The 72,089-nt window shown below is 41.7% G+C and overlaps 3 protein-coding genes across 3 annotated transcripts in view; all 3 read left to right on the forward strand.

Annotated features, from left to right (window-relative positions):
• The window catches only part of parvaa (parvin, alpha a), a 17,931-nt gene extending 10,203 nt beyond the window's left edge, over positions 1-7,728 (forward strand). The window contains exons 8-13 of the mRNA XM_026365651.1: positions 1,410-1,429; positions 1,527-1,588; positions 2,629-2,697; positions 3,903-4,004; positions 5,481-5,553; positions 6,844-7,728. Of these exons, the coding sequence (XP_026221436.1) occupies positions 1,410-1,429; positions 1,527-1,588; positions 2,629-2,697; positions 3,903-4,004; positions 5,481-5,553; positions 6,844-6,920 (403 nt within the window). The 3' untranslated portion in view covers positions 6,921-7,728. The remainder of the gene's footprint in view (positions 1-1,409; positions 1,430-1,526; positions 1,589-2,628; positions 2,698-3,902; positions 4,005-5,480; positions 5,554-6,843) is intronic.
• A 9,732-nt stretch (positions 7,729-17,460) lies between these two features.
• Positions 17,461-52,917, forward strand: tead1a (TEA domain family member 1a). Its single transcript, XM_026365755.1, has 12 exons — positions 17,461-17,759; positions 30,827-31,302; positions 36,415-36,479; positions 38,260-38,322; positions 41,757-41,888; positions 42,060-42,109; positions 43,000-43,061; positions 44,408-44,535; positions 45,493-45,666; positions 47,554-47,694; positions 47,855-48,007; positions 48,167-52,917. Exons 2-12 carry the CDS (start codon positions 31,098-31,100, stop codon positions 48,278-48,280), a joined length of 1,287 nt encoding a protein of 428 aa, XP_026221540.1. The 5' UTR covers positions 17,461-17,759; positions 30,827-31,097; the 3' UTR covers positions 48,281-52,917.
• A 2,811-nt stretch (positions 52,918-55,728) lies between these two features.
• On the forward strand, positions 55,729-59,228 carry rassf10a (Ras association domain family member 10a). The gene has a single exon (XM_026366526.1). It carries the CDS (start codon positions 56,116-56,118, stop codon positions 57,544-57,546), a length of 1,431 nt encoding a protein of 476 aa, XP_026222311.1. The 5' UTR covers positions 55,729-56,115; the 3' UTR covers positions 57,547-59,228.
• Positions 59,229-72,089: the final 12,861 nt, after the last annotated feature.

Raw genomic sequence — 72,089 nt, forward strand, 5'->3', positions numbered from 1 at the left:
CATTAGAAATATGTAAATACTATTATTCACAGATAATTTGGATGAGAATTAGAGTTCAGTGTGGCACAATAAATATTTTCTCTTGAAGATCTTGTTTTCATAATCGTTGGAAGCTGAAATTGCAAATGAAGATACATTTCCATTAATTGTGCAGCCCTAGTAGTAAACATGCACCCATCTGTCCTTTATGGCAGTATTATTGTTTATATCAGAAATAGTCAACCAAAGAAAACTAAACAAGTTGATGAATCTGACCAGATGTTAGATGCCACCTTTTGTTCTTTAACAGATCTTCCATCTGACTGACACATTTCAATCAGAACATCAAAAATATTGAGGTTCTATTATCAGCTCTGTCAGTAGAACCCCACAGAATGTCCTCTGATAACACATTTGTTCCACTCATTTAGCTTTAGAAAGATTTGATTTACTTCTACAAGAACTATTGTGCAGATATAAATTAACAACCATTTTATTTCAACTAAAGATGTGAAGGCACCCTTAGCTGAAGAATTAGACAATTTAACACACTCACACACACAAATGCTTTCTGTCACACATACTGTTTTCCCCCCCTTGCTGTGAGGCTGTCCTGCAGCCTGACAGCAGCAACGAGGGAGATAACAGCAAGCGCCACACACACAAATCTTGTCATGGTAGATAGATACACTGTTAATAATACACACACACACACACACACACAAAGTGGAAATACGGTTATTACCACACCACCAGAGCCATTGCCCAGACCTGCCTGCCTTTGCCATGACTGATTACAACGTGTGTGTGTGTGTGTGTGTGTGTGTGTGTGTGTGTGTGTATGTATGAGAGAGAGAGAGAGCGTGCATGCCTGCCATTTCTTCTTGGCCTGCCCATTGCGATATCTCTTCCTCAGGGACACTTGCGCTGCACTGTTCCCTGTCCTCCAAAACCACCTGACCCCTTTCCAACAACAACATCCTCCAAAGTGCTAACATTGTAATAAGAGACAAGAGAGGTGCTCCATTCCCGCAGAAACCCTGCACGCGCACGTCTTCATTGTGTTAATACCCAACAGCACTGTTGTGCTGTTGACATGATTGCATTGTGCTATAGTATGTGGCCACTGGGACTGTCCCACAGATGATACTCTGGTTATTTGGTTATTTGTTAATCGAATTATGATACCCTAGCTACATTATTGTATTGTCATTGCTGTGACATAATCCCTCCATTCTCTACATTCCTCTGTGATTGAAGCAAAAGCAGCAGCATGTTATTTTTATTATTTTCTTTTGTATTCTATGAATATTCAGGTTTACAATTGTAAAAGTAAGTAGAAAAACCCTCTGGTTTGTGCACTTGACATATTTTGTCTCCTTTTTTCTCTCTTTCCTCTGTTTTATTTTTTATTTTAATACTTTTCTTAGGGCGTTCTCTGGCAGACACGGTATGTTATTTCTCATTTCTGATTCTATTATCAAGAATGTTCTTTTTCTTTTCTTTTTTTTTCTAAATTAATTATTGACTTTGTTTATTCTCCACAGAACGTGATGCTTTTGACACCCTGTTCGACCATGCTCCAGATAAACTGAATGTCGTCAAAAAGGTATTAGGGTTTTTCATTTGGACTGCGAATGTATCAGTCATGTCTGGCACCACCATGGAGAAATGGCAAATAATATGTAAATATTTACAAATGTGGTGTTTGTGTATGTATTTGATTTAATTCCTTAAGGATTAGAACATGCATACATGGAAAGATTATTGTGATGTAGATGTAGGTATAGATTAGTTCACTGATATTTGAAATGGAAACAGTCTTCTGAGATTAGTTGTACCCTTAACACTTTACCCCATAACAAATGTAGGACTTCATGTCATTATTGTCATGGAAACAAAGTCTGACCTTTTTGTTTGATTTGTTAACAACCGAGAAGCCAAATGCAGTCACGAGACACTAATGGACAAATTTTCTTGACAATGGACGAGTTGGTTTAAAAAAAAAAAAGAAAAAGTAAAACTTGTAAGAGCCATAGCTCCCAGAGGTGCCTTTGTGTCACAAGCTGCTTTCACACATGCACTGGAACCCTAAATGTCTCTGGACATTATCCAGGTGAGCTGCAGATGAGAAATGCAAATGTCTGTGCCATTAAATTGACTTTATCCTGCAAGCTTAGTACAAAGTCCATGTAATGTTCATGTGATTCCATGTTAAATACAGCAGGTAACTGTCCAATGGCTTCACAACTCAGCACGACTATTCAGGAAGAATAGGAAATATTTACCGTGCTTTCTCCTTCAGCAAATGTGATTATATGCATAAAACATTGTTTCCAGTCATGTGACAGCTCTACTTCGATGTGCTGTAAGCAACTGTTCTGCACTTTTTATCCAGGGGGCTAACCCTCACTGAAAACAAACAGATTATTTCCCCAAGTGAGAACGCATCTGACCTAGACTTTCTTCTCCTGTGTGCTGCATGTGTGAACAAGCAGCTCCAGACAATGTTTGTACCTGATTCTCCAGACATTGTCTAGAGGGCATATGTGAAAACAGCTGCATTGATGTATTTTGTGTAGATTGGTGTAAATGAACATTGTTTGCTAGTTTGACAGTTACAAATCTTTCTATTTTTTGTTTTCTTAGACATTGATCACATTTGTGAACAAACACCTGAACAAGCTCAACCTTGAGGTGTCTGAATTGGACACACAGGTACATTTCTTTCTCTCTTTTACACACGCACACACACATTTTCTGTTTACTTACTTTACTGTTTAAAAATGTCATTTTAAGATAAAAACAATTTAAGAGTTTTTAGGGGATTTTTACCAATGTGCCTGCATAGAAAAGAGCTACGCTCATTATTTACATAAAGTTTGGGTTTACTTTAAATAAATTTTCAGTTTTCATTTTCTGCTATGCTACCATGATTGCTATTAAACTAATAAACTTGCATTAGCATACACAACATGTCACTGGAACACAAATATTTGCTGATGATGCCCATCTGTGCACATATGTGGAACTTCCAGCAACAAAATGGTTATAAAAAAATATTTTCTTTCAAAAACAAGGACATTTCTGAGTGACCCCAAACACAAATTAGGACCTAATCAGGTCTGACTGAGAATGGAATCTCCTCTTCGTATGGGAGCCATGACAACACGAAAAATAATTTAATGTTAAGGTCGAGGAAGAGAAGCAACAAAGACTTTCCCCACGGCTTTGGTTTATGTTCTGCAAGAGTGGAAGTTCACAAGGAAGACATTGTTTTTTCAATTAGGGATGATTAGACTGTGCCTACTGGATAAACAAAAAAAGGTGTACACAGAATACAAGGACATTTACTACTCTTTTAACATTTGGGAGTTATTTAGGAATGTCTTTTTGTCTTTTTAAAAGAAAAGCTGATTTTATAACTTTTTTTCCCACATACAGAGGGGCATTATATCAAATATTAGTCCTGTATTCCAGTGGTACAAACTGTTTGCTAATGTATGTTCATATAAATTGAAAAAGCTAACTGAACAGGAAAAACCTTCTTACAATTATGTTAGCTCAAATGAAAAGATGTATTCCTGAAAAACAAGGCTGTTACTAAATTCTTTTTTTTAGTTAAAACATTTTAAGAAGCAGTTTGTCTGAAACACCAAAATATTTTTTAACATCTACTTTAAATCATATCTTACCTACAAGAACATTTAGGAGGCTTTCTGATTTTCATCACTGAGATTCTCCTACTACACGTGCTGAATATGCCATTTAGTTAGTGATGATGACATTTTCATTGCAAACTATTGTCTGTAAAACCACCACACTCACAGATGTTCGCTGGCCTAAATGCTCATTATTAATAGTCATTAATAAACTCACCTTGCTCCAGCTGGTCTGTTTTTCTGACTGTGCTGTTGTTTCAGTTTGCAGATGGTGTTTATCTGGTGTTGCTGATGGGGTTGCTGGAGGGATACTTTGTACCACTCTACAACTTTTATCTCACACCAGAAAATTTTGACCAAAAGGTAAAGGTGATTATTTTTACAGGAACGAATTACAGAAATACCTAAATGAAAACATGCTTTTTGAGTGTCAGTCACTTCCTTCCGGGTTGAAAGGTGGCTCTCACATGTTTGCATGTTTTACTCTTTATCTGTTGCAATGAATTCTAACACTGACCTTGTTCCACAGTACGATAAAAAGATGTCCAGTTACTCACTTCACTACCCGAACATGATACACTGAGGCACACAGTAGTTTTTTTTTTTTACTTTCTTGCAACTTTGTCTACTTACTGAAGACTTGTAGGTGGAGGCTACATAATGTTGACAAATCCAGTCATTTCTTTTGGAGATCCATGAGAAACAAGGCTGTGACTCATTGTTGGTCTTGACCTATAGTTTTAGACACACTCCTAAATCAGTGCTCCATTTCTGAGGAGCCTCATGCTCTCAGAGCCAGGACTCTTCTCTCAATAGCTTGATAAATGCCATCCGTTTTCCCCAGAGCCCATTCAGTGCAGAGCCATCTCTCCTCTCTATTGGCCTGTGTAGTACTACGGTATTCTGAACAGGCAATCTGCACAGACACCACAGTAGCCTTTTGTTTGGGTCTTGGCCAGCGTCCTCTGCCAAGCTGCGAAGCAGAATGGGCATCAGTGCCACAGTGTACACAACTGCTCTCTCACACACACACACACACACACACACACACACATACACTGACACTTCTGGCCCAGAAGAACAGGCAACAGCCCCACAGCATCTGTAATCTCCTATTGCACAGGGAAACACTGGAGTGGCTTAGAGGCGCAGCTCTATTACTCCGTGTGTCAGTGTATGTGTGTATGTCAGCGTGTGTTTGATGACCTAGAGGCCTATCGGTGATACACCAAGGCTGTAAAAAGTGGCACAAGATATCAAGAAAGCACAAAACTGTAAATGCTGTGATATTGAGAATAATATTTCACCTTCACATAAGCCACTTATAAAAGATTGTTAAGAGTAGAGTTAGAATAAATGTCCACCTTAATTATCAGTTCATATATATATATACATCCAGTATCTTCTCATTATGTAATTCTCTGTATTGTGCTACTTCAGTCTATAAGTGTAATACTACTTTCCACTTCTTTGTATTCATTCAATCAAATGGTACTTGTATGAAAAACTCTATCAATGACAGTGTTACTTTCTTGCTGTGCAGAGGTTTTTGGTAGACAGCAGTGACATGCATTCATTGATAAAGGAGGGAGTGAGTGTTTGTGCAGCTGCCGAAGGCTTATGGTCTTACAGAACAGATCTGTGTTATGTTTGCGGACACAGAAAGCTGTGGTAACATGATTGACTTGATCCAGAGCATATTGTGGGATTTAAAAATCACTTCTAGTGTTCAGTTATCAGCACGATGTGTAGTAGTGTGTGCGCACGTGTGTGTGTGTGTGTGTGTGTGTGTGTGTGTTAATGGTAGAGGTTCCTCACAGAGTTGTCCCTGTCTTGCAGGTTCACAATGTGTCCTTCTCTTTTGAACTGATGCAGGATGGAGGTCTCGAGAGACCAAAACCAAGGCCAGAGGGTAGGACACACATTTAACACATTTATGCTTTAGAACCATTGCATCAGTAGACAATGCCTTGTGTAGACATACTTTATAAAAACAGTGTTTGTGGGATCTAGCTTGTAATTCTTTTTTCTGTCTTTGTTTTTTTTACTGTCATAAAAAAAATGTAAAGTTGCACACATCAATAATTTTGCAACAACAATTAGTGAAAATAATTGTATTTAAAATAGAACAGACATATCCATCTAAATTCAATCCAAATCTCCACAGATCTGCACAGCATTTTAGCATCTTTAAGTTAATCACGTTACCATAACTTATGGTAGGTGATAAAATGTAAGCAGTGTTTATAGCTTGTTTCACTGCCACCAAAAGGACAATTAAATCAATGAATTTAGCTTTAAGGAATAAACAAAGTGGCAACTATGTCTGATAAATATGCAAAGGAGATGAAACACCATCTCTAAATCAACTGAGTTATATGTTTAAAGCTAAGATTATCACAACTGAAATGTTATATTCATCTAATTTTAAAACAGGTTAAGGCCATAGCTGGTATTTTTATGAATATAGCCACAGATAACTTTATAATAGAAGGTTATCTCTACATGAGGTTTGAGGCCTGGTCTGTTAAAAAGATACATCGATAGGATAGGAGATGTCAGTAAGTTATTGTGGTGTTTTTCATTCATAAAGAAGACACTATAGGCCATTTTCAAAATAACTAGGTACCAAAAAAGTGCCATTCCCTGACCACCACATCTACGTCTATGTTGTCACAATCAGGGTGGGGCCAAAGGATTCTGCTGAGCTAAACATTTAAATCCATAGTGACAGATCCAGATAAACTTGACACATACAAAACAAATGACAAGAAAATGACAATTCTAACAAAACCCTGTGTCATTATTTGAGAAAACATACACATTATGGGTGTAGTTACCCTTTAAAAAATAGAAATAGAATAATAAAAATAGATTCTTCTTAGCAGAGTCTTTTTTAGCTAATAATGTGCAAAATTACAAATTATTTTTAAAACTTAAATTTTTAAAATAATTCATAAAATTATTCTAAAATATTTGTATTGTATTGGGTTTGATTGAGATTTTCAGGGGCTCGTATTTCCACAATACATGGTTCAACCACAGTGCGTTGCAGGCCTCTGCTGACCATTGTTTGCTAAAAGAAAGCCCATACTAGCCATTAAGCTGTAGCAGCAATGTTTCACCTTATTATAGAGATAAGAATCCACAGTCTCACTTGTTGAATAGCTCATCTATAATTCTTCTATTTTTTTCCCACCAGATATAGTGAACTGTGACCTTAAATCGACACTGCGCGTCCTCTACAACCTCTTTACCAGGTACAGGAACGTCGACTGAGAACCACGTGTAGCACGACGGAAAACATTTTATCATGGGCTAAATGCTAAAGCTTAACAAGACAGTTGTATGTTTGTCCTTCTGTTGTAAAAGTTTTTACTATGTGTGCATCACATTTTGGACCAGTTAAATAACAAACCACACACATTTTAAATTCCTACGGAGATGTTTGTGAGCTTCATAATGTTTAGCATTCTATTATAATCAGGTCATTTTCTACAGGCCTATAGACACCTATGAAATAAATAAGATGCGGTTTAGTTAAGTCAGAGACAAACAACACTTCTATCTTTTTAAATCGGAGAAGAAAATGTTGAAATATATTTATTGTTCCTTTTGATACAGGTTCTTTTTGAACATTCTTCTCTCTCTGCTCTTGTTTCTGTCATTCATAAGTGCCTGTATCTAAACATGCGATCACTGTCAACTGCCTACACTTAACACTGGGATGCATGTGCTTCCCACTTGTCTTAACACTCTAGATTTCCTCTGCATGTGTGGAGGAACATTTGCTATATTTGACCAAAGCTCTGTTGTATTCACACTGTAAAACATTAGAGGCTTTACTCATCAGCCACTTTTGTATTTTCTATTGTAATGTGTATCTTATTTTTAAAGGAGATACATCAGCATTGTATAATCACCCTATAAGTAGTTTAATACATTATATACATCATATTTTTATTACACATTCTCTTCTCTCTGCAAGACAAATGAAATTTGACTCAATATATTAAATGTTTTAGGCAACAAATTGCATGTTGTGTTTTTTCACTTTTTAAGACATTAAATGCAGACGTGTCCGTTGTTCAGGCTGCCAACACGTTCTTTCAATCATATATCTATTTATGTTTTTAATGCATTACATTCCTTAAATCTTTCAGTCCTTGAATGCAACTGCATTTCTTTCCTCTCAAAGGAAGCAAAGAGGAACGCGTTTCCAACAAAACAAAAATTGGGGTCAGAGTGGTTCCAATTTTGCCCACACAGGAAGACAAGTGAACCTCCACAACAATTTTCTTCTCGTTAAATTGAGATGGACTGTTAGAAAAGCTGTGTAACAGCTTTCTGAATTAGATCTCACCCCCAACGTAGTCTGAAATAGATAAAACAGTTACTGAATAGATGAAAAGGTTCATTTTTTCCACGCATTCCACAATAGCTTCTGAAAAGAAAGTCGAGGAGGATGTGTATATGTGTGTTGATTTATTATTAATTATATTGTGGTATTGCTGTATTTTCTGCTGATGCCCACGCATCACATTGCAAACACCCTCAGATTTTTCTGATGCCAAGTTGCTTTTCAATTAATTTTGTTGCCAGTCTGTGTTTGTGTTTTGTGAACTCAGAAAACATGTTTGTAGTCCCTCAAACTATAAAGTAAATAATCCTTTCGGAGTTTCAAGGAGAGAACATTGTAAAGGCTTTAATTTCATATTCAATCAATTAAGAGTATGTGAGAAGCTGAAGCACATCCAGTGTGACGTCTGACCAGAGGTTTCTTTTAGGAAAGTCTTAGAGCTTATACATTTAGTATGTAGAGGGAGAACATCTAAAGGCATATATACTGTGAGTGTGTGTGTGTGTGTGTGTGTGTGTCAACTGAATGCCTGGAGCGTAGTGTACCATTTAGGGCGAGTAACAGTATCTGGTGGTGATTGCCCTCTCAGATGCTCTCATGCCAGTTGCAACAGATCCTGAGGGATCTGAAACCATGTTATGATCATTTCCTCTCCGCTCCCTCGCCCGGGGAACAGTTCAGCTGCTCCAGTTATTACCTTGTTACATTATTGTTATTGCATTACTGTTGCATTGTCGCTCTGCATGAGGTTCACACTGGGACACAGCCACATTCCTCTGATTAAACACACCACAGTAATGGAGATATGGACAAGTGTTGTCTTACACACGGGGATGTCAGTTCTGAAAAGTTTCAAGAGTTGGAGAGTAACTGTAACTCTAACTAGAAGTACTGTAACTACAGTACTTCTAGAAATTCTTCAAGAAACTGTGTGGTATTTTGAGAAATATGCTTCAACACTGAAATGCAGTATGTAGCTGGAGACAGCAGCTGGTTAGCCTAGCTGAGCATAAATCAGAGCCACTGTTAGTCTGCTTCTGTCTATGTGTGACTCCCAATCACGTGTTTATTCTGTACAAAAAGCAACTCTTAACAATTTTACAAGGGGTTAGTGTATGTGTATATTTTCTCAACTAATTCACAATGAATGCAGGACCACATTTTTTCATTTCTCTTTAAACTAAATGAATCATCCCTCTGACAGTGTTGTTAAGTAGTATTTATTATGCTTGATTTCACGTGTCCTATAAGTTGAATGTGCCTTTAGAATCAAAAGATAGTGGGTGATGGTAAAGTAAATTTGAAATTGCCATCGGATTATCCACCTTGACAAATACTGTGATTTAGTTCATTTCACTTACTACAATATATGTGCGTTGTTCAAGAAAACTGTGTACATATTGTGCAGCTGGCACTGACCTTTGACCTCTTTATGAACCAGGGCAAGATAAAATACTGTTTTCCTTCTGAGGATCAATAAGTTTCACATTATTATATTATGTGGCATTAGAAAAAAGGCTTGGCCATATAGGCCAAGAACATTTTGCTGCCACTCCACTTAGGTAATGTTACAAAGTAGAGCAGGATTACTTCAGCAGTAATAAGCATATCGATGTTACATGTTTATGCACTGACATGTCTTCCTTTCCTGTTATTTCTCAGAAGCCAGCCTCTAGTCTTTAGGATGAATATCTCAACAGACGCTCTATGACAGTATCACGAGGAGCAGCACAAACAGACAAGGAGGAGGTATTATCAGATGGGACCCGTGCACTATACCCCATTATGTGTTTGTGTGTGTGTGTATACACTTTCTACTCTTACTTTAAAATCACAGTGAGCGCTCAGCTTGTTAGTCAACATGACAAATGTCCATGAATGATGATCTCAGGTAAGTAAACCATTCACGTAGCTCTAGAATGTCATAAGGAACTTGACACATTGATGTTACATTGCTCCTTTCTCCATTCACCAAACTGTGAACTTAGTTTGTACTGGACATGGAAATGTGGATATTCAGCTCTCATCATTTGTAAGAATATTCTTAGTTTTTCCAAATGCAGATCCGAACATCTCTGGCTGCTGTACAGAACATACTTATCTCCAAACGCTACATGTTTTAACTGTCCAAAGATTAATTAGCATGTTTTTTCTTTAAATGCTTTTCAGCTTGCAGTGTGGTTGCTGTGGTTGTGTTAGTGAACTCTTGTCAGTGGGGTCATCTGAGCTACTAGAACTCATTTGTCTGTCAGCAAGTTCAAATTCTCCTTGAATGTGTGTGTGTGTGTGTGAACTCTCAATAGTTCATCCAGTAAAAGTTAAGCACGTGAGAACGATGTGCCTGATCTCATCTCTGGAACATATGTCCAGCAGCTGCAGCCTTTAGTGCAGGACGCCGTTCCCTGGTTAAATGTAGTCCCTGATCACTTATCATGCACATAATGACATAAAAGGTAAAACTGATTAGATCAGCACTCCCTACTCTGGAGGCAGCAGAAGAGTAAAGCCGCTTGTGACCTCTTTTTGACTACTTCATTCTCTCTGCCTCTCTGAGCGGCCTGATCAATGCCGATCATGGGAAATTGAGCCCCTAAACCTCAGTCCTGTAACTGCTATCTTTCCCGTCTGCCTGGCTCTCTCCATCCAAGTGTCAAATAAATGTCAACAATTCAAAAGGAGGCTGGTCGGCGCCCCCCTTTCTATAAATGGGAATGTTTAAAAAACACAAAGGAAGAGGAGGCTCGGTGTACCTGAAGCCCAGTGTTCCGCTGTTACTCTCCGTCTGCTGCTTTTTTATTGCAGCAGGTTCCACTGTGAATTTACTGTGCTCCAAAAAAGGGGGTGCCTGCGTAGCCTATACTACAAACTGCCACAGTTACTGAATACTTTGGAAACGCTAAATTCATTTTGTCATGGAATTTGTGATCACTAGAAGCACTTCGGTGTGATGTCTATACACGTTGGTTCTTGTTTTTCCTACCCAAAAGCACAGGGATGCTCGTGCACGAACAGGCAGCCGACCTTGAGATATGTTTCTTTCATAGTGTTCCACACTGATCAGAGGGTTGTGGCTGGAATGCTGTATAAAAACAGAAGGCAGGATATTAAATATTAAAAAATCGACATGGTAAATACTTCAGGAGGAAGGAAACGTTCAACACACTTGTTAGACACCTATTTTAGTGTATTACTTACAGTATTACTAAATGGAAACTCAACTGCTTCTTTGTAAGGAAACTCCACAACACAACTTTAAAAGCTTAAATCTTAAAGCTGCAGTTTGTATTTTTATAGAATTAAACACACTATATAAACTTATGGTGGAGAGGTGCTGTTGAAGCCTCCTGTGACCCAGACTTGAACAGCTGTCCAGCAGTTGTAGAGATATTTGCTTCTATACATGTCTGAGCTTGGCCTTCTAACCAATCCAGTAGCATACTGATTACTAAGTTTTGCAGGTTGCACCTTATTTATTAATATTATTTATTTATTACAATGACTAATACCCAGGGCTATAATATAAACAGGGGCTGTGGAGAGCATGGCAGAACAGAGTGGATTGATTTCAGGTCTCATGCTACAGTAGCCCAAGTTTAAGTTACTACCTCCTGTTATTCCCATGTTATTTATATATTACCTAGCTGTTAATTACTTAAGCCTTATTGTTGTCATAGTACTAATTATGTAGTAATTACTTTTTTGCCAGTCAGTGGAGCAGGTTTTCATGGTGAACTTGTTTCCACATCCAGCAGATAGTGGAACGTTAGCTTTTAGAGCTGGATTTCTGGAAACGGAATAAATGCAAATGAACACTCGCCCTCCTTTAAGCTCTGCTTTGGTCTACACGAACTGCAGAGAAGGAGCTCTTTTATTCTCTTTTAGTTCATCTGTTTGTCTGCTGTTTTATCCTGTATACCTATCGTACAGCAGGTTCATTAGAAAGAAACAGCTGCTTTTTCTGGAAGTGATATCACCTCCTAATATTTTACAATCTGCTGAAAGCTGAACTCCCTCTATCTCCTTTGACGACCTAAAGAAAATCTCTGTCTCATCTCATGAAACTGGAACATCTCTTCCTAGAGCACTTTACTTCAATGTTTTCTCCTTGACTTTTTTTTCGCTTGCCTTGTATGTCACTTGTAAGTGATTGTATGAGCAATCCTATTTACATACACAAATACTCATTTAATTACTTACTGACAGAAATATTGATTACATCAGCATTAACATGTTGCATAAACAAAATGAAAATTACAAGTCAACTTCCAAAACACAGCAATGTGGAAAACATGCTTCAGTTCATACAATGCAATAATTGTACTGTGCTAACATGATACAAAGCTGAGAAAGTAGCAAAGAAAGATAAAGCACCTCTTTGTTGTGTCTGAACTGACTGAACTCAAAGTAAAAGTGGAAGAAATAAACCAGCAAGTGGAACTGCGTCACAGGAACAGTGTTGAAATAAACATAATAATAATTGAAACTTTATTAATCCCTATGGGGATATTCTTGTGGACAGGGAGCTGCATATAAGGCACTAAGGGTGTGGGGTTCTGTGTCTTGTCTTGGGTAAATCTGACACGAGGACAGGAATTTGGGGTACCAGGATTCAAACCACTAACCCTGGGGATTGTAGATGTCTGCTGTACCAGCTGAACCTGTGGACTTTCTGTGCAGACACAAATTTATGTGGTGCACGAATAGTGCATAAGTGTACGCTGCAGATGCAGACACAGAGAGTATGAGCTGGCTATAAGAGGACGGTGTTAAGTGGATGAAACCTGGGGGAAAAGAAAGAAAAGATGAGTTTAGTAAACCTCAGAGTTGGTCCAGTATTGCTTCACTCCAAGTTGGATAAGTGAAAAAACATCATTTTCACAGTGTTTCCAGCAGCATGCTGTCAGACCTGTGTTACCGTGTGTTTTCTAATGTGCACAGAATATGCAAATTGAATAGGGCTCAAGGTGACAATCATCAGGACCAGCTTATCATTTCAAAGGTCTTCATTATGTCACTGCCACTAGTCTGACTTTGCTGAAATGGTCAGTGTTTACATCTCCACACATTAACTCGCAATTCCATTCCTTGACGCCTGATATTTTCACATTTTCTTTTTGAACAAATATTCCATCCATATTTATGACCCATAAAAAAAAGAAAAGTCAAATTATTATGTGGGCAAAAATAAAGACTCTCAAGGGAGCAGTGTTTGTTGTGCAGAGAGGGACAGGTAAACATGGTCTACAAGGTAAAACTGCTTTAAAGTATGAAAGTACTTTTCATTCAGTGCAGCTGAGAGTTCCAGAGGGCTTTGGCATCTCGGTTAGTCTGGCGGGCCTCAAGGCTGCTGAAAAGACTGATGAAATAACTGAAAAAGCAATAAATAAATAAGCAACAAATGAAATAAAATGCATGGTTTCTCAGACAGCTGCTTTGATACTGAAACTCCATCTTCAGTCCATCAGTTGAGTCTGTCTATGTTCTCACCTTGGTCACCTTAGCATGAGGAGGTTTGCTCCAACAAAACATACACAAATAGTGTATGTGTGTGTATAAAGGGTAAAAGAGTCAATCAAAATGCTACACAAACAAATTCACCAGAATATAGTTACTACAGGGATGGAGATGAGTCACAGCTCTGAAGATCAAGGTTTGGACGTTTCTTTTCTAGTTGTTCTACACTCACCTTGAGTTAGAAGACACGCCATCAGAAACAGGTTTGATTCATTTATGGGCTAAACTAGGATACTGGATTATTATTGTAAATTCTCATCTCTTCCTTTCACATCCATTCAACATGTTTCGCTGCAAGAATAATAAAGAATCATCAAAACCAAAGTTCCGCTCATTTGAATTTTTACTCAAATCGTCTGCTTGGATCAATGACGCGCTTATGTTTCTGTATTGTGCACTCTCTCTTCTGCTTAATGTGTGCACCGTCAAAACCAGAAGACGATGGAGATAAAACCAGAAGACGATGGGCCTCCTCATCTTAGTCATAGAATACAAACACAGCTTTTGTGAGCGTGCGCGGCTACGAGAATGGCACCAGCTTGTCCTGCAATACATCAGGGAACACGTGTGGTATTCATGGGCTACATCCAGATCTGCAACATACATGCAAACAGATTAGTAAACGTCACTGCTTCCTCAGTATTATATTACTTCATATAATGTATGTACCAGGTACCCGACTCCTGCATAATCAAAGCTCTGGTCTGATTCTGGCTACTGGAGATGTCTGATAACCCCAGTGACCCCAGTGTTAGTTGTTGGCTTCATCTATCCAGAAACAGCTGGTTTAACATTCAAACACAGGTCACTGTTACCTAAACGCCGACTACGTCAGCAATGCTTGTGTAATATTTGGCACTTGTTACGCGACAGGATACATACTAAAAAGACAGGCTTGGGAAGAATGTGGACTTTAGCCTTTAATTTCTACTAGTTCACCTATAAAGTGTAGTGGATGGGGAGGTCCCGACCAAAAGACACCAATAGAAAACCAACCTGAACTTGATGTTCATGTGTTTAGTGGCTCAAGCTGAATTCCCAAACCCAGGAGTGCAGCTTGCAATGGATGTGTACTGCCGCCAACCAAACAAACATGCACCAACCACCAACAAAATAGGATCCACTCATGAAAACATTTCTCCACAGCGCTGCTAGTGGTGAGAAACTCCACACGGTTCCTTTAAAATAAGCTCAGACACATATTTACTTTTTGCATTTAACATATGTGGTAAATAAATGACGAAAGAAGCTGTCAAAGGGCGGAACAAAGTGTACATTTATTCTCTGTGTTTATTTAATTTAGTGGTGCTGTAACTGTAAAAAAAAACATCACGCTAAACCCAGCTCTTATTAATCTGGTCAAACCCATGTGGAGTGTCCACACCCTGACTGTTCAGACCGCTCCACAGACCACAAGGGGGCTCTTACTGCCATCTTGTACCCATCAACAGTGACACGCTGCGCTCCATCTTTATTTTGCCTCTCTGTCATTTTCTGGCACAGAAGAGACCAAAATATGAAACTACACACAGATAGAGATGGAAGCAGAGATTAGAGGGTTCCATATATGCCTCTCTCCGCACTTATTTTTAGCAGCTCAAAGAGTTTGGTGAGAGTGACAGATCTACTTGGATTTTATGGCTGTGCTGTTTAGACAAGATCAGTGTAGTTGTTTCATGACACACAAGCCGACATCGTGCATGTATAAATGTTAGTCATCTCTGTTAACTTGACACCTTTGTGAATGATAGTATTTGTCCCTCTGTGGACACCCAAGGCCCAGCCCGTGTTCATAAAGCACCAGGAAACCAGATGAGGTCAGATTAAAGGTCAGATTGTTGACCCTAAGGTGGCTGAGCTAAACGTTTTACTAGCCTCCTCTGTGTTTGCTCATGCCTCTGAGCCTGAGAGTGAGATGCACGTGCCTCGGCGGAGAAGTTCCAGAAACATGCTCTGTGCAACACATGAGTCAGCTGCATGTGGGCATGCGTGTGTGAGAATTTTAACTTCCAGACACAAACACAGACACGCTGCCGTGTGGAATGCTAGTCCGCCGGTTGGCCCGGGTTTGGCAGTGTCGGGTTGCAGTAGGTGTTCCAGCCTGTGACCCTGGCATATCTGTGTTTGTTTTATGTCACAGCCCCTCCCTCTGGGGAGATGACAGTTCAGCAGCGCCTGAGGGGATGAAACCTGAGATAGGCAGAGCTTAGTAGTAAACAACAACTCCTTTATGAGGCGGAGGCGGCTGCCTGCTGCATTCAAACAGAAAGGGACAAAGATTTGCTGGTTAGGGCAGTGGCTCTCCTAAAAGCTGGATCCCCCAGCAGCCCCAGGGGTCCTGCAGGGCAGTCCAGGAGGGGGGCAGCAAAAGAAGTCTAATCTCACTGCTTGTTCATTTGAGTTTAGGGAGGTCTGATTAGCCTGAGTAGCTAAAATCTTAAATCACATGCGATCTTACAAACATTTATGACTGACACACATTCATCCTGCACTTGCTGCTCCTGAGAGCACACAGAACAGAAAGTAACGCCGACTTAGCTCGAGCTACATTAGCAACACGTCGGCCTTCGCGTTTCGTGGTTCGCTGCTGTTATGCTGCTGTTTCTGCTCACACAAGAAGAAGATTTGAAATCTATTGAATCTGCAGCTGAACAGCATGCTGCACCTCACAGCTGCTCGTACGCACGCTAACACTCTCGTACATGTTGTTTGCTCTCCAACACTGCAGAGGGCGACGTGGAGCAGTCTGCGTCAGCAGACGGTTAGGTCGTAGTAGAATGAGACACGCGCGCTCCGCAAATAGGTTACAGAAACATACTCTGTGCAACACGAGTCATGTGTGAGACACAGACAACAACAAGAAAGTGAAACCAAATGTCACAGTTTGTTGTTGTGCAGCACGTGTTTGCTGCTTTTATGTTGTTTGTTTGTGGCCCACAGACGTTGATCATCTTATTATCGGTGCGCGTTGGAAGGAGGCAGAGAGACGTGTTTGGGTTGGGTTGGGGTGCCCTCTGACCGCAGAACCAATCCCCAATGAGATGTTGTGTGCTAACACTTTGCAGAGTTTCACAAAATGGAAACACACAAAAGACAGATTATCAAGTCTGCAACAGGCCATGTGCTGGCTACGATGCCCTAACTGGACGCATGCAGCCTTTCACGGCCCTCTGCCGTGCACATGACTCACTCCAGAAGCTGGTCTGGAAAAGCTCCTGGTTAGAGGAAGAAAACCATAGTTTCAGTCTGCACAGACAGGTGAAGTGAGCGGGAAGGGCGTGGTTCCAGTGCTACCTGGCCTAATGTAGGCGTGGTCTAACATCATGGGATGTGATGGGGATCACTACCAAATACAGTGCAAAAGCAGCACGTTGTTAATATATAGAGTCATTATTTAACATCAGTTACAAGTTCTCCACAGCTGATCTTACAATTAAAAGCAGTGTGTGAGTAGCACAAGCAAAGAAAAGCAAAGGAAAGCCTGTTCCACACACGTCAGAGACACAGTCACTGGGTTTCTTACAAGCTCTCCAGCAGCTACAGCTCACACCAGACCAAGCAGGAGTCATTTCAACTTTTTATTTGTTTTTATTTATTTTTTATTTGTTTATCTTCTTCTTTAAAAACAGTTTTGTGTAACACGTTGAATAAATTCAATCAGCTTTAGTGGTACAAACACTGTGGATTAAACTTTGTCTTGAATTGGGATCGATGGGGTTTTTTTTTTTTTTTCAAAGTTGTGGGACAAAGCTGCTGTAAACACCTTGTTTGATTGGTGTCAGCTGCTCGTCCACACACAGCAGACTGGGTTTTTATCTCGACCCATTCTCTTCCTCCGCTGAATAGAGTTTGGCCGCTCCACTCTTTTCTTTTGTTGTTGAACACAGCTCATACAGTCCGGCCCCTTCCCCCTCGCTCTCTTTCTTTTTTTTTTTTTTTTCCACCCATCCTCCCATCTCTCACTCACTCTCTGTTTCATCCATCCAGGGTGACGCCAGCCCCTCTCACCCCGCCCCGTTCAACTCAGTCCACTGCGTTCATTTCATTCCTGCTCCCATTCCGCGCATATTTCGCATCCTTGGAGGGACGCTGCGCATTTTACGCACTCAGCGTGCCCGATCCTTCATCGAACCAAAACCCGAGCTGTGATCCTGGAGTTGGCGGACGGCTTTCCCGTAGTGTGGCGACTCGGATCCGCGGAAAAGTGGGGGGAATTAATCCAGAAAAGAGGCGCACGAATCGAGGTAAGTTCCCAAGGAGGAGTCCCCCAACTCCGCCTGTAGCCTGCGCGTCTGAAAGCCCCCGGACGTGTCGCTTGTTTCTCAAACCCTGAAGGGGTCAGCGGGGCTGGAATGAAAAGAATTTCGGCGACATCACGAGCGAAATGGCCACAAACACACCCTCCATAGATGTTAAACACATCTAACAAGCTTATTAATGCTGTGCCGTGTGAGCTTGAGAGCCAGGGATGTCGCTTTCACTTCAGTTTGATCCCCCCCCCCCCGTTTTTCTCCCGACACCAACAACAAACCTTCTTTTCTTCCCACTTGTTTCTCTCGTACTCTAAAATGATGTGATCCACACGGTGGGAGCTGTTTCCCCGCCGGAGTCCGCGGATTGCTCCAAACGAAACGCGGAGGGGATGAAAACCCGAGTCGCTGGGAGGCAGCTTAACAAAGCTGGGAGTGAATGGGGGACTTGTTGCATCGGCGGGGTTTTTCTCTTTTCCTCCACTGGCAGGCCCCAGTCACAGGAACAGGCCAGAGGCTGGAAACACGCACACACCGAGTGTGGAGCCAGAGAACAGAGCGCACGAAATGCTCCGTGAGAACACGGTCAGCCGGGCTGCTGGGGGGGGGGTTAGCACCTCCAAGGAAAACCAACAGCGTCCAAAGGCTTTAACTACATTTTAAGACTCATTGGAGTTTTTTCCCCTGACTAATGCTTCTCTGTGTTAAACTGATCCCAGTTTGTGAACTACACTGAGATCAGCTTCTCTCATTAGTGACAACATGAGCTCAGCTTGTCATTTGATGTCTCCTTGATGTTTTCATTCAGGTTAACTCACCACATCCCATCATATACACAACTTTAAAAGCCCCCCCCCCCTCTTGTACCGCCATCCTATGGGCTCCTAGTTGTGATGTGCATTTCCTTTTAAATATTGATTAAAGGGCTGCTCCTGCTCCTTTTATAACAAAAGATCTTGTGGTAATGCAGGCCAAACCACAATGTAATTATTGGAGAAAATTACAGCCTGTAGGAAGAAACACAGCAGATGCATTAATTCTCTAACAGTAATCTGTCAGCTGAGGGAGGGGGGGGGGGCTGATGATGCTGGAGATAAAAGAATTCACACAATAATAGTTTTCTTTTCTTTCACTTGGTGAAATGGAGATAAATGTTATGTTTTGCTAGTGATGAACAAGACGTTCCTGCCAGTAACAGAATTATTAGCATGTGTAGTTTGTGACTCAGGTAAAGTTTAAATGTGATAACGCTGTAGATGAATGCAGATGATCTTATTCATTAATGCTGTGTTTTTTTTTTAAATAAGATGAAAAAACATCTGCACATTTTCTGGAGCTGGAACCAGAGAATCTTGTTGTGGTGTTTTTGCCTAAGAAGTGATTAATCAGTAACTAGGACGGTCGCCTGTTGTTGCTCTACCACGGTACAGTCAATCAGTGAGCAGAGACCACATTCAAATGTCTTCAAAGACCACGTGAACAAATCAAAAATAATAGGGTTTATTGATGAAATGTGGGTTTTGATTTGCTGAGTGAGATGGAAGCTGGCAACGGTGTGAAATGTTTGATAAATGAGGCGTCGTGATACTTTGAGATTACTATCTGTGATGTCGTCGTTACTCCTGGAAACATGGATTCGAGCAAGGACGATAAATATTTGTTTAAATTTTAAAAACTCCCCAAAAATGTGTGATTTGGGAGAAAACAACACTTTTTATTTCTCTCTTTTGCTCCTTTTAACATGTCTGACACTATTAAATCAAGTAGTACTGGAAGGAGAGACAGGCAGTGCGTGTGTGTGTGTGTGTGTGCGTGTGTGTGTGTGTGTCATTGTCTTTGCTGTGTCTAGGCCTGCGAGTGTACAAAGCTTTGTCAAGCCTGGGCAAACAGCCTCCCATCGCCTCTCCACTTTCTTCCCCTCTCCCACCCCCCTGTGCCTCTCCCTCTCCAGTCCGTTGACATCTGTTTTGAGTGTTCTGTGCACCTGTAGAGACCGGGGAACTGTGTGTGTGTGTGTGTGTGTGTGTGTGTGTCTGTGTGTGTGAGGTAGAGAGAGAGAGGGGAGGAGGAGGATGAAGGGAGGTGCAGAATGCAAATCCAGGCGTTTGTTCTGGGCCTAAGCAACGCAGACTGACTGACTAACAGCCATTTGTGCACATTTGTGTGTGTGTGTGTGTGTGTGTGTTTGCCTCTTGCTGTCCAGGCCAGGCAGGCCTATTGTTGCGGCAGCAACAGGCGTCGTCGGATGAGGACGCACCATATGGCCTCTGTGTGCTTTAGTCACAACTGCTGTGTACATGCACGCGTCTGTGTGTGTCTGTGTGTGTGTGTGTTCATGTACTTCACCAATGCTGTCACAATATGGTGGAGTTTGGAGCGGCTGGCCGCTCGCCGGCTTCCTCCTTGTTGTTTGATCTGTCGTCTCATTTCCAGACAAGAGGGCAAAATCCGGCACACAGATTTTTATGGAGGTCGGATTAGGAGGAGTAATCTTTCCGGCGTGGAATGATTTCTTGTAGCGTCCAGATGTAGTCCGGCTTCGTTCAGTTTTGTCCAACTCTTATTTTTTTCAGCTGAATTAGACGAGCGGTGTTTGGTTGAACTGTCAGCTCAGCTCAGCTTCGCATGAATCAACAGGTGATACAGTGAATCTTGGACTCTTTGTATCTTATTTTATATGTGAACAAGGGCTGGTTCTGGGTTCTTTAAATTTTATTTTGAAATCAGCTTCAGATAGACTCTGTAGTCGTGTTTGGATCCTCTGCCCTCGGACCTCAGCAGGTTTAGCACTTTGATTTGCTGCATTTCTCTGCACGTCGTGCTCACAGGAGCTCTGAATTAGGACCAGTGTGCTGTTTAATGGAATAGAAAGTTAGTGGAAGAGAAGGGAAGTGTAAAGAAATGTAGGAACAGGACTGGTCTATTAGAGCAACAATGGGGAGTGTGTGGGGGGTGACAGGGTTTGGGGTGTGGAGGCAGGGGGCAGTGGGGGTAGGTGGGGAAGGGGAGGGTGGGTTTTTGTGGGTGAGGTGGGGGGCTTTGTGTAGGGGATGGGGGAACAATAGGCATCCTCCTGGGTGGGGTGGGGTTGTGGGGGGGCGGAGGGGTGTTGGCGTGCACTGGGTGGGGTGGGGGCTGGTTTCTGGCTGCAGGACACGACCGGAGCCTGTGCTGGCTTGTCTGCCTGGGCTCCCCGTCTCTCTCCTCCCGTGTCTCTCTCACGTCCCGCACACTGAATGTAAACACACACACCTCAAAACACCTGGTTTTGTCCTGGTTACATCAGCGCTGGGAGCCACGTGACGCGCGCCTGTGTGTAGTAACATGGACGAGACTGTAACTCCACAGACGGATAATCACCACGTCATCATGACAATAAAAAGACCAGTGATATAATTACTGAACAGGATGTGCCTTATATCGCTTTTCCTCTGCCATATGGAGATGTTTGAGTTCTACTGTGACAGAAGCTAACGTGAGAAACACAACAACTATATAATATAAGTGACTATATCAAAATACACATTATCCCTGCCTCCAGCAGTTCATATTAACTTGTGTTTAAAGCTGTGTATCGGAGCCTGGTAGATGTACAGTATTGTTCTTGGTGGGCCTGTCACACCACACGTGTTGGATCATATATAATCCCAGAAATGATTCAGAATTTGCTGTGCACAATATTACTGACGCTTTAAAAGCATTTTCATAACAAGTGAAACCTCCGTTTCACGTGAAGGGTGAGGGTGTCTCAGTCCGGTTTTGAGTCAATAAAGACCGTATTAGCAAATATATCCACATCTGTTTTGTATATCAGTATCAGGCTGGACAATCATGTAGTTAAACAAGCAACAAGAGTATGGACGGAAGAGGCCGGGCTTTTTGAAACACTGTCGTCCAGCTTCCTAATCTCTCACACGCTCCGTCACCCTGAACAGTCGGCGCTCCAATCTGTCAGATTACTGAGAGAGAATCAACCCTCTTCTTTTTTTTAAAACAGTGAGGTCTCTTTGCTTTTCTTGGCTATAGTATGTGTGGGCCTCTGCGATACATTCAGAAATAAACGCCATACATGCTTTAGAATAGAAGCACGTGTCCATGCAGGAAGCAGCATCATCTGCCTACAGTAGTGTGGACATAACCTCAGGCTCCTCGCTGTTTTACCACCAGCCCGATAAATGGATGACAGAAGCTAACTCTCTGCGGAAAGTCGGGTTCAACGTCAGCCTTCCTGATCTCAGCAGGAAGCGAGCAGGAAGTCTAGATTTCTGCTGCTTCTTGCTTACTCTCCCCGTCGGAGGAGCTGAAATGATGAGCGCCGAGCACAGGGGGACAACAGCTCGCTCGGCTCTCTCAACAATATTTCCCCTGCTGTTGCTGTTGCTGTTGCTGTTGCTGTTGCTCACGACCTCGGTTTGTGTGATTACTCACAGTTGTTTGTTCAGTAGCTCTCTGATGACTCCGTCTAGAGAGTGTCGCATTGTTCAGACGTCGCTGAGGAATCATCAAATAAGTTGGCGCTGAATGATCAGAGTCACAGCTTCTAGTTTTCCTGGAGCGTTAACTGTATGCTAATTGTGTTGACACTGATTTGCCTTTTTGTTCTTTAGATGCTGTTAATATATGTAGACGACAGCAGAAAAGACCAAATGTTTCCATTAGTCATTAAGATAAAATAATCCAATCTCTTCTCTTGTATCAATTTAATACACTCACATTTTCCTTGTTTTGTCTCTATGACCAGTAATTGCTAACTAATTAGCTAATGCTAAGCTAGTGCTAGCAAACTTTAGCTTTAATACTTTAGCCGTTGCTGAGCGAGACAGCTAACTTCTGACTTCTTGACTTTTGTTCACTGGTGCTACTGTTACCGTACATTTTGTGCATAGCCCCTCGGATAGACACATGAAAACTGCTGTTATTGTAGTAAGTGAGTGAATGTGTTATGAGAGCTAATATCCAGGCTCGCAGGTTTGTTGTGTTGCTGTTAGCTGTGACCTCCATTAGCCTGTGAAACGTACCAGTGAAACCAGATTAGCCCAGCAGCCTTCCAGGGATGTTACATTATCAATACTGAAAATCTGTTGTTGATGTGGATCCTGAGGTGTCCAACAGCCAACATTCGAGAGTTCGCAGCGAATCAAAGTCAAAATCAAATTCAGAAGCCAAAGGCAGTTGAACACAAGTGTAACACAAAGTGGTATCTTTTATTTTGTTAAGTAGGGCATGACCGACATGTTCTGATGTCTTGTGACTACAGTATCCTGCTAGTCGTCGTTTTACACAGTCCCATCTTTAATGGCTATTTGGAGCATCTGGGTCATTCTTCGAGTGATTTTGTCTTGTTTGCATATTAAAGGATGATTCCAGTTCACTATATGCTCTCCAGATGAAGCGGTTCAGTCTGCTCGTGCTTGTTCCCCTGTCACACTTCTCCGCAGAATGTCACAGTGACCCATATTTCAGCAGATATGTACAATGGTACAGTTTTACCGTAGAAATGATGGCCGCAAACATACACGAGACAACATAAGACCCGGAGGGAACTGCTCCGACTGTTACACCTTTACGAAGTCCACTACACACCATGTTTATAGGATGCACAAGTGCCACATTCTCTGCCTCCTAACCTGCATCTGTCTAAATAAAGCATTACCCAAGTTTTAATGGACCACAGATGGAAAACACAGTTCAGGGGCTAATTCATTTTGTATGCGTATATATGTGTGTGTGTGTGTGTGTGTGTGTGTGTGTGTGTGTGTGTGTGTGTGTGTGTGTGTATGCGTGTTGAGGAGTGGAGAGAATGTAATTGTAGTGATGCGTGGGCAGATAGAGTTCAGCATACTCTTTTCACATTTGTGCAGCCATACATTGTTCCTTACTAGGTGTAGGACAGGACTCACACACACACACACACACACACACACACACACACACACACATAATGCACATGTGGTTTCTGTCTTGGCACAATGCTCCAGAGTTCACACTTATTAAATGGTGTTGGTATTGCCGTAACCTCCCCAGGCCTCTCCTGCTACTGGTGGAGGATATTCTGTGTGTGTGTGTGTGTGTGTGTGTGCGTGCGCGCAACAGTGTTATGTGTGACAGCGAACCGCCATCCTCCCCCAGGAAGAGGCCGGATAATGGCTCAGTCTGACTCAGCAAAAACTTGTTGTAGAAGAAGAATAACAGAGAGGGACGGCGAACGGAGAGGAGAGCTGCTAGCTGAAGCCCTTTACCGTCACATTTCTAGGAGGAAATAAGCACTTCACTGTATCAGTGTGCAATCTGTGACCAATTACTGTGTGTGTGCATAAATGCTAATGCTTCTGCGAGAAGAGATGGTGAAATAATGAGGAGCGCACACTGTGAATCACAGCCTCTTCACCACTCATAAAGCAAGTTTCTCTCACTGTCTCAGTCTTTCTCAAGTGTGTATTAGTGCACAGAAAGAATAAAAGATGCTTTGCTGGTTTCTTTTCACTAATGCCGCTTTTTCATTTGCCTCAATGAATATCTGTCTTTGTTTTTTAAATACGAAATTGGGTCAGAACTAATCAAACCAACTCGAGACTTTCATAAAGGTGATATTTTTCACCTTGGCATTGTGCAAAATGAACTAGTCATTAATGGATTAATTGAAATCGTGACAATATATATCTATAAAGAGTGAATTCAGAAACCGGCATCAGCGCCAAGAAAAAAAAAAAAAAAAAAGCAAAAAGACAGAACTCAATAGAAATGGACGCACAACAGGTCCGTCTGCATGGAAAGTATTTGTGCATCTTACTGATCATATTGATTGTCAGTGCTGGGCTGCACCATCTTCTCTTTAGTGTCAACATCAAACAGACATTTTTGTGTCATAATTAATTAAAGCAGTGCGAACCTGACGCATCTGTTGCTTCATATCCTATCTAAGATATAATCTGGCATCACGTTTGTGGTTGGTTGAGGCACTGGGGAGATTAGAGCAGTCCAGTCGAAATTCAGTAGGAACTCTGATGGGAATCGTCACGTAGTTCTGCAGCTCTGTAAGAAAGCATAGCTTTTGTTATTGCCTGTTGACCTCTGTTTATATCTGACACACTTCTTATCAAATTCTGTCTTGGGCAAGTAGATTGGGCGTTCACACAGCTACACAGAGGTGTGAATGCACTGAGGATGCATCACTCAAGCCATATTCAGAGCTGATCAAAGACTAGCTAGTGTCCTGATATGACCATGTGTGTACTCACCCATAGTGACCCCAGTGAAGGATGGCCCTGTTGACTCGAGCATGTGGAATGCACAGGTAATCTCCCAGACACAGCTACATGTAGATCTAGCTGATTTACCGATGCCACACAGGTTGTGTAAAGCACGTTAAATAACTGCCACAGTGCTCCTCTCCAGATGTATGGCTGACTTCTAATGTGATTAGTGTGGTTGACGTTAGCTGCAGATACAATCAAATGTAACAGAGAAAGCAAAGTGGATGCACACACAAGCTGGATGGTTCTGGATCAGGTTGTGTCGGCTTTAACTGTGTCATTTTACATTTCTGTGTGCACTGTTCGATTGCATAATTTTTTTTAATAATGCGTGCTTTTGTACGATGCACATCCCTGCAATGAGTATAGTATGATGTCACTGTCACATCAATAATTATCAGCACGAGCACATGTAGTAATACATTAACAATGGCAAGGAGGAAAACAACTGCTAGTAAACGAGGAGTTACAAGAAAACTCACTGGACCTTTGAGGCTGATCGCTCCATATTTAAGTCTAGCATTTCTGTAGTTATTGTTACTGCTCGGCTACATCATGCTCTCATACTGATGTACTACATGTGCACTTTGCTAATAAGGGCTGTTTGTAGGCTTAGACAGAGTCTCCCAGTCCAGATTTAACCTAACCCAACTGGTTATGTAAAAGGTGCTACATTACATCCACATTTTTTTCCAACTGTTGATGATTTGGATACGAGATAACAGCAACAAGTCAGGCATTACATGTTTGAAAGGAAAATTGTTCAACTGCATATAGAACTACAAACCTCTCTTACCACATGATTAATCCCTTTGATCACTATGGCCTACAGTTAAGACTTTGAAGTTGCAGCTCTCACACAATTATTACATATACAACTGTAAGACAGTTAAAACTATCAAAAACAATTAATATACACACACAAATTCTTTTTCCCCATAATATTACACTATTTCTGTTCAAAGCTTGGTTATTAGAATTGTCCATTTTCTTTAATGCAAAAATTTGAAATTAGCTGTGTTCTTTCATTTTTGTTCACCAAATCATTGCAGCATCACATCACACCAGCTTTTCCTCTGTCTGGTAGCTGTTTTCTTTTGCCCATCTTAATCTTTTCTTTTTACTGGCCAGTTTCAGATATGGCTTTTTCTTTGCATGTTTACACTGAGACTGGTCTGCTGTGGGCGCTATTTAATGAAGCTGCCAGTTGAGGACCTGCAAGGCATCTGTTTGTCAAACTACACAGTCTAATGTATGTGTCCTCTTGCTCAGTTGTGCACCTCAGACTTTTCCTTCTGTTTAGAGCCAGTTTGTGTGGCATTGTGAAAGAAGTAGTACACAGTGTTCAACAAGATCCTCAGTTTCTAGGCAATTGCTCACACGGTGTAATCTTCATTACTCAGCAATCACAACATGTAGATATTCCAATAAAAAATATTTGCAGCTACGATAGTCATTTACAACATTATAAGTCTCGACACTACATTTCTAAACTATTTGAAGTTATTTTAATAGACAAAAATCAAATTTTCTTTCACAAACTATTTCTAAGTGACCTCAACCTTTTAATGAATAAAGCACACAGTTAGATTTGTTTCCACAGTGACCAGTGAGGAACATCAGCTCTGGCTGAAATCATATACTGTACTTGAATACGCTGATGGGTTGAATAACATGAATAACATGAGGCGTACTTGAATGATCTTACCTTGCAAATCATATGTCGGCTGTGGAGGCTGCTTAAAATGGGATGATAAGTGAAGCACCCTTGAATGTGTTCAGATATTGAACGCTTTAGTCACATTTGCACATGAGTAAAAGATGAATGGTGTGCCTTAAGGTCCTTGATACAAATATAACATTAATACATGCAAAAAACAAAAAAAAAACCAAAACAAACAAAAACAAGAAATATCACCTCAGATGTAGAATAATTCTATTTGAGCCGCAAGGGACCATTAAAACATGGCAGAACATTGTAAAGTGGAACAATGTTTGCTTTGAGGATTATGAGAAAATCCTCTTGTATAAAACCTGTGTGTGTGTGTGCACAAGTTGGAAGCAGTTAAAACAGATGCTGTTGAGTGGTCCAATAGAAGAATGAGTGAGAGGAACTGACTAGCTTGTGATAACACATTCAACTTGTCTACCATCATAACCCCCTGCTGACACACACACACACACACAGATTCACACACACTCAAAGACCCAGGTCCCTCTGGTAATGTGGACACTCGCACATCACTTGCATTACATTTCACTACAACCTCATTGGCCTGCTTTTGAGCGATGCACACTGTAGGCGCACAGGCACATACATGTTGTTGGCATGTGATGGGAGCCAGTAAGTGCTGTAAGACACAAAGTGAAAGAGGAAGAAAAGCGACACAGAGGGAGAGCATGAGAGTCCAAGGCAGCTGCAGGATTGTGGCTGTATGCCCTGTGTGTATTCTCCTGAGGGCTGGCACTGACACCATAAAGCCTGCTGTCCTGGCTGGAGTGGCCCGGGCCTGCCTGGTGACAGAGAGACACACAGAGGAGGGGTGCCCAGGGAGCAGAGGAGTCGCCCAGTAGTCAGTTGATTGTTGTGTGACTAATGTGTCTCTCCAGCGTCCATCTGCTACTGGGCCCCTCTCGTGCTCACATCTCCAGAGCTTCACTGTAGTTCTTTGATTAACCCTGAAATCTCTTCTCTTCTCTTCTCTTCTCTTCTCTTCTCTTCTCTTCTCTTCTCTTCTCTTTTAGTCTAATTAATAATCATCGGAATCAGGATTGGGTGTGAAGTCCTTATATAAATCATGCTAACATCTCACTAGTTTAGAGGAAGTCATTTGCTGTGACACACAGCATCAGTAAAACCTAATGTTGTAATCAATGTTTTTATGATGACGATGGATCAAAGTGACGACCTGCACAGTGAAAGGGTTTGTTTGTGGTGACGAACCACTGCAGCTAGCCACAAATTTACAGATTCCTTTAGCTTGGTGGAGATTTTTGGCTGTTTTTCAGCTCCCTGTTTAGATTTCCGGATTTTTGTTTCCTGTTTTGGTTGTTGCTCTAAATACATATTTTTGACTGAAGCTCTTCAAACCCACCGTCCAACGCACATAAAGTCTGCGATTAGCTGTTGAACTCAGTGGAGCAACGTAACAGCTAAAGAGCCACATCATTTTCTCCGAAGCTGGTAGAGACCAAACACAGAGCTAAAAGAAGAGTGAGTATTAGACTTAGCTTTGTTCCAGGTGAACACAAACTATTACTATTATTATGTCATAGTAACTGTTGGCAAACTTGTTGACTGTCAGAATAAACTGCTGCCTGCTAACATCGCACACATTATCCTTTCCATCACTGTTAAACAGCATTTTGATCAAGCATCAGATCACATATTGTATATTAGCTATTCTTCCTGTTATCTATTTTATTCTTCAGTCTAAATGACTCATATACTGTATGCAAGCTGATGCTAGCTGTGTAACACTTCCAGCGGGCAGACAGTAGGTGCACATATTTAATAACACTTACAACATAAGCTCTTTGTATGAATTAGTACACAGAGCAACCCATTTTAGTTGTGTTAATCCCACTTACTGAACACAAATTATTGTTATATAAGTTGAAATTTACAGAGTGTGAAGCAACGCTTGCTGTAACTATCTCCTGCCTACTTGAGCATGATCTAATGTCCTTGGTTGACTGGCTTACACAACAACAGGATGTATTATAAGATTTGCCTGATTTACATTGCTACACACTGTAATGTTTTGCAGTAGCTCGTGTGAACAATTACCAGAACCTAGAGCCATTACATAATGTCGAGGATTGTGGGGATCCAACATCGCCGTGATATTTAAAGTTCAATTTTACCTCCTTTTATAAATAATATACAATTGACCTACAATGACCTTCAAAGCAGTGTTGAAGTTTCATAGCTCCCACATGTAGAGCAGTGATGTATAATACTAGCAGCTGCTCATGCAGAGTTGGATGTTTGAAGGTCCTTGCACCATGATAAAATAATACCACTTTTGAGTGTTGTAGATACAATAGAGAAAATGTAGTGGTGGGAATTTAAAGTCCATTGAATGTAAGGGTAGGTGTTTCATTGTTATTGCTTTTGCGCAGGCCTTCAAAGAGGTCACATGTTTTGTGAATTGTCCTGCACTAAATTTCTGTATTCATTTCTGTAACCAGAAATGTTGAAGTTATTGATTTGAGTTTTTTATCTTCTTCATTTGCTGTGAGTTTTTACCGGGGGAATCTTTAAAAGATCATTTCAATGTAAGGGACTGCTTTTGTGCTGAATAAGATAAGTGCAGCTTTAAAGCTCTATTTCATAAATTGTTACAGTGACAGCTGCAACATAAAGTGTGCAAAAAGTAAATGAGTCTGAATACTTTCTGAAACTATATCAGTGTAGCACACCCAGTTGCATATTCACAAACCTACTGACACTTGGTGTAGAGGAAACAAATTTTGCTGTTAGTGTTCAGCCATACGGCCGGCTGCATGAATGAATCCTTGTTTGAATGGGAAACTGCTGGGGGAGGGCAGGAGGCGAGAGGGAAAGAAAGCAGGGGTGGTAAGTTGGAAAGGAAACGGAAATGAGGGTGAATAGAACAAGCATGAAGAGAGAACCAGAGGACAAACTCGAGTAAAACAAGCAGATCCCATTAATTACACATGCCTGTGAGCCCAGGCCAGCGGATGTTTTCTTGCAGCTTTGCAGTGTTTTCCCCCAGGTGCTAAAAATCCCGTGAGCTGAGCTCAAGTGTACAAACGGGGGTTAAAATGTGTCCATTATGTTTCCTGCTGCTTTACATGCATCAGTTTCATGTGTGCGCATGCACGCTGTCAAGTGTAATTGTGTTAAAATTAGCCAGGCAGACGCGCGCGCGCACACAGAATACACACACCAACGTGCACTTCACACTGCAGGCTTGTGCGGGCTGTGGCGAGGGACAGTGCATGGGAAGTGTGAACAGTAGAAGACCAGACAAAATGACATGTGTTCGCCCAAGGAGCTGGCACTGTAATTGTGTGTGTGTTTCTCTCCATGTATGCATATGGTGGTGTGTGAGTGTGGTGTGTACTTCGCCAACCCTGCTGTTTACCGTGGGGGATTTTAGAAGAATTGTAGGCAGCTGGCAAGCCCCTTCAGTTTTTTCTTTCTTTTTTTTTTTTTTTGCTTTTTAAATCTGCTAGTGGCTGTGAGTAGTAGTAGCCTGTCCGTCCCTGATTCACTTGCTCCACTTATGTACATGAGGATTTGATGATGGGTTACCACAATGGTTTAATAAAATAGGCAATTTCCTACATGAAAAGAAGCAATAATTTCCCTCTAGCAGCTGGGATACAGACTTACGACATGTTGATCAGAACTTAAAGCTGCACTGGAAAATACTTTCTCGGTAAAAATACAAAATTAATATCAGCATGAATCATAAAACGGGCTGTGGAGAGAGGAAGCAGGCCTACTTCGATTATATTTACCATGTTTTGTGAAATGAAATTTTGGGTTGTGGTGACATCTGTACACGCAAACTAGAAATTAAAAGTAAACTCCAAACTGTGATTGTGCGGAGAAATCTGGACCTATCAGCATCACAGCTGACATTTACCCCAAAGTCTCCTAATGTTATGTGGACTACTGTATATATGAAATACTGTATATTTTAAGTGGCAGCACTATATTCATTGTGGCTTTTTGAAACTTCACTAAAAGCATCTAAACATATGCCCAACATTAAGAATTAAACAATTTGAACAGCAAACACTACAGCGTTTCTCTCTCTCTTTTATTTTCAGGTTCCTGCTGTCTGTCAGTGGATGTTGGACCTGCTTTCGGAGTCGCCTGCAGTCGTCACTCCTGGTTTTATTATTGGTAGTTAGCATTTGGAAGCACTATTGTTGAAGCATCAGCATTACGTTTCTAGCTGCCTGCAGCTTGCTGTCCCCACCAGGAGCTAATTCTTGCCATTAATATTAACATTTACCAATAGCTTTTTATCACGTCACCTACTTAGCTTCAATCCATTAGCATTAGTGCTAAGTACACATTGGCTAGTTAACGGCCAGCATGGAGCGCAGTAGCTGGAGCGGCAGTGAGAGTCCGGGCGAGGACATGGATAGACTGAGTGACTCTGGAGGAGACAAGACCATGGACGGGGACCCAGAGGGGGTGTGGAGCCCCGATATCGAGCAGAGCTTCCAGGAGGCCCTGGCTATCTACCCACCCTGTGGAAGGAGGAAGATTATACTGTCAGATGAAGGAAAGATGTACGGTGAGTAATGAGAAATATGAAGACGATGGATATGAACTGCTTTTAGTCACTGACAAAGAGTTTTACTGTATTAGACGTCAGAAATGAGTGAAAAATGATATAAAATTAAGAAAGCAGCTTAATTTCACATTGGAAAAGTTTAATCAGTTATGAAAATTGTTCAGTAATTTTCTACTGATTGATTAATCAATTACAATACCAGCTTTCCAGAACAAGTGTGATGTAGGTGTTAGATATGTCCCCTGTCACTATTCTATAAAAAGCAGAAGGACAATGATGCGCACTGGTTTGTGTATTTCTACGATGATGTATGAGAGTGTGAATAATTTTGATTGATTGTCACTAATTCACACAGTGTGTTGTGGGAGAATGCAACGTCCCTGCACAGTGTTAAGAACACATCCAGTGATTGGCTGAGCTGTTGAAATGGTTGCCGCGTTGTGTCAGACTGTGAGAATTAGTGCGTGGATGGTATGTGTGTGAGGGCCTTCTCTCGGGGCACTGCCAGAGACACGGGAGAGAAAGAAACTGTAAAAGAGAGGAAACAGAGGCACGCTATAGGTGCATCATGTCAACGTGTGTGTTGTGTGAGTGTTTGAGTGTGACACTGAGAGGGAGGGTGTGCGTGTGTGTGTGCATGTGTGTTTGTGAACTAATAGAGTGATGAACAGATGGTCCTCTGGCTGCCACCAGCTGCGCCTCCCTCCCTCTCGCTTTCACTCTGTCGTTTTAGTCTTTTTTTTTTCTCCCTCTCTCTCTCTCTCTCTCTCTCTGTATGCAGAGTGCACTCTAGTGATTTCTTCATGATACTACTCAAGTTTTAGGCTTCTGAGTATTCAATTAAATCCCAGATACTAGATATTTTTTTTCAGTTCATACTTGATGAAGTCTTGCCTCAGTACCTCGACGGATTTAAGCACACAAAAGTATGACTAAAACAATGTAGACATCCAACATTTTCAGGTGCTGATGCTTGGCGGCTTAACACAAGTGTGAAGTCATGGTGCACTGAACAATGTTTTTATATAAAAATTAGATATATGTTAATATGTGGAAAATGCAAAATACGCTGCTTGTAGTGACAAATTCATAGAGCATTTTATATATATACATAACTTAACTAGAACAAATGGTGCCCAAACCATGACAAACCCTACACAAAAAAGCAGTCACACTGATACCAAAACTCCTATTTAAGCTCCTTTGTGTTATTGATCAGTGGCTAATCAATCAGTCTCATCCTGTTCTCTGCCTTGGTGGCATGTTTGTTTACCTTGTTGACTGTGTCCAGGTTGTTGACACGTTTATCACGGTGACCTAAGTGGGTTAGACAGTGTCTGTTTTCAGAAGCAGAGCAGGAAAGGCGAAATGGAAAGAAGGGATGAGCAGCATTCGTCCTAAAGACCAGAGGGTTTTAGTTGTTACTAGAACATCTGTGCAAACCAGAATTATGAAACAGCATCTAGTTTGTTCTAATTTTTGGCTCATGATGCACATAGTTTATTACAGGCTCACGTTTTAGTCATGCATGCTGTTTCTTTTGACTTTTGAGAAACATGGAGTCATTAATTTTTTTAAGGAAAAAGCACAATGGTGTTTTTCATCATACTGTATGCCTCTGGGTTACTTTAAAAACTTGGTATTATTTTCTTTGCTATTCAAAAAAGAATCATTAATGGTGATGTGTTTCCTTGGTAAAATGAGTGGTAGGTGAGTAGTCCTAAAGTAAAGAAAAAGGTAATATCTGATGGGAAGGGGATCTGTGTGGGTCTAAAAATACCCCCCACTGGCTATGGTGAAATGGATCGAAATAGAAAAGAAGAAGGAAAATGCGTAAAAGTGCCGAGATGAACTTAGTGGGAGAGAAGCATAGTGAAATCATAAATGGATGCGTATAAAAGGGAGAGGGAGTAAAAGGGTGAATAATAGCGCTATTATTCTTAGCAAAGGTACGGCAGATGAACAGTGTAATGGGCAGTGGCTTTTTCCCCTACAGACCCATCATATGGCTCTACTAGACAAATTCTTTCAATTGCTATTGAAGCTTCTCTGTCTCTTAAGCTGCGGATCACGGACATTTCTCAAAACAGATGGATAGCAGAAGTCCATAACATACTGTCAATGGTGATGGAGGAAGTGCACGTATAGTGCATGCGAACACATTTCCTGGTTGCAAATGTAACCTGTTTTTTCTGAGTAACCTGGTTGCTCAAGTGCATGTAACACTTCGCATCAAGACTGCACAGTTTAGCTTACTATCTTAAACCTGTGTTGTTGTTGTTTTCTGCATATATACAGGCAACTGTATAAATACAACATGGACATGCTGTGAAGTAGTTATCATGAGTAGCCCACAGCAGACAATGAAGCAACATTAGCACTTACTTGAGTAATGCTTTGCATGTTTGTTGTCTAGTCTAATGTTCGTCTGCATGGGAGCTTTGTTTTGATCTCCTCAAACCCTGATGGCAAATATCTGGATCTTTAACTGATAATTGTTCTACTTTGTTCCCCAGCTAGTTGAAAACTTTCTTTGTCCGTACTGATTTCTACTGCTGCTAGAAACAGTGTTGATGAGATTAGTGAGACTGTACTGAACTAGTAAACGTGATATGCTAATTTAGGCCTTTTTTTAACATAATCTGTACATCCTGCAGGCTGCTGTTGGCTGATCATTGGTGTAAAATGATGAGACAGTCCAGTGACATCATCTAATAGCAAATATTCCCATGGTTTAGTTACTCTTTAAAGGTTTCTAATAAATGAATAATTAACTGTGTGGTTAGGAGCAGGTGCAGTCATGATTTCAGCCTGAAAAGACAAAGGAGAGACGACAGAACAAATGAAGCGAGCAGTCAAAGCTTTGCTCTTAAAAACACTCAGATTGTCCTGCGAATGTTGTAACAAGTACAAACTTGCAGTCACTTGTCCTGAAACCAGGCTCTGGGCCAGAGTTCATCCCCTGTGGTCTCCAAAGTCTTCCCAGGGTACTCAACAATACACACCACTCCATTGCAGCCTTGTTAGCGAGCGTGGTCAGCGGGGCTATGACCTTTCCCTGAAAGGGTTTCGAGTTTTTCTATGAAGCAGCTGAAGCTTTTAATCACTTTGCTAACTGAGCGTGGCGAGTAACACTGAACTACTGCAGACATGTTTTTTTAGAGAACAGGAAAAGAAGTACACAAAAGTAGTTCTATATTTCCTCAGTAACAAATAAGTAGATATTTTATTTCAAGTGTATATGTTGCCTCTGAATTTCTACCTCTCAGCATCTCTTAATATTCACCTTATCCTGTTTTATCAGAAAGTCACAAGCTTCTTTACTCTTGGTTTTGAGGATCTTTCTATCTACTCTTTCTCAGAGGTCCAAAAATGATTAAACTGACATGTAAACTGTATTTTTTCTAATGCTATGTCTCCCTCAATATGAGCTTGGAGTTCGAGGGGGGAGAGCAGGGGTGCTTCTGTTCGTCACGCTTAATGACCATCTGACTTTGGCCTTGAAGTCTTTTACTGGGCAAGTAGAGAAGGAGAGAGAGGGAGGAGAGACAGAGGGGGAGCAGAAGGGAAGCCCATTCACTACAAGAGGGACAGAGGAGGCAAAAAAGGGGAACAGCCAGAGCAGGGGATGGATGGACGGGTGAAGAGAGGGAGGGAAAAGGAGGGAGGGAAGAGTGTGTGTGTGTGTGTGTGTGTATGTGTGTGTGTATGAGTGTGTGTGTGTGTGTGTGCTGCAGAGTTTGGAGAAAGAGGGAGGGCAAGAGTGAGGGATGTGTGCCGCAGGGTTAGTGAAGGATGATAATTCACCGTTAAGCCTCCTAGAAAGACCAGCTGGCCCCTCTGGAGTCAGATGTCAGCCAGGACCCACTCGTGTGTGTGCGTGTGTGTGTGAGTGTTGGCACTCATGCATGCATATACGTGTGTGTGTGTGTGTGTGTCTGCGTGTGCGCTGTTGTCAGTGGCAGCTTTTGACTGCTAGAAGGAAAACACCTGCATGGGGAGCTGTAGATTTTATCAGTCTAAGCTCCCTATCTCAGCGAGAGTGGGACTGGTCAGAACACACACACACACACACACACACAGCATATGAACACACACGCACACATAGTCGTATGGTTGTACACGTACACACTCACTCACATGCACACACCATCTGCTGGTTAGTTAGGGCTATTGTTGTGAGCCATTTGGGTAGTGTGTAGAGGTTTGGCTTTGTGTTGATCTTGACCATCAGTTGGCCAGCTGGCCTGACTTTGGTTTTCCACTTGGTCGGAACAGAGAACAGACTAGAGGACAAACCCAAGCAAACTCAGAGTCACACATTTGCTTGTTAGCAAATAAAATAACAGTCGACATACACATATTTAAAGTAACAACCGCTGTGATTGAATTTTTAGCTGACTTTAATGTCAGAACCTGGTCAGACTTAAGAGGCCTGTGCAATGCAGCACTGTTAATCTGTTAACTAATCTGTGTTTTCTATGCACACACACACACGCACACACACAGACAGACACCCGTCTCTGTCACTGTTTTTCTGGATGTAACAGTGGTTTTCTGCTTCTTTTCTCTCTCTGTCTCGCTCTCTCTCACTAATCTATACTAGCCAGGTCATGCTGAGTCTGCTGTGCTCCCTATTGAATAGCTTGAATTATTCAGCATTGTAAGCGTGTGTGTGTCTGTGTGCTCGAGTACGTGCACACACGTAAGCATGGGTACAGCTGGCCTGCTGGTTCCTTTAATCAGGGGACGGCCGATCTGAATGAATGCCTGTATTGTTGGGTCATGTGTATTCAGGGCCGTGGCGTGTGTGTGATTTTGTGTGTGTGTGTGTGTGTGGAGGGCTCAACAGGGGTATCGGTGATTACAGCTCTACTATGTGAAAGAGCACGTCACAGGGTCACTGGATCAACAGCACCAAATCAGTGACTGAGTTGCTTGTCAGGGTCATATGATTTCTGCTTGTTGATTGTCTGTGAGAAAGACAGTTCAAAAAAGGGTTTTGTGTGTGTGTGTGTGTGTGTGTGTGTGTGTTCACGTGCACGCGTATGTTAGGGAGAAAACAACCATGCATAATGTGTCATCAGTATGTTCTGTGTCTTTTCTCTCCAGGTCGAAATGAGCTCATAGCCAGATACATCAAACTCCGAACAGGCAAGACGCGGACAAGGAAACAGGTAATAATAGGAGAGTGCAACGATACTGTCTGCAATATGTATCACAGCAGATCACATTTACAGGTATGATGAGGAAAATGGGACTAACTGCAGTGATGAAAATAGCAGTAGAAAAGCTGAACTGTAAAGGTCTATGGTTAAATTTGGCCAAAGAAAAAATATGTGTTCACACAGAAGTTAAAGCTGGGTTAAGATTTTTATATTTCAGTTTTCTACATTAGGCCGGAAAAGTAAACCTATTAATGGCAGTTGAATGTAATCACCACAAAAAGTGTTGATCAGCTAATGTTATTTTACAAGATCTTTATGGTTTTATGCTTTGTTTTTTTAAGATTTTGAATTATTTTTACGAGTTACCACTTGTTGCTATAGGGGTCACCGTCGATATTGTTGATTGGCCAGTTTTCCACTTGGAAGCTAAAAATTGGTTTGGACGAGTTGATTTTTACAATTAGGGTTTTCACCTACAAAATACTAGGCTGTATATTTACATTTAGTAGACGCCTTTGTTAAAAGGCAAAGGCAGGGTATGCCTAACCCTAACTCACTGGAAGCAGGTAGGGTAGGATACAGCTGGGATTTGAACCACAGTTTCCCACATGGAGGGAAGCCCTCTTACCACTTAACTATCTAGCCGTCGTATGTATATATATGCCATCAAATATACATTTTACAACTCTACAGACATACAGGACATAAAACCCTTTTCAGACATGGGATGCAAAACATTTCTGCCTTAATTCATTTGGTGAAGTGACAGTTTCCTATCATTCAAACATAGATCAGACAAACCTATGACTGTGATAGACAGAAGTACAGTTTAAGTGTGAAATTTGCCATTTCTTTGTGGTTGGACACTACATTAAGTGACATATAATCTAATGTACATGTAATGTCCCAGATAATTGTTATGTTGCCCATGTTATTGTTGCTCCAAAACAATGCACAGTTTCTTTTACCGAACAACGTCCTGTCAGAAAGGAGGTCCTCAGTTTCTATTTGTTGATGTTATTGCATGGAGTTCAGCCTGTGTTAAAAATGATAGATAAAGGTTACTATTATTACTGTCTTTTGTATTTACATTTGTATATATTAGTATATATACGCATATATTTCAAAGTAATGGAAAGTTTTACTTTTGCATCATCAACTGTAATAGAAAAAAGCTTTTTGCTGTATGAGCTTCTACAAAGGGTCAAACCAAACAATATATTGTAACTAAGAGGAATACTGTTAGCAGCCAGTGTTATTGCCATTAGAGCTGTAGCAAAGCAGCTAGTTCAGAAGTTCATTCCAAGGCTCCACCTATAATTACTCTATAATCAATACATAGCAGACATAATTTAAAAATAGGCAATGGCTGTGTTTTAATAATAAAACAAGTGAAGAAATGTTCAGTTTACGCTCTGAAATAGTAATGTTTGGATATTTTGACAGCACATAAAGTGGCACCATCTCTACGCAGTGTAATCTCAGTTCTTGGCCTGTGTTCCCAGGTGTCTTTTTGCTCTCTCAAAAGATGTGCATAGACGGGTCTATTCACTGTTGTCAGGGGAGTAGTGTGTGTGTGCGTGTGTGTGTGTGTGTACCCTTCCACTGTGGCAACAGTCCTTTCATAACCATGGAAACTCACTGTTTGGTCCTTCTTCCACTCTTTCCAACCCTCCAACCCCCCTTCCTTTTGCCCTCTCCTCTCCTCTCCTCTCCTCTCCTCTCCTCTCCTCTCCTCTCCTCTCCTCTCCTCTCCTCTCCTCTCCTCATCTCACCTCTTCTTTTGCAGGTATCCAGTCATATCCAGGTCTTAGCCAGAAGAAAATCCCGGGAGTTTCAGTCGAAACTAAAGGTAAGGAGGGTTGCATGTAATCTGTCTTTACTGCGAGAAACCCTCTGGTGAAGGGTGTGTGTCTTACATTTCCAGTGTTTTGGATATAAATGCATCTGAGCAGTGAGGATTAGCACTGATGATCACTAAGCTGCACATACACAAACCCAAACTCATTTAACAAGAGACTAATGAAGAAGACCTCACAGTATTTAACACACAGACATGTCATCAAACAATGTAGAAATATGGCATTCACTGCTGTGTAAATGATACCGTTTCACCTGAGTGAATTAGGAACCTCCTCAGTACACTCTATAGCTCTTCAGGGGGATCATGTACAGTAACTCTGTGAGAGGAATCTGAATTCAGTGTTTGTCGCTAGCCTGGTAACTTTTCACTGTGATTGGATGGATGCCTGTCACACTGACTCCAGTATCCTAGGTGTCTAATTAGGCCTCTATAGGTTTTCACCCCCTCCTGTCTCCTCCTCCACCCCCTTCTTCCCGTCATCCTCTTAAATCCATACATTCATTTGTTCCTCTCTTCTCCCTCCTCTTACACTCTCTCCACCCTCCTTTCAGTCTATTAATCTCTTGCCCGCCATGTCTCCTCCCTCTCTCCCTCTTTCTTTTTCTTCCTCACTGTTGGTTGTAATTAACTTCATCTAATGCAACAAAGGAGCACTTGTTTACCCAGAAGTGCAGTCGGAACTCTGATTGGAAACAAGACAAATAGATGTTTGCTGTCATAAAATAAATGACAGATGGTTGATAGAAACTGATCATGTCACTGTAATAATCTATGTCGGTCGTGCAGCACGCTAACATCTGTGAAGTACAGTTTACTCAAGTGAAAACTGCATATACTCCATAACTGAAGTTATTTAAACATGAGACATCTGAACATAATGCAACTATTCTGTAACAGCAAGGAAACACCTAATATAACATACTCTGAGGCCCCTAGTGCTGACTTTTCTAAATGTGATTTATTTATTTATTCACAGCTTATAGAAATGTAATTATAGTTGCAGCTAATTATTATTGGTATTATAAATTCCTCACTTTCAGTTTACCACAGTCCAAGGTTACATTTTTACGTTGCTGACTTTATCAGTCTGAAACCTCAAAATATTCTACGTCCTGTGATATAAACAGAGAAAAACAGCAGCACGTAATAGGCTGGTGATATTCTTTATGCTGTCAGAAAATCCTATGAAAATACTGAAACTGACAATGAACTGGTCCTACCAGTCTGTTTTTAAAACAGACATGTTCCTTTATTATAAAAAACATGGACACTATTGTTTGTTCATCATATATGTATATTTTATGGCGTAAAATGATGTTTTATAATATGCTCTATTGTTTATTTTGTTTCATTGCAAATCACATTTTTCGTATTGTTGTCATTTGGATTTATTTCCAGATCATCTGCCAAGAAGTTTGGAAATAAGCATATAATCTGCTTCTAATTACTAGTAAATAGAGAGTGATAACTTATTTTTACATGTGCAAAAAGTTAAATGTCTCTAGAATCAAACAGTCCAGCATAAATGAAAAATAAAGCTTCATCAAAAAAATCCAAGTTAATAATAAATTAAAACCAAAATCAAAATCTAACCTCTCATAACTTAGTCTTTGTTGAACTAGCACCTCACAGTTCTTTACAACCATACAGGTTGGTAAGAACTGGATTTCATATGAAAAGTCCACAGTTTCCAGGAAGCTGTGAAAAAATAATTAACATGTTACCTGTAGAAAGCGTCACTGAAAAACTATGTAGTTATGACCTGTCTGACCAGTTACCAAGGGACCTGATGCTGTACAATAATACATTTTCTATTTACTTATAGACCACTTTGTTTGCTTAACAAAAGAAACAAACACAGGTAACCCAAAATATATTTTAATGATAGTTGGAAAGTATTAAGAAAGGGACATTACCAGGTTATGCATAGGATTTTCTGGCATAAAGAAAAATCTAGACTAATGCCAAACATGTCCTTAGCTAATGTAATGTACATTATCATGATTATCAAAAAAGAGAGATTGTTGATGGCGTACTTTAAGTCATAGATCTGCTAATAACACAAGGAAAATGCTGAGCACGTTCCCTGTTCGTTTAAAAGTGATGTCAGATCTTTCCCTGCTGTTGAATTTCCCATTAAAACCAAAACACATGGCTTAGTTAGAAATTAGTTCATGTCAAGGATGTTGAACCCATATGGTTCCTGGTATTTAATATGAAAATCCAGCATGATTCCCAACCCACTACCTCCTATAATGTTATTACCTCCCCTAGGAGGAGAGATTTCTCTCAGTGCCAATTAACTTGAGTGAAACTGCCAATTAGTGATTCTCCACTTTCATTCAGCTGTTCTCTTCGTTTCATGTTGCTTTGAGTTCAGATGTTACAAATAAGCCCACAAGTTCAGACTTAGTGTCAATCAATCTACATGCAACTGTTTGTCCAGAGGTATCGGTGATGCCTAAAGCCCATTTGCCGCTTGCTTTGTGCTCACTGCTTTGCAAACACTCAAATCACCACGGCTGAAGTACACAGGCACAGAGGTCTATTTCCTAAAATGTAACCAGGATACAGTTTAAGGTACAATGATAGAGAAGAGAAGGTGGGTGGGTCAGTTGAATGCCTGGAGAAATGTCAAGATCATCATCTGAAGCACTGGAACTGATGGGAATCATTCAGTTTCATTCTATTTTATTTATTAAAGTAGATCTACAATATTTAAATTCACTGTAAATTTCAACATGTTGTTTACTTCAAAAAAGTTGTGAAACTAATTGACTCACAATCAAACTTGGTTGTGAAAAAATGGGGGGCGGTATGGTCCAAGTTAAAACTTGATATATATGTGTTTGTTCTGTTCAAAAATGTTGGTGAACACTAACAAAAGATCCGCTTGTTACAGCAATATATATATTAAGATTGGTTAAGTAAAGAAGTAAAACTCTTTCTTGTAAAATATTTACTTCAGTTGTTTAACTTAAAACTAATTCTAACAGTGTTTTTAAATCACTATTTTATTATCTCTACAGCAGGTTTTACTTTATGGCGTCTGTACAGATTAAGCCTAATTTGTGCCACTGCTTCTTTTCACTGTGTTGTACTGTTGGCTAATGAGCCGCCCCATATTCTGCAGTTTACTCAAATTACTGTACTTCAATTTGTGTAATCATTAAATAGCAGGAGGCACCACCCTGATTGCAACCAGTTAATGAGAGTGACAACAATTATGATTTTTCCCCTCAAGCTTAATATTTTCTGTAGGATTTCAGATTCCATTACTCAAGATAATTTCAATTATTCCTATTCTAAAGAATTTCCTGTTTTTCATGACTCGCTGTGCTGCTCTGCTTGAGCAGTAATTTACCATGGTGATATTTATTATTATGACGATGGTGATAATATGCAGGTTTGTCAACTTGCAGGACCAGAATGCCAAGGAGAAAGCTCTGCAGAGCATCTCCACCATGTCCTCGGCTCAGATCGTTTCGGCCACAGCCATACACAGCAAGCTCCTGCCTGGAATAGTACGGTCCAGCTTCCCCGGCAATGCACAGGTAACACACACACACACACACCTTGGCGGCACTAATTATAATAAAGCAAATCAGTTGATCACCTGTGCTCAGTTTGTTTCCTGGTGTGCATACAGGAAATCACACACATATACAATACACACTTACATTGAAGCTTCGGTTGAGTGTATTATTGTGTGTGTTTATTTTCAGCTGTGGCAGGGGATGATTCCTGGGGGACAGTCCAGCTCCAACACAGAAGAGTAAGTCAACTTACTGTTGGTCTGACTTAAATAGATAATAGATAAAGTGGCTGCTGTTAGCCACTGATGTTACACACCAAAGTATGTGTTACAGGTTTTGGGGATTTGGTTACTGCTGTATTTGTGAGGGGAAACAAGTTAGTATAAAGTATAAAGCCTTTTGTGGCTCCAAAGGGAGATTTGGGAGGTTTGATGAACTGCCCCTTGTCTGTATGCACTATTGGCAGATACAGGACTTTTAACCCTTGACTAATGTTACTGTAACAGGATTTCCAAAGCTGGGATATATTAAAACATTTCATCTACGTGTGCAGCAGGTGGCTGTATGAGGGACATACTGTATTTTATTGTTTGTAGCAGATAGAAAAATATCCCTCACTGTTTGACATAAACAAAAACGTAATGGCAGCTGATAGTGAAGAAACCATCAATGTTACTTTTGGTGACTCACATGATCACACACAACCTTTCCTCCTTCAGCCAAACATCAGATGAGTTTATTGTTTAAATACTATATGCAGAGTTTCAAAACTGCCGGATTTGGACTGTAAAACCTGCTGTTTCTGTGTGTTCCATTACTTTCCGTTCTTATGGGCAGCACCTATATGTGGATCATTGTGCTACAACTTCAAACCTGCTTGTTTCATTGCCTGCTGCTGTTCCATAACCATGTGATGATGATAATGGCAGTAAATGGGGCTGGTATAGCTTTTACTGAACTCAGAGATGCTCTTGACCTCTATGCTCCTGTTACTGTTCGTACAAGACACAGAACACAGTTCCTTTTTGTAAAATGCAGGTACAATGTGGCTGGTCCTACTGTGTCTCTTCTTCTTTGGGCCTTTTTCGTGCTCTCCTACCTGCCTCACTGTGTCTTTTTTTGCTTTCAGTATCAAGCCGTTCTCTCAGCAAGCCTACTCGGTGCAGACAGCGGGGACCACCACAGTCTCAGGTAAGAGAGACCACAGTACAATTATCTCCTTTTTGTAAAGCGGCCAGGCGGTCGTCTCTGCTGCCATTTAGACCACTGGCTCTGAATGGGGTGGGTTTGGACTCTGTCTAGGTGCCTGGGTATCCAGTGTGCACTTTGAAGTTTGTCTTGTGAAGAGGTCAAAAAGAGAACAACAGGTGTCAGTCTGACTTTTCGTACTTGGGATCAAAAACGTTGTCTTACTTCATACAGAATCTACTCTATGAACAGTCAAGGTTAACCGAAATTGAAGGTCAAATGTTGAATGTAATTACCTAAATTATAAAAAAGCACATTTTAGATTCAGACTGACAGTGTTTGCGCTGTAATTTGATTTAGTGCCATGTGTGGAGGTTAAAAATAATCGATAACATCACTTTGCCTCTAGACAGCAGGTGGGAGGCTGCAGTGTTGTTAGATGTTGCTTATCCTCCTCTGTGATTGTGCACTTTGAGCTCTCTGTGTCCCTACCCGATCTGTACAGCCTATTTGTTCTATGCATGTAGCTGGTTAGCTTCCACTGCAACAGTAGCTGTCTGTCTCTGCTGTGTGGGTGGACTTCGTTCTGCATCGCTTATATTTGTTCATAATTGTCTGTTATTTAGCTCCAGTAGCTCTGGAAATCGGGCTAACTGTACCGAAATAAAATAATGCAACAAGTTAAGCAGAAATACAGCTGACCATCTCCGACTGGTCACTGCTCAAGCCTTTAGAAGGGAATAGCTCTAGGCTCCAGGCTGGTCAAAGTATTTGCATGGAATGAGTCTGTCCACAGTGAGATAGATTTTAGAGCCTATTTCGATTAAAAATATTTTAAAATGGCGCAGAAAACCAGAGCTGTGGTGAACAAGGAAAAACAGGGAGAAACAGAAGCTCATTTTGCCCTGAGGCTTACAAGTGGGTTAATCTGGTCATGTGTACGGGTCAACAAAAGCTAGTTTTCAGTTAGTGAAGAAAGCAACCTGTCACTTGTCACCTCCATTGTTGATCTGTTAACAGCTCAATAAAGGTCCCTGCTTGTAAATTTTATTCAGCGTGGATGGTGGCAGCTGTCAGAAGTACATGAAGCTAAATGACAAGAGGGGAGAAGCTCTTATAAATGGAGTGTCTGAGATTTGAGTCAGCCCCCATGGGATTTCACTGCGTCCTTATCATTGTCACCCCTTTACATCTAGTTTTGTAAACAGCTTTTCACTTCAGTCGAGCTTTATCCACAAGACTCCAGTAATGGCTTAAGTTGTACACATTTGCAGCGAAGAATAATGCTAGCATTACTACTAACCCCATTAAATAGTATGATAACAGAATATGTTATGTGTGTCGTTCAGGCTACGAGGCTCCCGCTGCAGCCCAAACACACAGAGAGCCAGCGTGGCAGGGTCGCTCCATCGGCACCACTAAACTACGACTGGTGGAGTTTTCATCTTTCCTGGAGACACAGAGGGACCAGGAAGCAGTGAGTATCTCTGTCTCTGTCTCTGTCTCTCACAGACAGACACACACACACAGCGGGCGCGCACACACACACACACACACACACACACACACACACACACACACACACACACACACACACACACAGAGCAGCAGTCCACAATAAGCACTCCCCATTGTCCCATAAACAGAGTTGACAGATAACCCCGCAGCAGAGAACAGCGTTAAAGCCTTTTGTGTGTCTCTTAGTATGAATAACCTTTGTAAAGCTCTATCTCTCAGTCTGCTCAGTCTATCTGTCATCCTGCCACACTGTGGACTCGCTGTCATTTTCCCACCTTGCTGGCATTCATCTTCTTACTTGGTGTTTGGACAGTAAAAAACCTTGAACTGTTCAATGACATTGAAATAGACTCTGTTGTCAAAAGGTTTCACGTTGCTCGTGTGATTTACACCACTGTAAATGACGTGGTGCAGGGAATGTTGCTACAGTTATAATAATTGTGCTTATTTACAAAGCTGTACAATCAAAACCTCTATTATTGGTAATACAGGATTCAATCAAATATAATTATAAAGCTACATTTGTGCACAAAGAGAATCCTGGATGGAGTTGTTTAATGTCTTATCCAGAAAGTCTTTTTTTTGTTAAGGCCTACTCTTTTTAATTTTTAATTGATATGTCTTTTTATTTTTATTTTTTAAGTTATGTTTTTCAATGAAAAAACATTGTGTGTCTTCAGCCTCACTGTGAAGCCTCACACATTTAAATGTGTTGAATGCCGTTGAAAGCTTTTCTTTGTTTTACCTGGTGGGGCATTAATTCTTCCTTTGACCTAATCAAATCATTGACAGAAGCGGTTACCAAGCCAACTGTGGTTGTAAATGTGTGTGTTCCAGCAGAGGGCACTGTTCTGTGTTTGCGGGAGTTAGTAAAAGCCTCCAGCCTTGTTTGATTCAGCTTTTTGTTTCCCCTCAGTACAACAAGCACCTGTTTGTGCACATCAGCCAGAGCAACCCGAGCTACAGCGACCCCCTGCTCGAGTGTGTGGACATCAGACAGATCTACGACAAGTTCCCCGAGAAGAAGGGAGGCCTCAAGGACCTGTTCAGCAAGGGCCCGCAGAATGCCTTCTACCTGATCAAGTTCTGGGTGAGCAGACAAAACGTTTCTGTTCACATGAGAGTGTTTGTTGTATTTCCCTCTTATACCAGCATCCGTCTGAAATTCATAAATGAACTTCCCAAAGTTTAACCACATTTCTTCCTTATGTGTGTTTTTGAAACTGATTTTCATCATCGGTGAGCAGGGTTAGCATGTACCTTGCTCAGCGTCTTTGTCTGTACGTACAGGTGTGTGTGTTCTGTCCTTCCACCTGGGATATGGAGGTGGTGGGTTGATGAAAGCACGGTTGCTTTGTTTGAACACCTGCTCACCTCTTGACTTGCAGTGCTGCTCTGTCTCCCTTTGTGTGTGTGTGTGTGTGTGTGTGTGTGAGAGAGAGAGAGAGTGTGTAACTCACTTTCTTGTTAGCACTGCATTACATCAGAGCACTTTCAAAAATCCCATCAGCAGAAGAAAACACATATGTATTATTTTCCACCACAGTGCAGCACACTGATTTATTGAGACAGTGGATCAGGCATCTGGGGAATGTTGTTATATATACTGCACCTTTTAAGCTACCATTTGTAGAATTACAGTGATTGTTGAAGATGAAGACTTCTTCTTCTAACCAGCTATTTAACTGTCACTAACAGATTATATCAGCTCTAGCTAATTTCCTAAAACTAATAGTACTTCCAGGAGTTGGATGAAAATACTATATATGGCTGACTTTTGAATGGAGACACTCTCCTGGAAGTTTCAGTAGTGTCCCACAAATTGATAACAGCTTCCTGACGCATGCAAAACAGTATCCTGGATATTGTTTTCCGATAGTTACTCTCTTTGTGTCCCAAGACATGTCCACTAGACTTATTGTGCAGCTTAAGTAAAGAAGGTAACTGAAGGTGTAGCCAGTGTGTCATCAGCTGGGAGGTGTTCAGGAACCTTACGCAGTGTAGGCCCAGCAATTAACTAGCCCCTTCCTTATGCATTTACTCTTATGTTTTTGGATTTGGAAAACTCAACAACAGGCTGCAGAAAGACATCACTCACTTTATTCTAATATGTACATTACCACAATCCCTTATTGTAAGCGGCTTTGAAAACAGTGAGTTGCGCGTTGCACAGGATGAATTTGAATGAAGCTGTGAGCTTATCAGCCAGAAGGATCATGCAAGACATGACAGAGGTCTGCAGCCTGTTGAGTGCGTACAGTATATGGTAAAAGTGATGAGATGTACACGCAGCAGGAAAACAAACACTGTGTGTGTGTGTGTGTGTGTGTGTGTGTGTGTGTGTGTGTCACGTAGAGAGCCCCCCTCTGAATTTAATTAAAAAGCTCTCTGATCTACCACAATGGAGTGTGTTTCTGATAATCTGCTACTTTAATAGAGCACAGTCTGATGTGTGCGTGCATACATGAATGTACATGTGGGTGATTTAGCATATGGTGTGTGTGTGTATGTGTGTGTGTGTGTGTGTCTCTCATCCCTGAGACACCCAGTGCTTCTTAGATGATTCATTACAAATAGTACAAACCCTTCTCCTCTTCTCTCAGCCTGTAATCCAGGTGCAGCATGTTCTGTTCACTGTTGTGATTAAACATTTTCCCAGTTTCAACTTCAGTGAGAGAGACAGAGAAAAATAGTTTTTGCCGTGTACTTTGTAATGTGTACCTCTAGTATTTATAGAAACCAGATTTATGTCTCGTTGTTTATTTTGCGTGGCCATACATTTTTTATTCTTATTTATTTTCCCCAGCAGACTTGGTACTGCAGTTTGGAACAGCAGAGGGCACTGTTGGCTACCGTTACTGGCATAAAGCAGCCCTTCTCATGTTGTTTCTTGGGTTAAATCCAACATTCCTATTAATCAGTAGTCATTTATTTTCATGATTAGTTCATTCTTATGTTTTGGCTCCGTGGTTGCCAGGCGGACCTGAATTACAACGTGCAAGATGACCCCGCGGCCTTCTACGGTGTCACCAGCCAGTACGAGAGCTCAGAGAACATGACCATCACGTGCTCCACCAAAGTCTGCTCCTTCGGCAAGCAGGTGGTTGAGAAGGTGGAGGTGAGTGCTCTTTGAAATTCTCTTAATCAGTGTGGTTGGGACATTAATGACTAGACTAGTGATTTGTACAATTCTGTATTTTGATATGTAAAATCAGTGGACTTCCCCTTTAATGGTCACTTACCACATCCCAATCTTTCTTTGTCCCCCTCTCTCTCAGACGGAGTATGCGAGGTTTGAAAACGGGCGTTTTGTCTACAGAATCAGCCGCTCTCCGATGTGTGAATACATGATCAACTTCATCCACAAGCTCAAACACCTGCCTGAGAAATACATGATGAACAGTGTGCTGGAGAACTTCACTATACTGCTGGTGAGGCCACGAGTCACTGTGTGTGTGTGTGTGTGTGTGTGTGTGTGTGTACGGGCACATGCACGTTAGTAGTAATGTGCAAAGTCATTTATTTCATTTAGATGCATATTCACAGCTTGACTGTTCTCTCTGTGTGTGTGTGTGTGTGTATGTTTCCAGGTTGTGAGCAACAGAGACACTCAGGAGACCTTGCTGTGTATGGCGTGTGTGTTCGAGGTGTCCAACAATGAGCACGGAGCACAGCACCACATCTATCGACTTGTCAAGGAATAACACACACACACACACTTACATATATGTATTTAGACACACACGCACACACACACACACACACACACCTGGCCTTTGTTTGGTGAATAATGGTGACAAGTCTGGATTCTACAAAAGTGTCTTTCAGCCAGGAAGCAAATGGCTGCATCTTCACTGCTGCTCAAGAAAAAACAAGCGTTACGCAACAATAAAAATGGTGTAATTTTTAATTAACCTCAGATATGACACAGTTTGCTGCAGAGTCGTTCCCAACAGGAACATTTCAACACTACACATTGACTCCAGGCTGAATACCAGATGCTCATTAGCTCTAGACAGCACAGTGGCAGTGCAGCCATACATAGAAACACATCAGAATCGACCTGGGCGCCTTCTCAAGAACATCCTGACTCCGATATCACCAGGAGATGTCATGTCTCCTGCTAATTGGTTTCTTCCCCACTTTACTCCCAGTAAATTTGTATTTCTGTTCACATGTTGGGGATGAAAGTAATATCTCTGTCATATGCTTTTGGGAAACTCAACCCAGAGAGAGTAAAAAGAAAGAAAGAAAAAGGATCTCACTGTTTTCTCTCCCTGTGACATACTGTAAGTGTGTGTGTGTTATCTGCCATGAAACTGGCAGACACTGGTGGTCAGACCCTGTGTATCATCAATAACCAGAGAAGGAAATAACACTACTGCATTATCATATAGTACAGTATAGAGGCGGATTTGTACAGATAGCCACCGCAGAATTGTGTGAGCTGCATTCTTGCACAAAATAAGAGGTTTGTCCCAAAGAAAAGAAATCACACTTTTACCTTTTTGTATGTTTTCTTTAAAAAAAAAAAAAAAGACTAGCTTCTAAACTTTGGGAAATGGTTTATTGATAGTAGCATATAGACTATATTTTAATTCCAGGAACACTATCTAAAAAGTATGTTAATAAGAACCTATAAGTGAAACTGAATCATTCAGGTACCTTTTTGTGCAACGTGTGATTCTTCTGCTACATAGAAATAAATTAAGACCACGTGGAAGATATAATCCTCAAGGCTTCTGTGTTTGGATGGTGTTTCCTGCGACCTTTTCACAATAAAAGCACCTCCGTGTTTAGCATTAGCGGGACGTTTGTTTGTCTGGTATCACAGAGAAACAAACAGTAATGCTGGACTTTCTGTGAGGCAGCTTGAATATCATACAGAGAGGTCTTTACTGGATGTAACTGTGTGTCTTATCTGAAACCAGCTCCATGAGAGCATCAAAGACTTGTTGTGATTTGATGGAAGTCTTGAGGATTATAACTGCACATCTACAGAGTGCCGTAGGGAAGATGTTTTTTATAGTCCAACCAGGAAGTTAGTGTCCCCCCGGCTCCCCCAACAAATACTGGATTGTTCTACCAGGTTTTGGATTACTGCAGAAAATAAGCTCTGTGACACCTCAGTCACCACCACTAAAGACCCACTGACTTCAGGACGAGGGAACCAGAAGTGCTTAAATGTTAACTCAGAGACAGACTCATTCCTGCGGCACTGTGTTGTGGCCAGTCCAATGGGAAGCACTGTGAATCTTAAACTATATAAACTATACGTCATTCATGGTGTTCAATGGAAGGAAACATACAGTTCAAAGAAGCATATGACCTGTTTTTCAGATCTCGTTGCAAATGAAATGAGTTCAGTATTCTTATACCAGCTAACTTGAGCTTTAACGTGTCCATGCTGACAAACTTGGTCAAACCTGAAATGATATTATAAATTGAAAATTACCCAGAGCACAAGCCTTCGGCACCTGTTTGTCAGAGCGAGAGGTTTCCGTGTCCGTGCTCGTTTGAACTCTACAGAGTCCGTTAGATGGTTGAAGACACAGTTCCCTTTAATCAGTCCAGGGCTGTTTTTCTTTTCCACTTCTACAACATGTTGTCAGAATAGGAGTCATTATAAAACAGAAACCAAAAACATTTGAAGTGTACTGTAGCAGGCGTCGACTGGCGGTTTCCCACCATGTCATGCTCAGCAGCATGAAGTGCCTTTGGTTGGAAACAGATGTAGCTACAATAGGAGTCCTGATGACTTGTTGCTGTAGACGCTTTGCAGAAAGGCATTTGAGTGAGTGTAACAAACACATAATTAGCTTACACATGCTCCAGGTTTCTGTGTCTGAGGGCTAATTATCCAAATTCCATATTTAATGAGTGTTTCTTGTTGTAATGTGTACACAGTCAGCACTGGACCATCCGAAAGAATCCGGGTTTGATTTCCCTCATGATGTCAGTGAGATACATTCCTGTGTCTACTTTGTATCTAATTGCAGGATTTACATGTATTTGCAATGTATGTGCGACGGGTTCATGTTGAAACAGGCGGCACACAGCGGAGCCTCATTCATTAAATGCAGCTGTTCATACTTGTTCCTACCACACGACTACATGTTGTTGTTGATAGGAACAAGTCGTGGGGTACAGGGATTCACTGCCAAGAACTAGATGTAGATACTAATGGTAAATACAGTCTAAAGCTACAGTCAGTGGATGGTAAGCATAGCAACTTTAAAGGGCCACTTCACTGATTTTCAGCTTGTTTCCTATGGTTCTGTTTGAGGAGCACATGTATATAAATGGTGTTAAACTTCCCTCTGCCTTCCCTTTTTCAAATATCTCATATCCTAAAGCTGAAAAACTCAACATCTTTATCTCCCATCGTCACCTGGAAGCAGGAGGGACGTTGAAGCCACAATATTAGATCTAGAGCAGAGAGTAGAACCGCAGCTTCAATGAAGTCGTTCTTTGAGTGGAGATGAAAGTGGAAATAGGGCAACAGAGAACCTGGCTCAGTGTGAAGGTAACAACATCTTACCAGCACCTCTAAAGCTTACTAATGAAGTTACCTGTCAGTCAGTGGACAGTCCACTGCAGCATCTGTTCAAGTTATTGGAAATCAGCTGATAAATGAGCCAATAGAACCTCTGCCTTTTTGCTTTTCTGGTTGTTTACCAATTAAACAAACGTAGAGGCAGTGAGGTGTTAATTTTACTTTCCTCCCCTCTTTCCAGCCTTTATGCTGCTTCCTGCCTGTGGATTCCTGAAAATAATTCCAGCCCTTGTTAAATTACCATTTTTTCACCTGGAGGTCTTTATCCACAGAGACTGAAATGAAGGTCGATCTATTTGCATATTAATGAATGAGGCCCTGAGATTTTCATGTGTTATATTAATGAATTCCTCCTGAGGAGTCCTGGACACTGATCAGCAAAGTTTGATGACTCACTGTTCCCAGTGTGAGCAACTGGGATGCTATGTGGTGTCCAGTAGACCCAGTGTGGGGCAACTTTTACATAATAGGAAAGAAGCCAACTCATCAGCTAGTGAATATTTAGTCTTAATGAGTAATGACTCAAATCTGACTCAGAGGATTTGTCATTGTCCAAACCTCTTATTTTAGTTTGACTCTGCCTCCTGTGGGTGTCTCTCAGGATTACAGCCACCTGTCACCCACCAACACTCTGTCTGCTTAGTCACGTTTCCAGGAAAACTGCTTTCGAATTCCCCCAGCTTCCCCAGAGCTACGTCTCACACCACAGTAGTTTGTTCTGCCCTCACACCAGAACACCACCATGTAACGTGTACATGATAATGTAACGCACAGTTTCAGGGGCTGAATTTGCAATAACGACCCTCTGTTCTGAACATTATCTACCACCTGCCTACCAAAGACGGTCACAGTGTGAGTGTGACGTGAAAAACAGAGGACAGCTCATTTATACCAAGCTAGTGTAATTTCCAGGCTTCTGGAAAAAAAACAAGCTCTAAAGGAAAATGATGATCATCTGAAAACTGGACAGATGCCAGTAAAACCAGTACACAGAGATAAGTGAATCCCAATGAAAATCAGATTTACATGTAAAAAAATAAAACCTGGTGTACACATGAGTCTTTAAAGACGTTTTCGATTGGACCATTTCCCTCACATGTGGACACCTCTTATCATCTTGGTTGGCAGACTGAGGGCGCCCTGTCTGAGGAGGCCACTGGAAACTGTGATTTATTAAAATGCCCTAAATGTGTGTCAAACACAGCTGCGGGGCTTTAGTGTAAATGTCTTTTGATTCAAAATCTACTACAAAATGTGCTCACACCGATAAAGTTGCACAAAAAGCAGTGGACACACGGTGCCTAAAGGCCGTTGGAAAGGTTTCAGTGATCTGTTGAGTTTGTGAATCATTGCTGTCTGTGCTGTTGAAGTCGTCTCTTTGTGCGAGTTGGATGTTTTATCGTCTTTTCACATGCGGCACAGAAGCCCTGTCTGTAATCAAATCCAAAATGGCCTTGAATCTTTTCGCCCCGGCGCACGTGCAGCACAGCTGCATGCGCGCTGAGGGTTTTTGATAAGGTGCTTTGTATAAAAGTGACAATAACCTTTATTACAGATGTTGTGTATATCTTTGATATTCTAATGTTTATCCTATTTTGTGAAGAAGAGAGTACATTTAGGAAAAATCCAGAAGCTAGTAAAGCGTGTCTATTGGTGCTGCACAGGGTCTGATCTTTGCTTTGTAACTTTTTTTCCCCCTCATGGCTAAAAGTATGTTAGATATTTTCTAGCTTTGTAGAGACTTTGTACGCATATGCTATTCAGTTTAAATAAATGGTCCGTTCCAAACTGTGCTCTGGGGTTTTGTCTTTATTCATTAGTCCACATCGAACCTTCCACCACATTGGATCAAAATTATTCTGTATTGTTTTTCTTTCATGCTAATTGTAGTAGTAAAGCGACATGTGATTGTTGGAAATATGAAATATGAAAACATTCACTTTAAAGGATTCTGACATTTGGCTCAGATATTTTGCTTGAGACCTGTGGTACAGAATACTATAGGTATTTAGAGAATCCATGTAAGCCTTTTTAACCTCCCAGTCTCTGAGATTCATCACTTGTAATGAAATTTACAACTAAATAAACTTCTACATTTGAATATTGTGTAGATGTAACAAGAAATGCAGTGAAAATCTGTGTATTGAGAATCATGAGGCTGGTGTCACAAACATACTGTTGACTCTCACCACAGGACCTTGCTTTAACATGGCTTAGATCTAACATTAGAATAATAGTAAGTGCATTTGCTGCACAAAGGCCTTTAGATCTCATCTGATAAACTAAGAATCCATAAAGACTTTTTTCAGATTAGAAATATGGCAGACCAAGCAGAACATTCAGCAAAGATCTGATAATATAACTCAATACAGTAGAAACAAATGACAACCACGGTCAACAGTGTGACAGGAGCATTACAATAAAAAGGTATAAAATTATTAGCAATCATTTTTTTCAAGTGTGTAAACAGTCAGCATACATACTGTATGAGGTGGCTATTGTTGGTTTTACTTTTCAGCTAATCTGAGAACAAAGGTGAGAAAGTCGTTTTTTATGCCTGTAACAAAGCAAATGCAAAAAACACCTGCAGGATCATTAGTTAAGAATCCACCCAGAGAACTGGAAAATGTGTAGTATCTTTAATGAACACCAGAGGGAGCTATACCCAAAGAATTCAGTCTGAAGCTCCATCACAGCTCTATTTATTTAAAATGAAAACATCTCCTTCATGCGTATGCTTATCTTGACAGAATTCATATTCACTCTTATGAAATGATTATTAAGTTAATTATCATTATTTAATGAGAATCAGAGCAAGCTCGAACATGGTGTGAGCAGAAAATGTATAATTATTCCTTCACTAATTAGAGTTTTATTTATCAGACACACACACACACACACACACACACACACACACACACACACACACACACACACACACAAACACACACACACACACACACACAAACACACACACACACACACACACACACACACACACACACACACACACACACACACAATCTAATTAGGCTGATCTAGAAGACTATATTTTGAATGGACAGCAGACCCTGTGGTTAGTTCCTGTCAGTAATCAGTCTGCAGGTCGGGCACGACATGATGACCTCACAGGAAATGAGATAAAAGTTAAGAAAAACATTCGGGGTTATCTCCCACTCCCAGACGGAGCAGTGACAGTCCTCTTTATCCAGATCTAATGCTCTGGATGTGTGCGCACACGCTCCTGTGAGTAATTCCGTATGTGCACTGACACGCGCTCATCACTGTGTGTTCACGTCCCCACATGGTTTTTCTAAGCAGTTATTTCACCAACAAACGTGGCCTGATGCATCCCTCTGAGCTGAGGTCGCACTACACAGACACACTAATGGCGGCTGGAGGGGATAAACACACACACACACACACACACACACACAGTCTTAATAGAGATAAACCCCTTTATGAGTTTTATCAACCATATTCTGCCCTGAAAGAGTTGAGAGAGCAGATTAGGAGGCCAGACACTGTATGAGAACTCTGCAGGGTGTAATAGATGGATTTCCTTCCGCTTTATGCTCAATCCAGCTGAGCTCTAAATCGTTCGTGGGGGGATTATGAAGATGAAACTGAATAACAATGCACACTGCAGCGTAACACTGCTGAGTAAGAGCTTCACTTGTGTTTTTAGCTTCAGTCTGTGCTGCTTCTTCTTGGCTTGTAACCTGGACTCATTAGTTCTCTTTGGTGTAGGGGGGGGATTATAAAAAGAAACACTAACACTTGCAGACTGCAGCACTGCTGCAACCAATCGGGTTAATTCTGGGGAAATATGACAACCAGGAGATTAACATCTGAGGGCTCTGAGAGTTTGTCAGATATGAGACATAAAGCGGGAAAATGTCAAAACACTAAGATGTTTCTAAACCAGTGGAGTTAGAAACTAACTGCTGCGAGGACAACGAGGTCATAGAATAATAATTAGTATGACTGGTGATAGTGTACTAACCTGTAGGAGACACTGGCAGTGTGACCAATCAGAGAAGAGCCGCGATGATGTCATCACTATAGACCTAAGATGGCACAAAGAGTAAAAAGTAGATGCTGTCGTGTGTGTATGTTGTAAGACGTCAGCACACAAACAATAGTTTAGTGCTGAATATAAAGGAAAAGCTCTTTACTCTTTATGAATCAGATGGTGTGAATAAAGGTTTTCTGAAATGAGTTTTGTATTTGTGTTGCCTACTTGTTCATGTTCTTAGTTATAGCATGAATATGTTCAGACATGGATCCATGCAGATGCAGTGGATTTGATCAGCTGTGATAACTGTGACTGACACTGTGAGAGACTCTGATCACACAGGAGCAGAGTAAATAAATATTCACAGTTAAAAGCAGTTAGCAGGGAGCAGTTTTATCTTCCAGCTCAAAGTCAACAAACTCCTGAGAGAGAGAGAGTGTGTGTGTGTGTGTGTGTGTGTGTGTGTGTGTGTGTGTGTGTGTGTCACAGACCGAGAGAGAGAGAGGGACAGAGGCAGGGAGGCGTGTCCCAGCCGTTACTGCTCCCTCCTGGTTCGTCCCACACACATCAGAGCAGCCTGTCCTGGCACAAGGACGCACCTCTCCTCCTCTCCTCTGCGCGCAAGGCTGAGATCAATCTGCCGGGGAGAGAGGGATGAGGTCCCGGCATGCAGCCCGGGAACACACCGCAGGGGAAATGTGAAAGGATGTAATTCATCTGAGGACAAGCCTGATGGTTTTTCACGGCCTAACCCGGACTACTGAGCTCGTTCTGCGGACGGGAACAGAGGCAGAGCGAGTTGTTTCTGGATTCACGTGTTGTTCCTCTTTCCTCTGCTCATCCTGTTTAAATTAGACTAAAAACTGAATTCAACAATGTTTTCTTCTGTTTTATCTTCTGAGATTAAATCTGACTGACTCAGAGAATTCACTGAAGGAACTTTTTCTGTCGGAGTTTCACCGGAGATGGAGCCGGAGGAGGGGAAGATCTCGGTGTGGGTGTGCCGGGAGGAGAAGCTCGTCTCTGGGCTCACGAAGCGAACCACCTGCGCCGACGTGGTCCAAGTTCTGCTGGACGACCAGAACCTGCGCCAGGGGGCCTCGGCCGCGATGCTGTCCGGCTCCCCCCAGTCCTACTGCGTGGTGGAAAAATGGAGGGGCTTCGAGAGGATTTTACCCAACAAGACTAAGATCCTGCGGCTGTGGAGCGCGTGGGGAGACGAGCAGGAGAACGTCCGCTTCGTCCTGGTTAAAAACGAGGCTTCTCTGCCCAACAACGGGCCCCGCAGCGCCGAGGCCCGGGTGGTCCAGAGCCGGGAGAGCAGCGGTCCGGGCGGGGTCCTAAAGGGCACCGCCAGGACGTGCTGGACCGCCGCGGCCGCCGCCGCCAACCTGTCCCAGGAGAAACAGAGACGCATAGTCCGAAAGGCTTTCAGGAAGCTGGACAAGATGAACAAAAAGAAAGAGCAGACCGTCTCTAAGGACAAGAGCTCCGTGGAGAAGATGGAGACGCTGGTTCACCTGGTGATCTCCCAGGACCACACCATCCGCCAGCAGATCCAGAGGATCACGGAACTGGACCGAGAGATCGAGCGCTACGAGGCCAAAGTGCACTTCGACCGCATCAAGAGACACGGGGTGAACTATGTGCAGGACACATACATGGTGGACACGTCCTCAGAGGACTGCAAGCGCAACGCGGAGCGGCCGGACGCGCGGTGCACGGCGGAGGCGCTGGCACAGTTCGAGGAGTACGCGCGCCGGTGCGAGGAGGTGGTGCGACTGCAGGAGGAGCTGACGGAGCGCGAAGCGCTGGTGGAGAGCATCACCGGAGAGATCCAGGAGGAGCTCAACAGGCGATGGATGAAGCGGAGGCGGGGGGACAAAGCAGCGGACGTGGAGGACAAGGACACGGACAGTGTCGGGGACGAGGTGAGCCTCCACGTGTCCGCTGCTGCACCGGAAGAACCAGATGTGGAGAGTCTGTCTGAGAACGAGCTGGTTCTGGAGGAGGAGAGGATCAAAACCCAGCTGGACACCAGTCTGTACATTGGCCTGAGGCTGAAGACAGACCTGGATGCCATAAGGGGGGACTTGGACCTGAGTCTGGCACTCTGGGAGACCAAGGAAAGTGAACTCCTGGACCTGCTGGCCAAAGTCGAGACTATGGACATAGAGCAGGTGAACGAGACACTGACTGATGATGCTGAGGGAGACGCGGGTGCAGAGAGCACCGAGGCTGAGCCCGCACCATCAGAGAAGAGCAGCGGCTGGGTGGAGCAGGCCAGAGGTCTGTCCAAGTCCTGCAACACGAACGACGAGGACTCGGACACAGGCCTGAGTTCCATGCACAGCCAGGACTCCGACAACCTACCTGTGTGTGAGTCCCTGGTGTAGACTCAGTCTGGTTGGAAGCGTGTTGAACTTTTATGCAATTGAAAGCCACAAACTCAGGAGCAGAGGAGTCGCTGTCGGAGACACTGGGAGACGAGCTCTACTCCAAATGCACCTCAGTACTGACACTGTCGTTCTATAGCAATAATTCCTACATGTAGACATTGCACAATAAGCTAGGGGGGGGGGGGGGGGGGGGCATGTTTAGAGGTTTGATAGGCTGTGCTGCTCTGTAGCTGACCTCTGACCTCCATGGGAATAGTCAACAAAGTACCACTTATTAGGAGAATTAGTATTATAAGAAGCCGCCTATAACCTGTAGTGTTCAGACTAACTTTAGGAAACGAGCTCCCAGGTTTACAGTTAACAGCAGCTTTGCTTTCGTCCAGGTCTCTGGACCCGTGCTGCTTAATGCACGGCCAGAGTGGGAGCAGCTCACTGCAGCCTCTTCAAAATAAGACGGCATTTATAGAAATCACAGCAAAGCAGCATTACTGTCCAGATCAGCTCAGTCACATCCGAGTTTGGAAACCAGTGCTGACAGATGACTTGATATCGTCCTCAGTGTACATGTAATGTTTGTCTCGTAAGCACAAATGTCACGTTTTAGAGCTGCATGGGTCTGGATCTTCTGTTTCCTGTCTTGGTCAGCGTGCACAGGCTGGATTTAAAACCTTTCTGTCCCTCAGTGGATGTTTCACTGTTGTGTGTGAAAGCAATGGTTCATAACGTTTTTTTGTTTTGTTCCTGACAGATGAGAAGATTAAAGTATAAAAAATGTACATGTATGCACATAGACATGACCTGAAGGGACAGTGGTTTCACACTTCTCATTTAACTCTCTGCAAAAAGCAAATATTTCCAGCACTGAGTGAAAAGTCAGTTTTAATATTTCTTATTCAGAATTGACGGACTGTCCCTTTAAATTGGGTTTTTTTGGCATGTTGCCCTTTAAAAGCATCTTACTCAGCAATGAGCAATGTGGATCAACGAGAAACCCTATCAGGGTTTACGTTAGGATACAGTTTGCTCTGATAGAGGAGCACAGATAAGAGTGAACACAGTGTAGTACAGTTCAAATTCAGACAATCTATGGAAACCCAGGGAGTCCACACATGTGGCGTTCACGTGTTGTTTGTCTCCTTGGCTTTCCACATGCTGTCTAAGTCTTTGCAGTGTTTGCACTGTGACGTTTTTGGACCATTCGTGGGCTCTAACACCTTAAATGTTGGATTTCGAGGTGCTTTGGGGAGAAACGGCCTCATTTAGTGAATCCCACAGTCCTCACACCTCTGAACACTCTGTGAAGCCCCGGGTCACTCTTAACATGCTGGAAATAATTGCTGTACAGCAGTTTAAGTTGTGTCTTCCATGTGCAGCAGTTACTGCTCTCATATAAAGGACTCACTCTGTGTTTTTGTCAGCTCGTACATGTCTGAGTGTCTAACTGTAAAATGATGAGATGTAGCTGTGTCCAAATACCGAAACGACCTGTGTGTAGCTCACTTGTTCCGCTTGACCACGGATAGTTTGAGCTGCTCAGTCTGTGACATCGAGCGAGCTTTTTCTAGATAGAGCAGCTCTAGATTAGCAACTCTGACGCCACAGCAAGAAAACTGCACCGTGACGCCAGTCAGCACAATATCACACACGACTGTTAGTGTTGAAATAAACAGGAAAAGATATGTGGCTCGTGGCGTGGCTTTATTCAGTGTGACTGACATGCCTGAGAGCATTTCACATCTCATTTTTAGAAAACCCCCTCATCCTCTCGGCTCAACACTCCACACACACACACGCACACACACAAGTTTGGGTTTTGATGTATGGTCTCTGCATGGGAGGATAGTTAGCGTACCTCTAGGCTGTGAAGGCCTAACAGTGAAAGGTGTGTGTGAGAATATAAGCGTTGTTGTATATGTTCAGCCGACACATAGCTGTGTTTAACTGCTGCTTCCTGATCACTCTTCTATGAGCTCCTGCATTAATTATGACAGGATGAAACCTGAATGTACAGAGCAGCTCAAGTTACCTCTTAGTAACACATACCTCCACATGTTCCTCCTCAGAGAGTCGGTTCACCCAAGTTTCAACCAACAATTATTTTCCATATATCTGACTTTTCTGATTCCACTCAAATGAATGGAGATGAATGGAAGCTCATCGGTGCTCACAGCATGGACGCGGTGGAGCAGCGTCTATAGGTAAGGTGGTTTAAACGTTCTCAGGCTGAGTCGATGATTGGACAGAACCCAGTGAAATGATGGGATAATATGTGCAGACTGACAGATGTTCTCCTGCTTGAACTTGAGCTAAAAGCTTGATTGAGCGAAACAAGGAAGGTGAAGGATGGAGGGAGACAGCCGAAGGCTGCTGTTAAGAATGAACAGTATCAACATGTCAGACGTCTTAAGAAGTGTCTAAGAAGCACACGAGACGATGCTGAGCTTGAAAACATCTTTTGGAATCTGTGGAACCAACCTTTAGTCTGCTGATCATCTAAATAATGAAACACTAATTATATCTGATTACTTCACTTGATACTTTGACAAATTCAATAATAATTACTTGAAGAACTCGTCCTAGCCTCAAACCTTCTTCACTCATCATGGGGACTTTTCTACAGACAGGTTTTAATTTTCTGCCCCCCCCTCTCCACAGACTAAACATGTGCCTATGATGTGTTTATAACAGTGTCCCCGAGAATCAGCCAGCAAAGTCTGTTTCAAACAGGTAAGACGTTTTCCCTGAGGGTCCGTCTCCCAGCTCAGTCGGCTGCTGATCTCCGTCTCATGTAAATGTGTCATTCAGTATGCCTGCTGCCATCTGAGACCATCACTTTCATTCCCACACGCTCTTGTTAACTGTTCGTCTACATTCGTCAGTAGCTGCGTTTCCCCTCACGACTTTATCCATTCTGAATCTTCAGTAAAGTCTGGATGTGGAGGCGTGCCACGCTGGCAGCTGACTCCCACTTTCCCCTGTGTCTTGGAGCTTCGGTTACACTGTCAGGTTCATTTGGTATCAAGTCTCCTCTCTGCTCTGCTTTCAGTACTCTCTTCTTACCAGACTTTCCAAGCAAGCGGTTTCACATTTTGTTCTGCATTAGTGGCACAAGAGACATGGTGTGATTAGCTTAGCTTAGCATAAAGACTCAAAAGAGGGGGACGTACATGGTCCTTATGTTGAAAACACACGTATCACCAGTGTTTGCCAGCAAACTGATCAAACACACTGTTCTTCTCAGTCTGTCTGCCGTGCTAGGCAACTTATCAGTCTCCTCATCCTCAAGTGCTAATCAAGGTCTGCCTCCCTGTTTGTTTTGCTCTGAAGTCACATTAGATCATGTGAGTTTGTGTGGAGTCACCACTGCAAAAGTATTTAGAAGACACACAGAATGTGTGTGTGTGTGTGTGTGGTCGTGTGTCTTGATTGTCTCATGTGTTGTTTGCATTCTTAGTGTTAAAATATTCAAAATAGGTTGAGTCTGTCACGATGTCTGTGGTCTCCCACTTATACGATATAATAATAATAATAATAATAATAATAATAATAATAATAATAATAATAATAATAGTCTTTATTATGTCCTGTGTAGCAAGCCACCAGGTTGCATAGATAATAATAACAATAATAATAATAATAATAATTATTATTATTGTAGTTGTTGTTATTATGGTTAACATTATTATTAGGGTTAATAATAATAATCATTATTAACTAATTATAGTTATAATTGTATAATTTAGTGCCACTCTGGTACAGTATGTGCGTTACATTCCCCATACAACATACACTGTAGTTCACAGACTGACTGTGTTTCAACATGCACAGTGGTCACCACTGAAATCCAGTGGATTCACAGTGTATCCACATTTACCACAGCTGGTGTTCTCTGTTAAAGTGCTGCTTAGGTACCAAACTAAACAAACTAATGTAATATTGACTGTTATATGGCCATCAGGTACCATGTTGATTGTGTGTGTGTGATCTCCTAGTGTCACATATAAAACCATTCCTTTTACTGAAAACACTGAAATGTATGCATTCAGTGCCTGTGTGAGAGAGAGACAGAAACATAGAGACAAACCAAAGATGAAGAGACAGCGAGGTGATTAGGTAATGTGAGCTCGTTAAAAGTATTTAGTCTGTGTGTGTGTTTGTGTGTGTCAGACCCCTTGGTGCTGTGGCAGAGGCAGTGTGGGGTGGTGCGAGGCCAGTTAGCAGCAGCTGCTCCTATCGTTCTACCAAAAACACAGTTGTTACATGACCAGACCTGGAAATACACACTGCACGGAAAATATTGTGTATGTGTGTGTGTGTGTGTGTACAAGTTGAGTGGTAACATGATTATCATCCAAGCCCTGCTGATTTCTGTAGACATTGCACAATAAAGTGTGTGCGTTTACATTTGAGATGCATTAATGAGTTTGAATCTGCAGTCTGCACTAGTTTTCATGAACTCATGACCACATTCAGCCACCAGAGTGGTGATGGAAAGTTTGTGAATCCTTTAAAATCCAGTCTGTATTTCTGCACAAACCAAGAGAGAAAAGAAAGAGAAAGAGAACCTGGTTAAAACCAATGAGACGAAAGAAATGACTCATTTATTTGTTGTGGTTAATGATCCAATCTTAAATATATGTGAACCTCTAGGGTTATCAGTTTATTTGATGGGGAGTCAGGCGTTTCAGACACGGGATGACAATCAGGTGAGAGAACCTGCTTTATGTAAAGAAGACAAATGGAGATGTTTACTATCAAAGTCTGACCTTGAACCCACCTACATGCCCTAAGGTTTCTGGAAGAATGTTCTGTGGACGACTAAGACCAAAGTTTTTGACGTGTTACATTTGGCATCAGTCAAACTCTGTGTTATAGCAGAAGAACCGTATCACTCCCACATTCATTACCTGGATTTCTAAACCTAAGAAAACAGTCCAAACAGGACAAGACCTGCTTTTGAGTCTTTTTTTTCTCTAACAGACTAAAGTGGCAGCTGCACATCTTCAGCAGAAGAGTTTTGGATTACATTAAATCCTTCCAGGCTGTTCCAGGCAATATGTGGTGATGAAATCATCAGAAGCTCACTGAAGCAGGTCTGCAAACATGATACACAGTAAGTCCCCTCTCCTAGTCCTGTTTGATCAAATGTGGCCTGGAAGCAAGAAGGAGATCTTAAGATTACGTTGTAATTTTCACACTTTTGAAATAATATCAGTCACACCGTCGCTCAGCACCGTGTGGACTAATGTGTTGGCATTCAGCCAGCATGAACAGTAAATCAAGGAAATTCTGTGTTTAGCAGAGATTAGTCAGCGTGGTTTTGTATAATAATAATAATAATAATAATAATAATAATAATAATAATAATAATAATAATAATAATCACCTGAGAGATTTTCATTTTGTCAGTGGATCTATGGACTACATGCAGCGTGAAAGAAGTCCCTCACTGTGTCATACCTGCAGACAATTATGGACCAACTTTATTATTGTTTTGGTTTTATGGCCACATGCTTACTGCTCCGATTCACTTTTCGCTCTCATCGCTGATGTTTCCAGCTCTGATAAACTGCCTGCAGTCTAGCTGGTGAACATCGGGAATGTAAGTGCAACTGGATTACAGCAGAGATGGCAACCTAACCCTAACCATAAGGGCTCTTTCGTACTCTTGCAAGTCATCAATGTAGCTCCTCATGCAATGTGACTCACAATAGAGTTCCTCAGTTCTGTCAGTGTTATGTCTTCTACTGTATGTGCCTGTGACGTACACCAGTAACGTAAGAACAACATTGTTATGTAGAGTGATCTAAGGAACTCATGCTGAACGAGTGCAAAGAAGAAAAACAACCTACAACTAAGCAGACAGATGCACGAGTCTCCTTCAGTCAGTGTGAATACACAAACAGATGTTCAGCTTGGACTAAAGAGGATAGTGTGTTAATGTGTGTGTGTTAACGTGTGTGCGTGTGCGCGCACGTGCAGTTGAGTTGAGCTAATCCTGAAGCAAGCTTGCAGACAGGATTGTGTGTGTGTGTGTGTGTGTGTGTGTGCACCAGGGGCTTGTGTGTGCTCCCCACCCCCCTCTCTCTCACACACACTGTGCATCTGGAATCATTGGCATTATTTAACTACAGTACCAACATTTCATCATGGCTTGGATTAAAAACTAAAATAGACCGGGGACACTCTGGTGGCTCAGCCTTTTAGTGCGTCCTCCTTGTTCGTCTGGTGAACTTTCAGTTCCTGTTGTAACCACTATTATGGGACGTGTCTGGGTTGCGGGGTTCACAAATAAATGGAGAATCAAAACGAAGAGGTAAAACAAGAAAGTGAAATGAGATCCGATTCAATTTGACATTTGTTATTTTAAGCTGAGTGTGTGTGTGTGTGTGCGCGCTCGTTGCCAAATCTCAGGGACACGTGTTAGTTACACAGCTGGTGACAGATGTAGCTTAATTTTTGGTTGCTGGCTATTTAAAACACCTCATCAGCAGTTCATCAGAGTTCAAATGAAGCCACTGACCAGTATCACAGCAGCAGCACACAGAACAGAATATATATATATATATATAGTATATAAAGTGTTTTATTTGCCAGTGCACACTGTATTCAGTACTAAATATCAGTGTTCTAGGCCCATAGTTATTAATCTGAATGTTATAAATGCGTAACATTTGCCTCTGAAATGTAGTGAAGTCAAGAACTCTCTGTCTCTCTCTGCTCTGACCTTGAGTTTGCTAAAACACAAACATCCAACAAAGCAGCTCTGGTAAAACAGAGCGTGTGCTACCAGCTCAGATCCAGACGGCACAAACACTAAAGCCCTCGCAGCTGATTTGGTGGTTGTGCACATTGTCAGAAATGAAGGCTCCTCGTACATGAGATGGGGTCAGGGTAAGGGTATCTACTGTGTGACCATTACCATGAATTTCCTCAGCAGCGTTTCTGACTCATCACAATCAGCAGAAAGTGTTGAAGTAAAAGTGTGACGCTTGTCTGTAACTACCAACCATCGTCAGTCGGGGATCAATAGACTCTAGTTTGCTCCCCTAGTGGCTGATCTTTTAAGTCGGTCAGACATGCAGACCGAGAGTAGTAAGGAGATCTGGCTCATTACAAGTTCGGTCCAGAGAAATTAATTTGTGGGTTTCTGCAGGAACCCTGTCAGACGCTCCTGAAGCTTTGTGCAGTGACAATGGCATGTTAGACCCCTCCCCTATTATTAACCTTTTATCACAGCTTATGTTAGGCAATGACCCCTGAGTAACAAGTCACTTAGCTCATGATTTATAGAGCTTGTCAGTGGTATTATTTATTTAAAAGGGTTTTTTAACCTCAGGGCAGAATGTGTCTAAAGCCACATCCTCCTCGCGATCAACCAACACTGACAACTGAGTAAGAGAGTCACATCATAAATAATGAAGCAGAAACAGCTTGTAGGGCCAGAGCAGCTCTTCTGCCATGTCAACCTGCATTAACACAGGGACAGATGAGGCCAGAACCGATGGAACATAATCATGAATGCTACTCTGAGAATCACAGTGTGGTGACAACAGCGATCATATCATTAAAACAAGGCTGAAGCAGAGGAGGAGTAGAGATCTGCTGTAAGCTGAGAGGGAAACATCCTTTTAAAGTCCACAGTTAGTGTTCAACTCAGGTGAAACTCCTCAGAAATCTCACTCAGGATTATTACTTTATTAGTAACCATAGTAATTCTGAGTTACAAAAACTGATGAATTTCAAACCTTTTCAGGGGCTTTAAGGGGAAAACAGATATTTTACTTAATAAAGAATAAGAAGCATCAGCAAAGTGTAATAGCAAAGTCTCCTGGGAGCCAATCCCAGCTGTCAATAGGCAAAAGGTGGGGCACATCCTCACAGGTCACCAGTCTATCACAGGGTTGACACAGAGAAACACACTATTCACACCTAAAGGCAATTTAGAGTCACCAATTAACCTGACTGCATGTGTCTGGACTGTACTTATGCCCCCTCCCCCCCCCACCAGCACAGCTTTGAACTGTGGGGACCTTCTAGCTGTAAGGTTGCAGCACTAAGCACTCCATCTTCACGGGTGTAGTTAGCGCTGCCTCCACCAATTCTTGCATTGAAAATGTTACTTCATTAAAACAATCAGCATCCAAATATACGAAATACTGAGTAGTATAATACAGAACGGACCATTTCACATTACTTCTATAAAACTACTTTACAAGGCTCCCAATTAGATTCATTTATAATAAAAATCATGAAAAGTTGTGAAAGGAATTGACTTTAGCAACTAAAGTGCTAAAAAAATGGTGGAGTAGTATAAATGAAATGTATGTAAACCTGAACTTCATCTAGAACCTCTGAGCTAAGGAAGCCACATCATCACCAAAACATCCGTTTCATTTGTATGTGGTGGCACCAAGGTACAACAAACGTATATAAACAGTTCTTCATACAAATCACATGACTGGATTAAATGTTTTATTCCAATATATTCACTGTTACACTGGCACATGAACCGTACACAACAAACTATCTTAGCATACCAACTTATAGAGATACCAGGAATACTTTCCACCGTGTGATTACATAGCATGACTTCTATTCATCAGCCATCAGCAGCATAACTATCATTAGAAAGGAGGTGCTGAAAAGGAAGTCATATGTTCAGGACTCCAGTCCAGCACACACACACACACACACACACGTCTGCTTCTGTGCATTTGTCACTTGTAGTCAATACTGTTGATACTGTATTATGTCCATCCAGCAGTTTTGTTGTTGGATTTCTTTATTTTATATAATGTTATTGAACAGTTACAGAGCAGGTATGTACTTGCTGCTTCTCATTACATTGCAGGCTTTATTCCTTAAATTAACGCTTCAGGCAAAGGAATGCTAGAGGCAACTCTAATAACCTTTTCCAATCAAAACAGTTGGCAACACTGGATTTCATTAATGTGCTGTAGGTGGAGGAGGCAAAACATAGGAAGAACAAGCTTTTCCAGTTATGATGAGCCAGACACTTTATGAAGAGGGACAAACACAGGATTTAACAAACAGTCCCCTCCAAAAGTACTGGGGGAAAAGGATGAATTATTTTGTTTTGGCTGCAGATATTTGGGTTTAACATGAGACTTAAGTTCAGAATTTGAGCTTTTATTTGATGCGATGTTCATATTGATAGTTTCAAAGTAAAGTCAATAACAGCAAATTTGTTTTGTCATCTGTCAAATGGCTAAACAGTAAATGTAAAATGTTCTTTCGGAGGAGACAGTTTGTACAGCATCAGACATTAATGAGGGATTGAGTTTGTAGGTTTCCTGAAACTAACTTCATGTCACAAAAAAGCAATCAGGCCAAAGACATTTTGCTCTTGTTGTTTACTTCAGTGATGGATAAAAAAGCAATCTGTGCTTTCCTTGTAATTTAATGTGAAGGTTAAGATATTGTCTGTGCTGTAAGATGGAAAATGTTTAAAAAGAGAGCCCTCTGTATTTACATTGGCAAGAAAAAGTATGTGAACCTTTTGGAATTGTGTGATTTCCTGCATTAATTTGTCATAAAATGTGATCTGATCTTTACTGGAGTCAAGAATATTAACAAATATAATGTGCCTAAAATAATAACACAAAAATATTACAGGTTCCCAGTTCCAATGATGCCTTCAAGTCTTTGACTGTCTCTCTGGGTTGTTTCTTTACCTCATTGATGAGTGTTTGTTGTGTTCTTGGGGTCATTTTGACTGGCCGTCCACTTCTTGGTAGAGTAGCCAGCGTCTCCATTTGTGGATTGTTGAACTGTAGACTGGTGAATTATTAAAGTCTTTGACATCTGGTTTGAACCACGTTAGGTGTTTTCCTTTGCTTCCTGCCTTTATGCTAAGCCAGACTAGGTCTCAGGTCCTGAGTTCAGCTCTGTCTACCTACCATGTGATTAATAGGATTCTCTTTTAGGAAACTAAAATATTGAACTATTGCTTTGTGTTTGTATTTGTCACCTCCTGATGGACGTCATGTCACACTCACACTGCAGTCCTACATTGTCCTACATTATAATGCAGGCTCCTTAAGTCTGTGGTACATGTCATATGAATAAACTCAGCTGTCTTTGCATTGGATTGTTCCAGTGTGTCGCTCTGTCATGTTTAGTCTGTCATTACCCAGGAAGCAGAGGTGGATGAAACGTGTTCCAAACAAGACAGAGAGAGCACAAAGTGCAGTGAGAGGGTGAGGAGTGTGAGAGCAGATGATGAACGAGAGGAATGAGACACTTTGATTTATAGAGGAAGGCAGAGGGAGTCAGCCCTTGACGTCTGTCAGCTTGATAAGCCGGTTTTGTTCTTTTCTCCTCAGTGTTTCATTCGGCCACTTCAATCATCTCTCCGGCTCCGTTGCCGCACTCCTCTGCCAGCCAATTACGCCAAATGCCAGCAGGCAAGGCGGAGAGACGATCAATATTTTACAGAGCAGCTCGGCCAGTCAGACTGAGCGGCGGTGGTGACGTCAGAGACACAAAGATAAAGCTCCCGAGCTAAACAAACGCAACATGTGAGTTCTCTCACTGAAGAAAAACAAGTGGCTGTAATGAGCTTTATTTATATTAGATTTATTAGACGTGCTGACTTTCTAATTCAAACTAAATCAAAGTTACGAGTATTAATGTCTGAGACTGAACAGCTGTTGTTACAATTACATGAACTTTGTTTAAAAATCTGCTCCTTCAATAACATTTTCATTACTTCTTAGTGGATTATCTGGATTCTGCATCATCCACAGTGGAATTAAACTAAGACAGCCGGACAATAATGACTCAGCAATATGATCATTTTAAGGGGTTTAATGATTCACCTCAGCAAAGTGAAATGATCTTACCTTGAAAGTAACCAAAAGATTGAGGTAGTGAGTTTTCTCTCTCTTTGGAGAATGTCAGGGCAGGAACGGGCTGAATTGTAAATTGTATTTGTACTTCAGTTACAGATGTAATCGACCAAAAGAAGCTGCTCTACGCTGCAGGCTCTTGAGCATTGTCCACACATCACTTTCAAGTTTTTTCTTGAAGTATCAGATGTCAGAAGAGTCCAGTATCTTCTGGGTGTACCCCAACATCTTCTCATTAGGGAGGTGATCAGGAAATACCCTGAAGGAAATTCTTCTCAAGCTCCCTCTGGACATCTGAGCCCAGCAAAGGAAACTAATTTCTTATCCTTTTAGTCACTACCCACATTTTCTACAGTGATTAGTGGGACTAAGCTAGTGTATCTAGGTTCAATTTAGGAGTTGAACACAAAGTTAAGGACACACGCTTTTATGTTCTTATATAAGAATATGAACATGCTTTGGTTTGGTATCCCTCTAGATCATACAAACTATTTGTTGTTGACTTCTTCAGCTTTCTTTTTTTTTTTTTTTTTTTTTACATTTGGTGCAATTACAGCAGCAGGATGAAGTCAGTATAAACTACTGTCTGTGTGCTCATAGTAGCGAAAGAATATCCAGTTCATCCAGAGGTTGTTGATGTCCGTCCATCTATCCATTATCCCAACAGCTTGTCCTCTCACAGGTCGCAGGGCGCTGGAGCCAACCCAGCTGTCATTTAATGAGAGGAGGGGCACACAGGTCACCAGTCTATCACAGGGCCAACATTCACACCTATGGGCCAATCTGGGGTCACCAGTTAACCTAAAATGTCTTTGGACAATGGGAGGAAGGCAGAGTACCTGGACAGAACCCAAGCAGACACGGGGAGAAAACAGGTGAACTCCACACAGAAAGTAGAGGGGGGCTGGTCACCAACGGATTTGGGTATTGATGTTCTTTCTGACACAAAGGAAAATGGTAAATAAGGATTTGGATTTAAGCTCTTGCTCGTCTGTGTATGAAAAATCTACACTTTCAGAAATGGACAACTGTCTGAGAACCACTCAGATACAGCAGAGGAAGTAAAGGAAGTGTAGTCTGTGTGACAATGTCAGCTAAGGACTCACAGTCTGGTCAGGACACAAGCGGATGAGGTACCCGTGCATCATCTGTTGGAAAAACAAGAGATGAAAGACAAAGACACATATTGGAAATCTGGCATCGAACATGAGAACACTTTATCTCATGTTGGCCTGACATCACTACCACCACAGAGGAAGCGCACTCATCTATTTTAGGCAGTAGTTTTCCAGATGGGCAGGGCCGGGTCATAAAGAGTGGAACAGCACGTACTGCTGTCAGGATTTTAAAAAATTCAATCCTGGACAATTTGTCTTTTAAAGGGTCACAAAACACACATTTTCTCTCTCATATCTTCAGCTATCTATGCAGATATTTACGTGTCGGTTATGAAATAGTACTATTTACTATAGGACTATACAGTACATGCCTCCACACTGACAGTACACTCACACATGAGTGTCCCTCATGTCGTGGGCACTGATGCAGCCCCCACACCACCACGCTGATAACAATCTGGATGGTCTTTTTCATCTTTGGCACGTAGAACTCAACATGTGTTTTTTCCTGAAAAGGAGCCGACACACGGACTCATCTGACCACAGAACGTGGTTCCACTGTCTTTCGAACTTCCACATCTTGGTGGTGTTTCTACACAGAACTGATGTACGGCTTCTAGGACATGTAATAGAGTTTCAGGTTGCAGCAGGGGACTGTTCCAAGTGACATTGGTTTTCCAAAGGACTCACAGGCCCATGTGGCTATATTTATCACAGTAGCATGATGGTTTCTCATACAATGCTGCCTTAGGGCTCGAAGCGTTTTCCTCTCTTTTACACACTGAGTCCCTGAATCTTCTCACAGTGTTATATAATGTAGATGGTGAAAGTCTTGCATTAGTAATAATCTTTATGTCATGAAATCTGACTTGCAGAGACTGAGCTTTGGGTGGATGCTCTTTTTATAATTGTTTATAATGCCCTCACCAATTAACCTGCTAATATTTGAAACTGACTACTTTTGCCCTCTGTCTAAATCTTTTTTTGAACGTGTTGCAGAAATGAAACTTTCAATGTGCTTATACAGTATTTATGACATTAAATCTTTTCTTTGTCTGATAAATGAAGATTCAGGTAAATTAACAACTCTCAGATTCTAGTTTTTGTTGCATTGTAAAAAAAAAGTCCCAGCTATTTTAGAAATGGGGTTTGTACTTCCAATAAAATCTGCCCACAGCAAAACCGAAGTTGAAGAGAAACCAGTTTTTCAATACAGTAATAACCACAAACAAAATTCCATTCATCATTGTACTACACACAGCGTCTTCAGTAGATAAACCCTGAAGTATTTGTGTGGCTTTGTAGCACCACAGATTCATTTTGGGTGAACCAAGCTAAATTTCAAGGATTATAGTGTTGTCAAAATAACCCCAATAAACATCAAGACATTTAAATACCGCTGATGCCGAAGCATTTTAATGTGTTCCTGCAAGACTGAATTAATGTCTTGCGTGTTTGTTAATGCCAGGTGTAGGTACCACCCCCGTACCTCCACGCAGCACAGTAATGTAAACTTGAGCTTAAACATCAACCAGGAGTCAACACGCGCTGCCTGAAGCCGCCTTGACCTCACGTTCCTCACTGTCGAAGACAAACAAACCCCCCAGTGTCAGGGTTTTGTAAACAGTGTTGAATATGACATTTACTCTGTCTGTAAGTGTGTGTGTGTGTGTGTGTGTGTGTGTGTGTGTGTGTGTGTGTGTGAGGTATTCTGTGGTAAAGGCTGATGATATCAGAAGAGATACAGAGATAGCATAACATGCTTTTCTCACCAGACTTTTAAATGGGATGGTTACATGGGAAAACAGTGTGTGTGTGTGTGTGTGTGAACACTTAAATGAGTTCCCACAGGTGGGTGGTATCAGAGCTGACTGCCAACAACTTATCAATCATCCTGTACTGGATTTAGAGACAGATAATGATGCCTTATGGTTTGGGAACCACACACACACACACACACACACACACACACACACACACACACACACACACACACACACACACACACACACACACACACACACACACACACACATTGTGTGATGTTTTTTTAAATGCAAAACACAACCACCTGTGTTTTAAGCTAACGTTAAATTGATAAGTAGTGTTCCTTCCTTACTGACGCATCCCATGCCTGTAAATCCCCGCTTGTTGTTTAGATTTGTGTTGTCATGCCACGCTGTAACATGAGCTAAATGAGGAAGTTGATTGAAATTTGATAAGTTAAGAAACAGCTTAGGCTTAAAGGAATGCAAAGCTGTTTGATGGCCATCCGATTTGAGATGAATAGATTAGAAAGCAGAAGAAAAACTGCATGTGTGTGTTGGTTAAATGGGAATTCAAAGTCACGTTTAGATATAAATCAGGTTCCTCTGAATAACGACACAAACATGCTGGTCATGTTGTCAGGGTGGGTCCTCATCATGCAGGGTGGGGTTAGGACACATACTGTAGCTTCATAATGACACCATTTATTATTCAGAAAGGCGCAGGCTGTGTTAACAGGTTAATAACCACATTAGTGGCACACGTTCTGATTGACTTGTTC

Source organism: Anabas testudineus, chromosome 6 (genome assembly GCF_900324465.2).
Source record: "Anabas testudineus chromosome 6, fAnaTes1.2, whole genome shotgun sequence".
Lineage (NCBI taxonomy): Eukaryota > Metazoa > Chordata > Actinopteri > Anabantiformes > Anabantidae > Anabas > Anabas testudineus.

Coding starts and splice junctions, on each gene's coding strand:
- tead1a (XM_026365755.1), top strand. CDS start 31,098: ATGGAGCGCAGTAGCTGGAGCGGCAGTGAGAGTCCGGGCGAGGACATG. Junction 38,323..41,756: donor AGTTTCAGTCGAAACTAAAG/GTAAGGAGGGTT, acceptor GTCAACTTGCAG/GACCAGAATGCCAAGGAGAA. Junction 42,110..42,999: donor TCCAGCTCCAACACAGAAGA/GTAAGTCAACTT, acceptor TTTTGCTTTCAG/TATCAAGCCGTTCTCTCAGC.
- rassf10a (XM_026366526.1), top strand. CDS start 56,116: ATGGAGCCGGAGGAGGGGAAGATCTCGGTGTGGGTGTGCCGGGAGGAG.